The sequence below is a fragment of the Dermacentor albipictus genome, chromosome 4 (genome assembly GCF_038994185.2).
Source record: "Dermacentor albipictus isolate Rhodes 1998 colony chromosome 4, USDA_Dalb.pri_finalv2, whole genome shotgun sequence".
NCBI classification, from domain to species: domain Eukaryota; kingdom Metazoa; phylum Arthropoda; class Arachnida; order Ixodida; family Ixodidae; genus Dermacentor; species Dermacentor albipictus.
The window spans coordinates 48,394,381-48,466,469 of record NC_091824.1 but is presented as its reverse complement, the minus strand read 5'-3'; the positions used below and the strand labels follow the sequence as shown (position 1 = coordinate 48,466,469).

Below are 72,089 nucleotides of genomic sequence, written 5' to 3'. Positions count from 1 at the left end.
CGCTGCGAACCCGGTACTTCCCACTAACGAACGGCATGCGCATTATCAGCATGACATAGCATTACCGACAGGAAAGTAGCGGGCGCGGCCTTTTCAAGAAAGGAGACGCAAGCAAGGCAGATGACGATTATCGTTGTGTGGCAGATATACACCCCCAAAGGGTGGAAACTTCTTTTATAGTGCAGTATGCACATGCCGGCTCGTACCTCCTAGAACTGGCGAACACGCATCTATCGCTCCTTAAAAAAAAGGAAAAATTACCTCTACTGTGCCAGTAAATTACCCTTCCGCAATACTGAATACACCGCTCTTACCACGAGAAGACGCTTGGTAAGTCAGAAAAAGAAACTAAAAAACACGAAAGACGGGTGGCGCCGCCGCCTTGAAGTTCCCGCAAAGCCCGTCATAGATTTTGACAAGTTCCGCTAGAGCCTGGCTATTTGTTTGGCGGTAAAGATAGACTGCCTTGTGCACTAAAGGAGCCAAAGGTTGGATAAGGCCAACGCGGGACAAACATGGGAAGCTACTTTGAAACTACATTGACGTCAATTAAAATGTTATCGTGGAAATAACGACCATAGAGTTTTCATAGAGTATCTTGTCAGCCTAAATTGATTGATTGTTTCTTTTAGCGTCCTATCGAGCAAGCTCAAACTGATCGGCATCTCATCTCACTCTAGGACGCTCAGCACAGATTAGTGAAGAAATGGGAGCGAAAACAAGCTCGATAAACAACTTCGCCACTGTATTGATGAAATCACTACAGACGTCCGAGAACGTGCGGACAAGCTGGCCACAGAAAATTGTCTTCTCTGTGAGACTGCGGGCAATATTTAGGAACTAGTTTAAGAGCGCGGAAAAATTGCCGAGAGAACACACACACGCTCACACGCGCACCCACATGCGCACACGCACACACACGCGCACACGCACACGCACGCGCACACACGCACGCACACGCACACACACACACACACACGCACAGACACAGATAAATGGACGGACGGACGGACGGACGGACCGATGGACCGACCGACCGACGGACCGACCGACGGACCGACCGACCGACCGACCGACCGACCCGACCGACCAACCGACCGACCCGACCCGACTTGACTTGACTTGCTGACGCACAGACACACAGACAGAGAGACGCACGGACAGACGGACGGACGGAGGCGTAATTGCCAACGATTTGTTTTTGACCCCAAATCTACTATTTATACGTCACAGTAATCTGAGCAAATCAGTGCGCCTAACTCCAAGGCACCGCGTGTCAACAGTTCTACACGAGCGAGGATGGCGGATGGCGCAACCTGAAAATCGAATGCTTCGTTTGTCAGCGCATAGACGCCATGCTTACCCACAATTCACCCATCTCTTCTATAATACCTCTTGTAAGCTGATTCCTGTTTCGGCTAACAATTCACTTCTTAAAAAAGGGAACGCAACCGGAACTCTTACAATGCATCGCCAGAAAGTTATCGGCCACGTTTTTGACCTTGGAACTAGGCTCTCGCAGCGGCCAGTTTGCCCAGCATTGCTGCAACCACATGACAGCAGATTTTCAACACATGACAACACGGTTTCGAGCTGCTTTGTCAGTCTCCAAGTTTCTGCCCCATATGTTACCACTGGTAGAATACACTGATTTTACATCTTTATCTTTAGTGATAACAGTAAGCTTCCACTCAGGATCTCATGTCTGCCTAATGCGCTCCAACCCATTTTTATTCTTCTGTAAATTTCCTTCTCATGATCAGGGTCCCATGTGAGCAATTGACCTAGGTTTTTGTATTCCTTCGCCGAATCTAGAAGCTGATTGGCGATTTTGAACTCCTGTTCCATTACGCGGCTATTGATGATTATCGGTTGCAGGTTGCAGTGGTGGCGTAGAGGTAGAACACCCGCTTCCCGTGCAAGAGGTCCGTGGTTCGAATCCCGGTGCCGGCAATTTTCCACCAGATGAAAAAAAAATCCGCGTGTTGATAAAATTGCACAGACAGGCCTGGAGTGTGGCCAGAACCGGTAACGCCCTCCCTCACCAGAGCAGGATTGGCCACCCTGGTGCAGTACTTGGCCACAACCTCCTATATGAACACAACAATCAAACCCCGGCCCTCAGTCCCCAGCAGCTGCGAAGCAACTGACCATGGCGGCGGTCAGACCTGCGACGCAGCAGAGGGTGCTAAGAATCACTGGCTCCGGACCCTTGGAATATGAACCTGGCAACATTTAACGCTAGAACGCTATCTAGTGAGGCGAGTCTAGCAGTACTATTGGAGGAATTAGAGGGCAGTAACTGGGATATAATAGGGCTCAGTGAAGTTAGGAGGCCAAAAGAAGCATATACAGTGTTAAAAAGCGGGCGCGTCCTGTGCTACCGGGGCTTAGCGGAGAGAAGGGAACTAGGAGTCGGATTCCTGATTAATAAGAATGTAGCTGGTAACATACACGAATTCTGTAGCATTCACGAGAGGGTGGCAGGTCTTGTTGTGAAACTTAATAAGAGCTACAAAATGAAGATTGTACAGGTCTACGCCCCTACATCTAGTCATGATAACCAGGAAGTCGAAAGCTTAATATTTGTATGAAGACGTGGAATCGGCGATGGGTAGAGTGAAATCTAAATACACCATACTAATGGGCGACTTTAATGCCAAGGTAGGCAAGAAGCAGGCTGGAGACAAGGCAGTGGGGGAATATGGCATAGGCACTAGGAATAGCAGGGGAGAGTTATTAGTAGAGTTTGCGGAACAGAATAATATGAGGATAATGAATACCTTCTTCCACAAGCGGGATAGCCGAAAGTGGACGTGGAGGAGCCCGAATGGTGAGACTAGAAATGAAATAGACTTCATACTCTGCGCTAACCCTGGCATCATTCAAGATGTGGACGTGCTCGGCAAGGTGCGCTGCAGTGACCACAGGATGGTAAGAACTCGAATTAGCCTAGACCTGAGGAGGGAACGGAAGAAACTGGTACATAAGAAGCCGATTAATGAGTTAGAGGTAAGAGGGAAAAATAGAGGAATTCCAGATCAAGCTACAGAACAGGTATTCGGCTTTAACTCAGGAAGAGGACCTTAGTGTTGAAGCAATTAACGACAATCTTGTGGGTATCATTAAGGAGTGTGCAATGGAAGTCGGTGGTAACTCCGTTAGGCAGGATACCAGCAAACTATCGCAGGAGACGAAAGATCTGATCAAGAAGCGGCAATGTATGCAAGCTTCTAACCCTACAGCTAGAATAGAACTGGCAGAACTTTCGAAGTTAATCAACAAGCGTAAGACAGCTGACATAAGGAAATATAATATGGATAGAATTGAACATGCTCTCAGGAACGGAGGAAGCCTAAAAACAGTGAAGAAGAAACTAGGAATTGGCAAGAATCAGATGTATGCGTTAAGAGACAAAGCCGGCGATATCATTACTGATATGGATGAGATAGTTCAAGTGGCTGAGGAGTTCTATAGAAATTTATACAGTACCAGTGGCACCCATGACGATAATGGAAGAGAAAATAGTCTAGAGGAATTCGAAATCCCAAAGGTAATGCCGGAAGAAGTAAAGAAAGCCTTGGGAGATATGCAAAGGGGGAAAGCAGCTGGGGAGGATCAGGTAACAGCAGATTTGTTGAAGGATGGTGGACAGATTGTTCTAGAGAAACTGGCCACCCAGTATACGCAATGCCTCATGACCTCGAGCGTGCCGGAATCTTGGAAGAACGCTAACATAATCCTAATAAATAAGAAAGGGGACGCCAAAGACTTGAAAAATTATAGACCGATCAGCTTACTGTCTGTTGCCTACAAACTATTTACTAAGGTAATCGCAAATAGAATCAGGAACACCTTAGACTTCTGTCAAGCAAAGGACCAGGCAGGATTCCGTAAAAGCTACTCAACAATAGATCATATTCACACTATCAATCAGGTGATAGAGAAATGTGCGGAATATAACCAACCCTTATATATAGCTTTCATTGATTACGAGAAAGCGTTTGATTCTGTCGAAACCTCAGCAGTCATGGAGGCATTACGGAATCAGGGTGTAGACGAGCCGTATGTAAAAATACTGAAAGATATCTATAGTGGATCCACAGCCACCATAGTCCTTCATAAAGCAAGCAACAAAATTCCAATAAAGAAAGGCGTCAGGCAGGGAGATACGATCTCTCCAATGCTATTCACAGCGTGTTTACAGGAGGTATTCAGAGACCTGGATTGGGAAGAATTGGGGATAAAAGTTAATGGAGAATACCTTAGTAACTTGCGATTCGCTGATGATATTGCCTTGATTTGTAACTCAGGGGACCAATTGCAATGCATGCTCACTGACCTGGGGAGGCAAAGCAGAAGAGTGGGTCTAAAAATTAATCTGCAGAAAACTAAAGTAATGTTTAACAGTCTCGGAAGAGAACAGCAATTTACAATAGGCAGTGAGGCACTGGACGTCGTAAGGGAATACGTCTACTTAGGGCAGGTGGTGACGGCGGATCCGGATCATGAGACGGAAATATTCAGAAGAATAAGAATGGGCTGGGGTGCGTTTGGCAGGCTTTCTGAGATCATGAACAGCAGGTTGCCATTATCCCTCAAGAGAAAAGTATATAATAGCTGTGTCTTACCAGTACTCACCTACGGGGCAGAAACCTGGAGGCTTACGAAAAGGGTTCTACTCAAATTGAGGACGACGCAACGAGCTATGGAAAGAAGAATGATAGGTGTAACGTTAAGGGATAAGAAAAGAGCAGATTGGGTGAGGGAACAAACGCGAGTTAATGACATCTTAGTTGAAATCAAGAAAAAGAAATGGGCATGGGCAGGACATGTAATGAGGAAGGAAGATAACCGATGGTCATTAAGGGTTACGGACTGGATCCCAAGGGAAGGGAAGCGTAGCAGGGGGCGGCAGAAAGTTAGGTGGGCGGATGAGATTAAGAAGTTTGCAGGGACGACATGGCCACAATTAGTACATGACCGGGGTTGCTGGAGAAGTATGGGAGAGGCCTTTGCCCTGCAGTGGGCGTAACCAGGCTGATGATGATTATTATTATTATTATTATTATTATTATCTTTGTCTTCTGCGTATTAATCTTCAACCTCACTCTTACACTTTCTCTGTTAAGGTCCTCAATCATTTGTTGTAACTGCACCCCAGGGTTACTGAACAGGACAATGCCATCTGCAAACTGAAGGTTGCTGAGATATGCGGCGTTGATCCCTACTCCTAAGCCATCACAATTTAATGGCTTGAAGACTTCTTCCAAGCATGCAGTGAATAGCACTAGAGAGATTGTGTCTCCTTGTCTGACCGCTTCCTTTATAGGAAGCTTTCGACTTTTCTTGTGGAGAATTAAGGTAGCTGTGGAATCCTTGTAGATATTTTCCAAAATATTTACGTAAGCCTGCTATACTCCTTGATTACGTAATGCCTCTATGACTGCTGCTATCTCTACTAAATCAAATGCCTTTTCGTAATGTATGCCATATAAGGAGGCTGATTGTACTCTGCAGATTTCTCGATTACCTGATCGATTACATGGATGTGATCCATTGTAGAGTATCCCTTCCTGAAGCCAGACTGTTTCCTTGGTTGACTAAAGTCAAGTGTTTCTTTTATTCTATTAGAAATTATCTTGGTGAATATTTTATACAATAGTATAAGTAAGCGAATGGGCCCATAAATTTTCAATTATTTAATGTCTCCCTTTTTGTGGATTCGCATAATGTTGGCATTATTTCAGTTCTCTGGGACCCTTGAAGTCGTGAGACATTTCGCATAAAGGGACGCAAGCTTTTCAAGCATGATGTCTCCTCCATCTTTGATTGAATCGTCTGTTATTCAATCTTCTGCCGCTTTTCCTCGTTTCATGTCTTCTAACGCCCTTCTAACTTAATCGCAATTTATAGAAGGAGCCTCTTTAACTTGTGCATTACTACTTCCAATGGAACACTGTGGTATAAAGTTTGTAAACAGGGATAAGATGACTCAGAAAGGCTGGCATCTTATCCCTGTTTACGAACTTTATACCACAGTGTGCTATTCCATCTGTCAGCCCCTTTCTTGTTTTTGTACTTCCAATGGAAGTATCCTGGATGCTCTGGGTATTGTAAAGGTCAGTATAGAATTCTTCCGCTGCTTTTACTATATCTTCGAAATTGCTGATGATTGTAGCCCTTACCTTTCTAGTAATGTGTAAGTCCAGAGGAGAGCTAGATAGAAGGGCAGAATGCTGGGGGAGAGGAGGTACAGAATGAGTAAAACCGACTCAGTCGTGAAACGAGCAACTGCCTTGCCACTCTTCGTCTCAGCTACCATAGAAGGGGGGGGGGGGGATTGGGAGAAGATGACGTAAGAAGGCAAGGAAACGCTGCTACTATAGACACGACTGCTGTTGCGGGCAAACGGTATAAATTTAGGTTCAAGGTATGGCACAGTACGTTTCTGCTATTTATGAAAAGTGAACACCATGGAAGTTTGTCAAGCGGACCACTTACGCAGGGCGTGCAGAAGCAGAGCCACATTAAAGCGTACCGTAGGGTCTAGGCGACACTACGGAAGCGGTCACACGTACAATCAACACTTCTGTGCCCGCCGCGGTAGCTTTGCGGCCGTGGCATTGCTGGAGATCGCGGGTTTGATTCCGACCGCGGGAGCCGCATTTCGACGGGGGCGAAATAAAAAAAAAATGCTCGTACACTTGGATTTAGGGACACGTTAGGGAACACCACGGTGTCAAAATTTATCTGGAGTCCACCACTACGGCGTACCTCATAATTCGATTGTGCTTTTGGCATGCAAAGCCACACAATTCAATTAAAGTTTAACACTTGTGCCGCGATGCGATGTGCAATGTGAGACAATGACAACGCTCAACCCTCTGAGAGGTTACGAAGTATGGCAAAAAACAACGCCTTAAACAAGTACCTCTCCCTGTGCGTTGTGTACTACGCAGACAAACAGCAGTGGTGCACGCAAGGTAACGTTTAACACAACTTACCACTCTCGTGTTGGACTAAAAGTTGAAGAAATTAAGCATGCGCCGTCAACGTCACCGCTAATTATCGTCAATCAACGCGGACAGAACATAAAACTTCGCATTCATCGATTCCCACACTGCGTGATATCCACATATTTTTTTTTTAGATGCGTGAGCTTTGATGCGCTTACGCAACAAGAAAAAGCGCCCGTTCGACCGTCCTGTAAGACGATCGCTTTCAATGTAGGGCCTGCAGCAGCGAGTGAATGCACATTGATGCTGTTTCTCGTTTCATAGGTGTATATACCGGGTAGGGGGGGGGGGAGGGCAGGGGTGCACTTTCCGCCTTGTGAGAGATTCAGGAGCAAAGTAGGTCCTTTGTTCCCCCGCTTTCAAAAGCGAGCACTGTCGGGTGCAAACTGGACAACCGATTAAAGCACCACCTAAGACAAGTCGTCTATTAGAATAGCGCCCTCGTATGTATAACTACTACTTTTTTTTTACTACCGGTTTCCTTCTTAGGTAGCGAAAATTTTCTTTCGGGCCTCGCCGCGGCGCATTGCAAGCAGATAGCGATCGGCGGGTGAACTAAGCAAGCGTTGCGGTTCTTGGCAGTACGAACCACCTGCGGGACGCACCTTGCACGCCTGAATTGCATAGCAAGCTGTAGCCGGGACGTTAGAACCAAATTTCACCTTCCGCCGCTTGCATCATCACATATTTGTTGGGGCCATCGAACCTGATCATCTTTGAAAACAGAAAATCATGTTTGCTTTTCATAGTATAATGGTTTGTATAATCAGTGTTGCCACTTTAGCGATTTTGAGGCTTGATTTACGACTGCGTTTTCGGTTTTGCGACAAAGTTTTCTACTTAGCGATGGGATACTTTTTGGCGACATTTTAGCAACTTCGAAGTTATGAAAGTTATTTAGCCTTATAGAACGCAGTTCGTTATTCAAAATAAATTTCCATACTCACGGACAACTTTCTGTGGCAGTGAAGGGAAAGCTACGGAGGCAAAGCGCGCACAAGTGAGAGCGCTTCTGAAAAGAGTCCCGTGTTTTCACTCACGTTAGTTTAAGCTGGGGAAGAGAAAACATAAAAATCTAATTAACATCAGTTAAATAAGACAAAATACACCACTGAAAGTAAAAGTTCACTTATTTTGCGGCTTTTTCCCTTGTGCGACTGGGCAAACACGAAACCGTCGCACGTGAAGCTGCGTCGATTGAGCGTCTTTTCTGAGCAACCAAAGGCGCTGTCAAACGCTGCCGGACTACTTGGCGCCGTAACACACCTGCAGCAGTCACGCACCCGTAGCTTTTCCTTCATTACCGCAGAAAGTTGTCCGTAAGCACAAGCACACGAAACTCGATACATGGCACGTAGGCTTCATGACCATGATGAAGCGACGGTTGCATTCACAGTGGGAGCCTTTACGCTCTATTTGTGCTTCGCAGCACATTGGTCAATCCCAAATTTGTCACACTGTTCACAGAATTTGTCTTTCTTTATTTTTTACAAAACGGACTTGGATGTGTTCAACGACTCCGAATCCTGCGGCGTGACTAAATTTATGTTTGCTTAACGTTCGAAAGCGTACCCTTAAATTTATTCGAACCAATGGGAATAAAATTTATATGCAGATTTTTAACACAGCAGGTGAATGAGACCGACCGACGTTGTAGAAAGGCGTAGGTATGAGAGCTTGTTCACGGAAATCTGAAGAAATCGGATTGAAAATCGGCTTTCAGACCACTTAATACTTCACGGTGGTTTCCTGATAGGTCAAGAGCGGAATCTTGATATTTGACCTGAACATCCAAATTGCAAATATGCAAATTTAATTGTTTCGTGCAAATATTTGAATGCCTTTATGCATCGATATCTTTTTATCGATTGTATTTTGTGATAAACTATGCCATATGCCCCCTTCACCCTATGCCTCTTCGTATGCCTATCAGCTGTTTCTAAGTAAAATAAATAAAATAAAAATAAAGTTCAGGTCATTGTCATTGCCCTCCTAACAATATGCGGTGATGAATTTAGTTCTATCACAAACGTGGATAACACGAATATTGTGGGAATTTTCGCACTAGAAAAACATGGCTATTTTTCTTATTCTGATTCATGCTGTATTTGCAGTTTCACAATCTGAAAGTAAGCGCAGAATTTAGACTGTCATCATCCGTCATTTAACTATATTGCGAAGATATCAACAAGGGTTTAGAAAAGATTATTCTACATCTAATCAGCGAATTGAAACTGTTCACGTGGTCGCAGTAGATAATAAGGGTGCTAACCAAACTGAAGGAATTTTTACAGATTTCCGCAAAGCATTTCACAATGACTCTCAAAAAGAGTTACGTTATCAATAAAATGAAGTCCTCAAAAATATACAGTTGGCAGTGAAGTTGCAGCCTACGTAAGATACAGGCAGCAATATCTTGTTCACGAAAACCACTCTTCAGGAAGACTTTCAGTAAACTATGGTGTCTAACAGGGATCAGTTCTTAGGCCGTTATTATTTCTTATATTCATTAATGACATAGTTATACACATTTCAGTGAAAATTTACCTGTGCTCTGGTGATTGTGTTATTTACGCAGACATCAAGAATGCTCATCCCCAACACAAGCTGAATCAAGACTTCAAGGTTATTGAATGGTGTCAGTTATGGCAATTCTGCAGGGACAGGACAAACAGAGGCGAAGGTGCGGTATTATTCATCAAGAACAAATTGCAATATTTACCCTTCCCCCTTATCAGTGATTACGAAAGCGTATGGTGTAAAACAGTTATGACTGATATGACATTAGTAATTGGTGTCATTTATAGACCTCCAGCAAGCCCTGTCGAATAACTCAAAGAGATTGAAGGAAAAACTAGTAAAAAAAAACAGAAAGGACAAGAGGAGAGGTTCACACCCCAACGACTGGACTATCAACTGAGCTTTATTAGAATCGGTGTAGTCCAGCAAGGCCAAAGAGATTGATGAACAGTTAAGGGCTTTGACTAACAATAGAAACAAAATTGTATGTGTAGGAGACTTTATTTACCTGTTGTACATTGGGTTGCGCGAGTTCCCGGGCCTATGGACAGGTCTCACGCTGACTTGATGTTAGAGATTATGACGAAGTATGGTCTCATTCAGACAGCTAAGAAACCCACTAGAACTCAAGGGAATTGTAATTCGCTATTGTATTTAATATTTTTGTCTTGAGGAGCTCTTGATTATAGAATAGATATTCACGAGGGAATTTCGGACCATAATAGTGTACTTGCTATGGTAATGTTAATGTTAACGAGAAGTACGCCTCAACACAGGTGGTAAACACCTACTATTTCAACGCTGCTGATGACACTTCAGTTATTGACTACTTGGCATCTGCCTTTAATACAATGCCACAAAATGACAGCGTTGAGAACCCCTGGCACTATTTCGTCTCAATTGGGAGGCATTGTTTGAAGAAGTTTGTACAACTGAAAAGAAAGTGGTCTCGGAAGGAGAATCTGTGGATTACTCGAGATATCCATTTAAAACGACGTCTCCAACGTGCTTGAAAACAGAAACCCAAACCTGACAGCGTAGTTGCTACTCTCAGTGCACAAGTGCGAAAAAAAAATTGAAGGAGGCCAAAACGCATTTCCTTTCTACAGCACTGGCAGAGTATATGAGGAATGCTCACCAAAAGTTTTGGAGGTATCTCTCTGGCTCTAATCCAATAATAACCGGAGTACTAATGAACCTGTGTAACGAAGTCAATTGCTCAAACATTTAATTTCAAAGCAAGGTGAACCCTCAAGGAAAGCGTCACGCAGGCAGTAATGTGATGACCTTGTAATATCGCGAGGAGGTGTAATTTCATTACTTTTAAAGGTGGATCGTATGAAACAGCCTGCTCGTGATAAGTTGCCTAACGACTTTTTGAGACGTTACTGTGAATCGGTTTCGTATTTTTTTGAAAAGATATTCATAGTATCGTTACTTGACAGCACTGTGTCGAGTGACTGGCTGTTATCGAAAGTTGTGCCCGTTTTTAAATCTGCCGATAAATTGGACATTTCCAATTATCGTTCCATATCTATCACATGTTCTGCAGGTAAAGTATTAAGAGCATGTAATATCTAAATATGTTGTAGAATACATTGAAAGTAATCAACTGTTCTATGGCAAGCAGCATGGCTTCCGTAGCCGTCTCTCGACAACATAACTTTTTGAAATTACTCATGCTTTCATTTCAGCCATAAAATCGAGAGAACAAATTGATGTTATCATAGTAGATCTGTCCAAGGCATTCGACAGAGTATGTCATGTCAAACTTTTTCATAAACTGCATGAGTTTCGTATCGATAAACAAATTATCAATTCGATCCAGGCTTATTTAACAGAGAACCGTTCATAGTGCTCTTCGACTTCATCAGTATCATGCCGGGTTCTGCAAGGGTCCGTTCTGGTTCTATATTGTTTTTATTACATATCAATTATATCGCGAAGAACATACATCCTCTGGTCGAAGTGCTATTGTTTGCGGATGATATTGTGTTATTTTGTCGCATAAAAAGCCTGCAAGACCAGGTCCTATTAAATGACTATGAAAGTTGTATATGACTGGTGTGTGAAGTGGAACATACAAATCAATTATGAAACAAGAAGACGCCATTTGTGTTCCCGTACATAATTACCAACACAGAAATAAAACGTTCTAGTGAATTAAAATATTTGGATATTACGATTTCTGATGAGATGAACTGGAGTGATCATGTACAAAATGTATAGTAATAATAGTAATAATAATAGTAAGGCCAAGTCTGGAATACGGGAGTATAATTTGGGATCGAAATCAGAAATATCGCGTTGACAAACTTGAACGTGTTCAGAGATTGGCAGCGAGGTTTGTATTTTCCTGTTACCGAAAAACGAAGTCAGTAACAGAACTTCTTGCACATGCACAGCTGCCAACATTGGCTGGTCGCAGAAAAATTGCTAGGCTTAAGTATTCTTACCAGCTCTATCACAATAGATTCGATTTGGATTCCAGCTTGTACTTGAAGTCACCCAGTAGACGATCATCATGTACTAACCATCTCTTTCATTTATGTCCTAAGTGCCAAGAATTGACCTCTATTAATATTTTTTTCTGCCTAAAACAATTATAGATTGAATAACCTTGATAACGCTTGTTCACTGGAGACTTTTGAAAAAGGGTTGGAACTGTGCTGTATTGATTTAATGTACCCTTCCCACCCTGTAACATCCCGGAAAGGCTGACAGTATATGAAATAAATGAATGAATGAATGAATGAATGAATAAATAAATAAATAAATAAATAAATAAATAAATAAATAAATAAATAAATAAATAAATAAATAAATAAATAAATAAATAAAAGAAAATTGAGATCAATTTCGTATACACCGTTTATGTTACTATAACTCTGAAACGAAAGCCTGTAGAGTTAAGCTATTGTGCAAATAATCTGCTTCTTGCTGAAACAACTCATTTTAAATACTTTCGACACTGAGTCAAAACGTCCTTCATTGGTCGAAGCACATCGACCACATTATAGCTAACCCAAAACTCAAAACTGTTATTTCACCAAATAGCGTTAAAATGACCAACCTCTGCTGTTCGGTTGCTCACCTATGAAACTGTTATCTTACAACTAGTACAATATGCTTCTGTACTTTGTGACCCGTTTACCAAATCTGACATTGACAAAATAGAGAGAGTACAAAAATACGTACAACAACTTTGAACGCTCTTGAACAATAGCTTTTTCTGCCACGGCTAACTTACGTACCTTGTCCCAGATCAATTGCTGTTCCCGATTTAATTTTCTTTAACTAATGGGCACTACAGCACTGACACAACAAAAGTGTACAGTCTAACTGATGATGGCATTCTTCAACCAAGTGTTGACTTTTTGTTTCTAAGCTAGCATTGCGAATTGTGTTCTTTATTGCTTTTGTATGCTATCATTTGTGTATGCACCTCACACCTGCCAACTATTACAGTTCTATTGTAAGATGTCCGCGTTCGAGAGGTGGTTTACGATTATCGTATTGACGCCATTAATTTTCAGATTTTTTTTGCGTCTGATTTAGGGAACAACTTACCCCAACAGAATGGAACTATGTTGCCATCGAGCGAATTTTCACAGCTCTACGTTTTGAACCCACTCAGTTATTCTGACCTACCGGTAGCAGCACCACCACTAAAATGGCAGGCGAAATTTGGCCGCATTTTTATGGATATTTCACAAATAAACAACTTGAACATTTACATTTTCCTGTGATGTGAATATTTTTTTTTCATACGAATCCATAGACAAGAGTCCCAGCAGCACGAAGTCCGGTAATTTTTTTTTTGTGTTTGTATCTTGTCTAATAATACAACGTCTAGTATTTTTCACAAAATTTTAGTAGCTGTTGGTTTTGATGGTAGCATATTTACATTTTAATGTCGGGCGCTCTGGTATCTGTTACACAATTTCAAAATGTTTAATCAGTCTTGTTTTATAACTAACCTGCCCGAATACACAGTAGGGATTGGAGTATGTACGTGTAAAATAAATAAATAAATAAATAAATAAATAAATAAATAAATAAATAAATAAATAAATAAATAAATATAGAAACCCTCTGCACTCCACTGGTAAATTCATTGTTTAATGCACATCTTTACGGACATTAGGCAAACATGAAAAGTTTATGTAAATGCATGATTTACTTCGCGTTAGCTTCTATTGCAGAATATTAAGACGCCCACGTTACGTACAATTCGCTGGACAACTTTAGTGGGAATTACACCGACATTTCTTTTTGTCTCACTTAAGCGAAATGCTTCAAAGAATTCTAGCAACACTGGATTGTTATGGTTCAATATGTGTGATTGTTAACCAGCTCTGTCAGCGACAAAGATAGCTCTGCCTGTTCAGCCTCTTTTCATACAATAATAATCTGCAAATATCTCTTTGACACGCACACACACATACCGTATATATATATATATATATATATATATATATATATATATATATATATATATATATATATATATATATAAAGTGAGACGGAGGGAAATCCTGAAACGGCGAGTCCCACTGAGAAAATAGTTGGTGGCGCCACTGTCTTGTTTCCATGCCAACGAAGCGTCGAGAACAAAGCGCTCGTGAAGCTATCAGCAGTCGGCACTCTCTGTCTGCTTCGCAAATCACTTCCAATATACGGGCCGCGCGGCCATGCCATACGCAGCCGCTGCAGGAGTACATCTGGTCACGATTCATAATGGTTCGATGCTGAGCGAAAAGCCGCTAAACAGCGATAACGGTTTATAATGATGGAAACGTCAGCAGCGCCACTTGGCGCCGCCATCCTCAGTACTTTGTTTGCGTCATCAATGCACCTTGCGCCAGCGTCTGTTCCAGTTAGTGTCACCGCAGCGCTGTCATTTGTACTGGTCGGATCAAGTTTTATAACATTCATAATGACACCGAGCTGCACGGAGATGAGCAAGTGGTACAATGCTTGCGCATGCTTAGACAACTCTAAGAAGAGTATGTGCGTGAGTTTTTTCATCTACTTTCCTTTTCATTCATTTTGTAAAGGCGTTGATTAGTCACCGGCGTTTGGGACCGACAGTTGGATAGGGGCATATATTCTCAGCCCGAGCGGCGTCCCCCGAGAGCAGTGCTGGAGAGCCTGATCCACTAGAAAGCGCTGGAGAGGATGACCCGCTATAGTGTTCCTCTTCATCGCAACAATGACCCCCGGCAACCAAAAGGAGCCGTCCGGCGACCTAGTAGCTCCTCACTATGAGTGGATCACAGTACGGCTTGAGGCGCTCGACGTTGACAATGTTTCATCCACGACGGTGCATGTCCGAACACGGTTCAATGTGTTCAATCGTGTAGTTAACGGGGGATGCGCACTCGACGATAAGGTTTGGCCCTTTAAAGTTGGCCAGTAGTTTTGAAGAAAGCCCAAGTGCAGCGGAATGAACCAAAAGTCACACAAGCGCTCCAGGAGGAAGGTGGGTGCATAAGTGGTGTCACCCCGAGTCCTCCTCTGGCACTCTTGATTATTGGAGGTAAAGGCCCGTGCGAGGTCGCGGCACTTTTCAGCATGTCTTGCAGTGGAAGAAATTGGCACATATTCGGATGCTTCCGGCCGGTATGGTAGAATTGTGTCGATGGTGTATGACGGGTGCCTACCGTACAGTAAGAAAAAGGGTGAAAAGCCGGTGGCGCCCTGAGTAGCGGTGTTGTACGCAGAAGCTAGGAAGGGCAGAATGACGTCCCAATTTGTATGGTTGGAGGCGACGCACATTGCAAATATGTTGGCCAGCGCATGGTTGAAGCGTTCTTTAAGGCTATTGGTTTGAGTATGGTATGTCGTAGTTGTGCGATAAACAACGTGAAACTCTTTAAGAATGGCTTCAATTACTTCAGATAGGATAACACGTCCGTGATCAGCGAGCAGTTCCTCAGGTGGTCCATGACACACGATGCATCGATGATGCAGGAAGGAGGCAACATAGCGCGCTGTAGCTGCCGGGAGGGAGGCAGTTTCGGCGTATCGCGTGAGGTCGTCATCCGCCACAGTGGCCCCGCGGTTTCCAGCCGATGTCAGGGGAAGGGACCATACAGATCGATGCCGACGTGCTCAAACAGCCGGGTAGGGCAAGGTAAAGGTTGCACACTGGCCGGCGGCAGGAGGGGTGGAGAATTCCAGCGCTGAAAACCGGTGCAAGAGCAAACAAACTTCTGAATGTAGCTGTACATCCCCCGTCAGTAGTATTGTTGTCGAAGGCGCTTAAAAGTTTTGGAAACTCCTGAGTTTGCACACTACGAATCGGTTTGAAACGCTCTGAATATCTCGGAACGCAGACTGCGAGGTATTACTAACGACCACTGGCGGCCGTCGGGGTTATAATTGTGACGATGAAGCAGGTTGTCGCGAATGGCGAAATGGTGAGCTTGACGACGCTACGTGCGACTGGTTTGTTGTGCTGATGAACAAGAAAGCAAGTCTATAAGGGAGGTAACCCACTGGTCTTTGCGCTGCTCAGAAGCGATGGTGCTAAGGTCGAGCGAAGAAATAGTTAACTGCGATAGTGAGCAGCAGGCATTGTAGCAAGGTAAGGGAGAGCGCGAGATGACGTCGGCGTCAGAATGCTGGCGTCCGCTGCGGTACAAGATGCAGATATCGTATTCCTGCAGGCGAAGTGCTCATCGGGCAACACGGCCTGAGGGTTCTTTCAAGGACAACAGCCAACATAGTGCAAGGTTGTCCGTGACTACATGAAATGGACAGTCATACAAATAAGGCTGGAACTTAGTAAGAGCCCAAATGATGATCAAGCATCCTTTTTCCACCATGGTGTAATTGGTTGCAGCTTTCGTAAGCGTGCGAGTTGAATAAGCCGTGACATACTCAAGCAATCCTTGTTTGCGCTTAGCAAGCACAACACCGAGGACAACACCGCTGGCATCTGCGTGCACCTCGGTAGGGGCTGTAAGGTAGTAGTGGCGCAAACTTGGTGGATACGTTTGCAAACGACGGAGCTTTGCGAAGGCCTCGTCGTACTCGGACGACCGCAAAGTGAAGGGCCCGTTGCTTGTTACTAGCTTCGTCAGGGGCGATATGATGGCGGCGAAATTGCGAATGAAACGTCTGTAGTAGGAACTCAAACCGATGAAACTGCGCAATTCTTTGACGGACGTCGGCTTAGCGAATTCGGCGACGGCCCGAAGTTTGGCTGGATACCACGAAACCTAGAATTGTCAGCTGCCTAGCAGCAAATGGGCACTTCTTGAGGTTTAGTTGTAGCCCTGCGTTTGTTAAACACGGGAAAACAGACCGGAGCCGTTGAAGCTGTGTGGTGAAGCCAGCAGCAAAGACAACAATGTCGTCAAGATAGCACACGCACGTGTGCCACTTCAAGCCGCGCCGAACTGTGTCCACCATGTGCTCGAACGTTGCGGGAACATTACAAAGTCCAATAGGCATTACGCTAAATTCGTATAAACCGACGGGTTTGACAAAAGCTGTCTTTGGCCGATCGACGTCTGCCATGGGTACTTGCCGGTACCCTGAGCGCAAATCTAGAGATGAAAAGAATTCTACGCCTTGTAGAGTGTCAAACGTGTCGTGTATGCGCAGGAGAAGGTAGACGTCCTTGCGAGTGATGTTGTCCAGGCGGCAGTAGTTCACGCAAAACTGCACAGAACCATCTTTCTTCGCTAGTAGGACGACAGGAGATGCCCATGGACTGTTGTAAGGTCGTATCACCACGTGGCGAAGCATGTTGTCGACTTGTTCATTGATTACACAACGTTCTACAGGAACTACACGATATGGACGTTGTTGCAATAGTGGTTGCGGGCCAGTATTGATGCGATGTGTAACAGTTGGCGTGCAGCTAATGGAAGATTGTCCTATATCGAAAGAAGAACGAAATTATTCTAGAAGGCACAAAAGCTGAAACCGCTGGACCGGTGTAAGGGCATAGGTAATGGAAGAACCGAACACATCACTAAGTGATAGGTCACATGAAGAAACAGCACTGGGTGCGCTGGAACTAGCACAGTAATTGTCATTGGGCACGCCAGTGACTTGCACGTCTTCGATCGCTTCTACACCGGTAAGACATTCTCCCTGGAGCAGCAACACAGGGTATGGAAACGCGTTGCAAGCGAAAATGGTGCTGTAGTTCTGCGTGACGTACGCTGTTGCAAAAGGTAGCAGCAAACTTTTCCCAGTGAGAAAGTGGTCATATGGACACAGTTGTGCAATAACGTCTGAGATTCCGCTGCAGCACATGGGAAATACTGTTGAGGCGTTCGGAGGAATATGCGTGTCGGATTGGACAAATAGTTTCTTCGAAAGCGAAGAATTGTCGGTGAGCGGTAAATCTAACAACGGCGAGAGTTCTATTTCGGCCCGTGTGCAATGAGTAACGGCACTGTGGCGCGAGGGAAAATCCCAGCCGAGGATAATGTCATGAGAGCACGATGAACGGATGATGAATTCTGTGGCGTGCAGAACGTCGACAGCAGGAGCAGTGCAAGCTGTTAAGCGTGAACACGCTGAGCACTGGCTGTGTGGAGGAATAGTCCAGAAAGGAATGTCGTGACTTTGCGAAGTAGGCGGCAAAGCTTAGCGTTCATAACACAACGGTGGCTCCAGTGTCCACGAGTGCATATGCGCGAACACAGTCAACAAACACTTCGGTTACGTTCGAGGGAGTGCGATGAAGACTTTCACATTTCGGCGTTGTTGCAGCCCTTGCCTCATGGGCTGCAACGGTTAGTTTTCCTCGCCTTGAGTTACGGGACGAGGTCGCATCGACGACAGTGAACGACGACGGGGAGAAGGTGAAAGGCAGGTAGTTGTGATCGGGCGCATTGTTGGTGACATAGACGACGGGGGGCCATAATAGGGGTGGTTGGACTGGCTTGTCCCGGGTGGTGCGGTGCTAGGCGGCTGCATCGGTGTAGCCACACGCAAAGCATATTGGCCGGTTGTCTGCCGTACGCCACCGGCTCCCTGGGGCAGCTCGCACGCTTGTCACAAGACGCTTTGTATTGGACGGCTGCTCAGGCGGCAGGCGAATGTCGGGGTCTAGGCACCAAATCAGCCGAACGGAGTTGCATACTTGAAGGCTGGGTACTCGCGATGACTTCAGCGTCAATGAGATGATAGCGCATCTCCAAAACGCATCTAATTCTCGCGAATTCGCTATCGAGACACCATTACCTCGCACGAGCCCTCCTTTTTCCAAGTGAACGCACTCTATTTCTCAAAAATGTGCAGTACACTGGCATTGCCTCAACAAGTTTATCATTACGGTGGCGCACCCTTTACAGGAGTACATTGCAAAGTGGTTAATTTTGAACTTTGTCACTAATTGTGCCCATACCTTTAATTTTAGCTACTGTGTGCCTAATTGGGGAAACTTCGCTATCCATACACCATTGCCTCGTGCGAGCCTTCTTTATTGAAAGCCAATCTCTCTAATTCTAAAAAATGTTGCTGTACTTTGGCTTCGCCACAGTATGTTTATTATTACGGTGGTGCACCCTTTACAGGAGTACAAGCACTGTGGTTAATTTTGGACCATTTGTCACTAATTATGTCCATACCGTTAATTTCGGCTACTGTGCGCCTAACTATCATGATATTGCTATGAAGGCACAATAGCTTCACGCGAGCCCTCATTTTTCCAAGCGAACTCACTGTCTTATTAAAAAGAGTGCAGTACAGTGTCTTCGCCTCAACATGTTTATTACTACAATGGTGCATCCTTTACAGGAGTAGAGAGCGATGTGGTTAATTTAGGACTATTTGCCACTAATTTCCCATACCTTAATTTTAGCTACACTGTGCCTAATTATTAAAAATTCGGTCTCCAGGGACAATTTGTCACTATTTCTCACTAACTATGCCCATACTTTTATATTTAGCAACTGAACGCCTAATTCTCGGGAATTCGTTACCCAAGCACCATTGCCTTGCACAAGCCCTCCTCTTTCCTAGCGAATCTCTCTTTCTCAAAGTAGTACATTACAGCAGCTTCGTCTGAGTACGTTGATCTCTACGATGGTGCACCCGTTACAGGGGCGCAGTGCAGTGTTGTTAATTTGGGGTTTTTCGCAATTAAATATACCCGTACGGCTATTTCAGCTACAGTGCGCTCAATTTATGCGAATTCGGTATGAAGGCACCATTGCTTCGCACGAGCCCTCCTTTTTCCAAGCAAACAGACTCCATTCCTCAACAGAGTAGCGGCTTCGCCTCAACAGGTTTATCACTACGATGGTGCACTCTGTACACGAGTACATAGTGATGGGTTAATTTTGGACTGATTGTCAATAAATAAGCCCATACCGTTAATTTTAGCTAATACGTGCCCAATTTTCGCGAATAGGCTATCCAGGCATCATTTTTTTGTAGGAGCCCTTCTTTTTTACAAATTCACTCTATTTCTTAAAAGTATGCAGTACAGTGGCTTCGCCTCAGCATGTTTATGACTGCTGTGATGCATCCTTTACAGCAGTTCAGCGCAATGTGGGCAATTTTTTACAATTTGTCACTAATAGTGGCCATCCTCCTAAGTTCAGCTACTGAGCACCTAATTCTCGGGAATTCGTTATCCACGTACCATTTCCTTGCTGTCTTATCTATATCTGTCTGTTACCATATCTGTCTTCCTCACAAGAGTGCAGTACAGCGGCTTTTTCTTAGCATGATTACCACTACGGTGGTGCACCCTTTACAGGGGCACAGCGAAATTTGGTAAATTTCGGACTATTTGTCACCGATTTTTACTGAACCCTGAATTCAGCTAATGTTCACCTAATTCTAGAGAAGTCAATTTCCAGGCACCTATAACTCGCGCGAGCTCTCTTTTTTTGAAATTCAACTTAGCCTATTTCTGAAAGGAGTGCAGTACAGCAGCTTGACCTCACCATTTCCATCTCTACAATGGTGCACCGTTTACACGATTACAGAGCGATGCGGTTGATTTTGGACTATTTGTCATTAATTATGCCCACGCCATTATTTCGGCTATTGTGCGCGTAATTCTCACAAATTCTCAAGAGCCCTCTTTTTTTTCAAACTCTATTTCTCGAAAGAGTACAGTACAGCGGCTTCACATCGGCATGTTTACAACTGTGATGGTGCATCCTTGCATGAGTAGAGAGCGATGTGGTTGATTTTAGACTATTTGTGAATAATTATGCCTATACCGTTTGTTTTAGCTAATGTGGGTCTAATTATCACAAATATGCCAGCCAGGCACCATTGCTCTGCGCGTGCACTCCTCTTTCCAAGCAAACTCTATTTCTCAAAAGTGTGCTGTAAAGCGGCTTCACCTCAGCATCTTTATTGCTGCGGTGATGTACTCTTTAAAGGGGTACAGTGCAATGTGTTTAAGCTTGTCCTATTCGTCACAAATTATGCCCATACAGTTAATTTTAGCTACTGTGCGCCTTATTCTCGAGAATTCACTATCGAGGCATCATTGCCTCGCGCGAGCCCTTTCCCAAGTAAATCTCTCTATTTCTCGCAGACACCTCATAAATGGACGCTATTCTGCGATGCCAAATCAGCGCTACAGGTGCTAAAATGCTTGTTAAAGGAAGGACCATACTACCTTCTCGTGCTTGCAATCGCCGAACTTCATCACAGTGCCGAGTTAAGTGGCCACATGATCATTTTTCAATGGGTGCCTAGTCATTGTGATGTGATTGGCAATGAACTCGCTGACAGTGAGGCAAGATCGGCCTTCTCTTCCTCTCATTAGGTACGGATTGCCTACTCGCGACCTGACACCAACTCCATGATCAAGGTACTCATGCAGGACCCTACACAGGCATACAGAGCCCACGATGACATTGACAGACGCCCACATATGATCGACCCAGATGGTAAATTTTGTTTGTCCCCAAAGGTTAGGCGGAGCAAAACGTCATTGCTACACAGGATTCGGCTGGGCGTTGCTTTCACCCGTCGCTACGCGCACCTCATCGGCCAATCGAACAGTCCTGATTGCGAACACTGCCAGATGCCTGAAACACTGGAACACATACTGTGCGATTGCCCAGCATATATGCTGGAGCGAAGGACGTTAGAAAGTTTTCTAGCCAGCATTGGCAGGCAATCACTGCCGGAGGAAGCAATCCTCAGCCCATGGCCTGACACTGCAACTTCAATGCATGCAACTAAAGTGTTGTTGAAGTTCCTGCAGGACACCAAACTCGACGAGCGGCTCTAGCAAGACAACTGTCTCATACATAAGCACTCACCACTTCTCTTACCATCGTCATCCAGGCACTATTGCCTTGTGGGAGCGCTCCTTTCTCCAAGGGAATCTTTGTTCAAAAGAGTACAGTGCAGCGGCTTTGGCTCAGTTACCACTGCTCCAGGTGTACGTTTAGAGGAGACAGAACCATTTGTGTAAACGTGGATGCGTTCTTTGTGCTTGTTATGTAGGAATGAAAGCATGGTTTGTTTGAGGGCGAAAGATTCCAGCAGAACCTGTCACCATTAAATTCAAGACGTCTCACATTAAATCATCACGGCTGCTAAACTCGCAGCTATCCATGCTACTCTGGAGTTTATTTGTCCCAAATCATCACATTCATGGTCCATCTTTTGTGACTCGAAGACAACTCTCCAGTGTCTGCTGTTGCATTTGAACCACGTACTTAATGGGTAATTAGTCGCAGACATTCGACTACTCCATCACGCAATCGACAAGGGGCACAACATCATCTACCAGTGGATACCGGGTCACTGCAGAATTTCGGGAAATCACAGTGCGGAGGACGCTACCCGATCACCCCACGATAGTGCCCATATACCACTGTCAGGAACAGATGCAGCGACAAGTCTTCGCTCCCTCGCGTCCGAGTTTACGCGGAATCTGTGGAACACAAATGAATTCACGAACGCATGTCTACATAGATTGGATCCACGTCTGCAACTCCGTCTTCCACCACGGTTACCGTGAGGGGAAGCAACCCTTCTGCGCCGTCTGTGGCTCGGCGTGGCATTCACGAACTCCTATTCTTTCCGCAATGGAATGGCCGACAGCCCTACTTGACAGCTGCGGCTGCGAGGAGTCAATCCAGCACCTTTCTTGTGACTGTCCACGTTACAATGTGCCAAGAAAAGCGCTCGTGACCGCGGTCGAAAAACTGGACAATCGCCCCTTCACAGAAGAAAAAGTTCTAGGACACTGGTCGAGACGGGTTTCGGCCCTCAAGGGTTCAAGCGCTCTGCTGAAGTTTTTAAGGGCATGCGAATTATGCGACCGCCTTTGAATGTTGTAGCGCGTAGCATCGCGTTATTGTGTAAATTTTTCTGTTTTTTCTTCTACTTTCTCTTTTTATTCCCTTTACCGCTTTCCCCAGCACAGGGTAGCCAGCCGATATTTGCACTGGGTAACCTCCCTGTCTTTCCATCGCTTTTGTCCCTCTGTCTCTCTTCGCCTCAGCATGCCTGTCACAACGGTGGTGCACCCTTTACAGGGACACAGCTCAATTTTGGACTATCACCAATTTTGCACGTATATTTAACTTTAGCTATTGTGCACCTAATTCTCAAGCATTCGGTATCCAGGCACGATTGCCTCACACGAGCCCTCCTTTTTCCAAGCAAACTCGCTGTATTTCTCAATGGTATATTGTACGGTGGCTTCGCCTCAGCGTGTTTATTGCTACAATGGTGCACCATTTACAGGAGTAAAGATCGATGTGGTTAATTTTGGACTATTGGTCACTAACTATGCACATACAGCGCGCCTAATTTTCGGGAATTCGCTATCCAACTACTATTGCCTTGCGGGAGTGCTCCTTTTTCCATGCAAATCTCTCGTTTTGAAAAAAATGGCTGTGGCTTAGCTAAGGTTAAGCCCAGGATGCGAAGCATACTAGCCTTTATTTTAGTTGTTGAACCACTGTTTAGCCTGGTGAACTGCTGTTGCTTGGCTATATTTGGTTCGGCTAGACGAAGAAACAACTCATGCGTTACTCTGCTTCGCCTTCAAGAGTGGAACGCGAGAGCGTTCCCGTCGACCCGCCAAGGGGTGTAAGACAATGGGCTACCGCGCAGCGACTGCGCGCCCCGCATTGGACGCGGTGAGCGTCGAGCAACGCAGCGTTCGGCGCGGCAACGAAATGTGCGCCTGAGCAAGCAACGCACGCCTGAGCCTTAGAAACAGCTCGTTTCTAAGGTAACACCGCATTCACTAGAGGCGCTTTTGTACCGCTTTGAAGCATCGTACTCGTGGCTCAGTGGTAGCATCTCCGTCTCACACTCCGGAGACCCTGATTCGATTCCCACCCAGCCCATCTTGCAAGAGTTGAGCCAAAGCCACATAGAAAATCAGTCTCTGTAGCACGCCGCAACCTTCGCTTCTCATTCCAACGAGCAGCTCTGTCTCCAGGAGGCATCTCACCTCGTGAGTGTCTAGCAGAGGCAAGCGCAGCTGCTTATATACCGCCGCGACGGCGCGAGTTGGAGCCCCGTTTCTCCTCTGTCGTGACGTCATGGTGTCACGTGGTATTGAAGGCGACACCGCCGCGCCTGAGGAGCTGGGTTGAGCTCTAGTAATATGCTTCGCATAAAAGTACAGTACAGCGGCTTCGCCTCAGCATGCCTCTGACAACGGTGGTGCACCCTTTAAAGGGGCACAGCGCAAGGTGGTTAACTTTGGACTATTTGTCACTAATGTTGCCCGTAGTGTTAATTCAGCTACTGTGCGCCTTAGTGTAGCGAATTCGATATCCAGGCACCACTGCCTCGTACGAGCCCTTTTTTTCCAAGCGAACTCACTCCATTTGGAAAAATGTACTGTACAGCGGCTTCGCCTCAGCATGTTTATCACTAAGATGGTAGACCTTTTACAGGGGCACAGCGCAATGTCGTTTATTTTGGACTATTTGCCAATAGTATTGCGCGTACGATTAATTCAGCTATTTTGCGCCTACTTCTCGCCAATTCGCTGTCCAGGCAGCACTGCCTCACGCGAGTGCTCCTTTTTCCAAGAGAACTCGCTCTATTTTTCATATATCTGCAGTACAGTGGTTTGCCTCATCATGTTTTTACTACGGTGGTGCAACCTTTTCAGCGGTATAGGAAAATCTGGTTAAGTTTGGACTATTTGTGACTAATTACACCCACACCATTAAGTTTAGCTACACTGAGACGATAGCGCATCTTCTGTGTGGTAGATGCGTTTCAATGCACAAAGAACGTCCTCAGCACACGCTCGACAAGATTGGCAGCCGTCCCCTCACGGAACCCAGAACTCTTAGACCCGTGTTCAATCCAAAGTCGCCCCTGACTACTTTAAAAGTGCTAGTGTGCCTTTTAATAGAAACGGGACAGATCGATACACTGTGGTGCGCTAACTGATGCGTTCTCTTTTTATATTCTCTTGTTTTCTCATATTTTTTGCCCTTAACCCATCCCCCTGTGCAGAGTAGCCAACCGGACACCTAATCTGGTTAAGACCTCTGCTTTTCAGCTCATGTTTTCGCTCTCTCTGTCTTTCTTTCCATATAACAATTTTTTTGTCTGGCAGTATAACTGAAGTGTACTAGAACAAGATTGAGTGGAACGAGCCCCCGGCGCGGCACATGCTCTGCTCTGAGGCGTGCGACAACAATAAGTACTGTGGCGGTGCAGCGATCGAAGTTGATTGGGCTGCGGCGAGGTAGCGCGGCTGGAAATGGCCGGTGAGGCAGCTCGTATTTCTTCGCGTGCTGGTATTTGCGACCGGAACACTGAATGGTGTTCCTAATTACGTATGAAGTGTATTTATGTCTTAACAATGAATGATTTTTTGATATCGGGCGGTCGCTGCTCGTGCATTGCGGCCGCAGTGCCGGCTTTCGTTCAACTTTGTTGTTGTAGTTGCCTGAGAGAAAAAGATTTTGCTTGTTCTTCAAGGAGCATGTGTCTCTCATGTGTATATTTGCGGATATAGTTTCTATTAGTAGGCTTAGCGGAACACAGACAGAAAAATCTTGACTCGCCATCCCAGCTCTGTGAAAACGGATGTCAAGCGAAGCTGTTGAAGACCACCACTGCAACTGATGAGGAGGGTGTGCATTGTTTTATTGCACAATTCCTCCTCCAGCGCATTGTTCAGCCACAGGAGAAATTGGACCGTACGGACTTCCCCTGTGCTGAAATTCCACAGATATACGCCCAGCCGGAGCACGCCGCCGCTGGTCGTATTGCCCTTTCTTTTCCCTTCGCCACTCCTCGTATTCACCCTGCTACTTGGGAGCACTTAGTATGCGTTGCCTACCCACAGCGGTGCTGCAAGAAGGATGAAATCAGTTGCCAGGCCTGTTTTTTTATACAGGGTGATCATTTTTAAGTTTCATGGAACTTTAAAAATAGTCTGTTGCGTATAACCTAATTCTAGTCCTTGAGCTGGATTATCCATAGAGGCAGGCGTTACTTGCACGAGGAAACAAAACGCATATTCAACTAATTATAAAAAATTGACAAATTGTGTTTTGAATTAATTACTTTACGTCATATATTGAAATTTACGAATTGTAGCGGGGGAGTTAGCAAGGCAATGAATTTATAGAATGACCCCAGTTTGGAGACATGCGCCATCAAACTTGACCAAAAAATGTGCTGCTGTTCCACCAGCTTTTCTAACAAAACGCTATTTTATGCATTGAAGCACAAGAGTATCTGGTACGCTCATGTACTTCGTTCCACACTTTGGAAAATATTTCGAAACTGATGTTCATGTTTGCGTCTTACTTGCCCAACAGAATGTGGAGTAATTCTTACGGTGTCATTTTATTGCGGTCAGACATCTGGCTCTAAAAACAGTTCCATTTACCCTATATGCTAATCTTTGACCCATAAAAGCCATGTTCCGTTTCAATTTTTTAAATGTGAATAGCATTCTTTGCCTACTTCAGCTGTTTTGAGCCTACCTGCATGCCTTGCCTTGCCTTGCCTGCCTGCCTGCCTGCCTGCCTGCCTGCACTGGCCTGGCCTGCCCTGCCCTGCCTTGCGTGGCCTTGCCCTACCTTGCCTTGCCCTACCTTGCCTTGCCCTGCCTTGCCTTGCCTGCCTCGCCCTGTATTGCCCTGCCCTGCCTTGCCCTGCCCTGCCTGGCCTTGCCTTGCCCTACCTTGCCCTACCTTGCCTTGCCCTGCCTTGCCTTGCCTGTCTCGCCCTGTATTGCCCTGCCCTGCCTTGCCCTGCCCTGCCTCACCCTTCCTTGCCTTCCTTGCCTTCCTTGCCTTCAATCTAGAGTGCACAGGAATTGTAATGCACTCTAGCTCCAGCAGGTGGGGGGGGGGGGGGAGGGAGTGGTGTATTGCGTATTCCGCGGCAGCGCGTGCCATATCTTGAAAGTGATCTTCGTTGAGGGCAGAGTCTATGTGCTCTGACGGCTCATATCTTTGTGCGAGCTGCGTTCTCGCCGCGCTCAGTTTGCTTTGAAGCGATAGTCAGCACGAAGATTACCTTGCTGGCTGCTGCCGCCGCGCAACCTCCCACCAGCGCTTCGATAGCGTGTCCGCGCTCATCGAGTGTGAGGTATTCGTGTTTGCCTGTGCGCGCTGACACCATGCTTGTTAATTTAGTTAGTAAGCAAATGTCTGCAAGATTACACGGCCTATGCAACTTCAATTCTTCCTTTGCATAGCTGGCTAATACTTTGCTATCGCAAGCGAGGTTTCGCCTTTCGGGCGAAACTGCGACTTTTTCGAAATCCCGAAGGTTGGCGCACTCCTACTTTGTTACTCTCGTTACTAGACCTTGCCTGCTTTGAGACCTGCCTGTGTGGTATAGCTCATAGCAGCACTAGCAGTAAAATGTCTAAGACTGAATCCGTATACCGTGCTTCCGGTTAACAACTTCTTCCGAAATGGCCATCGATGCGCAGATAACAGCAAAGGCGCAGTAATCTCTACATTTCAGGTAGATGCTGCAGACTTGACGGCACCACTATGAAGAAAGGTATGGTGTTGTCGTGTTTATTAGCGCAAACATGCTTATTCCGGTCGATAGTTTTCACATTTTGATTACTACATCAAAAGCATATAATATTGACACGTGCACTTGTTTATCTTTTTTTGGGTGACCGCTTTCACCGTCTAAAAGATGTTATCGCTCAGCGCGGGACGCGACCGCATGTATCGGGAGGTTCTCGAATGTTGTCGATGGTTCTTTCTTCTGTCTGTTGTCACCAAAGTCCGTATAATCTGATTGCATTTGCGACGCGAATTATGTACAACTTTCTGGAAGACACGTGGGCACCAGCGAGAACTCTGGAACCTTCGATGGCTTATGTATAAAAGCCGATACGCTTGACCGGCAGATCAGATTTCGACCATCGCCGACCGTCTTCGCCGCCATAGCTGTGCTTTGAGTGTAACTTGCTTTTGCGGGCACAAGTTCACCTAATAAAAGTCAGTTTCGTCATTCACAGTATTGCTTTTGTGTTTTTACCATCACTGCTTTGTGACAATATTATTTCTTTTATATATACGTCATGAATATGTGTATGTACTCTTTGATTTACTGAGATGGTTAGTCATTCGCTGCTCCTCTTCGCATGACACGGTAAATAAACCTGTCTTATTTCACTGTAATATTGCTTTCTTCCAATTATTGACACTGCTCTTAAATATTCCACCAATAAGAAACTGGAGTAAAACAACACAGCACCAATGAAATGTGACGAAATTACGTGTTACATCTCGAAAACAGTAAAATCATGGTCCCGAGCGATAAAGATTCTTGGAAGAAGCAGAGATACAAAGGTACGTGAGGTTTTGGAAGCATTCCACATAAACAAGAGAGGAAAAAACTGTGTTAGTGATACTTCTGTGACCTTCTTTAGAAGCGAAATGTCATATCTTGAACGGAGTGGCAGATGGTGCATTGTGGTACTTTGCGCGCATGTTTGTGATTTTCCTAATATTTGCTGACTTTTCAGTCAAGAAAGAGAGATGGAGTTGGCGCTTGTCCTGCGCCGTTCTCCTGCTCGTGATTGTCTTAGCTGGCGCTGTTCTCTCCTAGTTCAAGTATGCACTATCTAGCCCAAATGAATGTAGTTCTGAATTATAATTTGTGCCTGCTATTTTACTGTAGCAATTAAAGCGAGATGTAGCAGGGTATTTTCGAGCATTCGCCTAAAGCAAAATCTGAAAGTGCTGTGAGGATGCGTGGAATAAATCAGTAGTGCAAGTCTGTTAAATGAGCCACCTTCTAGAAATACATTGGCGCAGAAGGCCCGAGAAAAGAAATGAGCAGCAGAAGCTTGATGTGGGCGAGTTGGTTATGCATACTTGATGAAAAGAGCGCTACGAAGACGCGGACGAAAGAACAACATGTACGACAGACAAGGCGCCTTGTCTGTCGTACATGTTGTTCTTTCGTCCGCGTCTTCGTAGCGCTCTTTTCATCAAGAAAAAAAGACATGTGGTTCGAGAGGCCTTAACCTCCACGAAAAATAATTATTTGGAAAATTGCAAAATGCATTACCAAGTTGAGCTGTCTCGGAAATAAGTGTGTATGCAGTGCGCTAAAGAAAGCGCAGTTTCGCCCAAAATGAGAGATGCGCTATTTGCCATAGCAAGGCATCGCGTTGCGCTCGGACTCTTCGGGAGTTGTTAGAACTACACGTGGGGGCGACGGGTTGGCGCCACGCAGCACATGCGACAACTCCTGCTGGATAGATGGAACAGCGCCCTGAAATCAGATACCAGGTGCTCACCACAACGCTGGTGAGACGAAGAGTGCCGCCAGTTGGCGCTGCAGGCGTCGTACCTCGATGGTGCACGAGATGAAACCGACGGAAAAGCGTCGGTGTAATGCTGGCGACCAGTGAAATATTACACGACGTTAGCTTGACGTTTGCTGACCCGCTCCGTTCTTCACACCAGTACAGCATATCGATTCTTTAACAGTACTGCGCGAGCAGGGATTGGCGGGCCGGTCAGCCCCTTCCATCCGCGCGAAGCGACGACATCAGCAAGCGTAGCGCATGCGCCCCGTGTTCATTGGAAGCCCTTATCTCCGATAAGCCGCAGAGATTTCAGCGAGTTAATCGTGCCAGGGGCCGTGTCGTCATCTCTATGGTGTCGTGCTGGTGGAGAGAGCCTAGCAGACGAAACTTTCGCTTCCAGTGAACTTGGTGCGCATGCGCCATACTCCTGCTCATATCGTCGCTTCGCACTGTTAGAAGGCGCTGACCGGCCGGCCAGTGGACGCTCGCGTGGTATTGTTAAATATTCGGTAGACTGTACATACACACAGCAGCTCAGTAGGAACTCTAGTGCGCTTGCGTGCGCACAATGCCCGAGCCAGCAGCGGAGTGCACTAACGTCGTCCTTGCCCCGTGGCGATTGAACGGGTCTGGCGTGGGACGCACGCACTTCATCGCGTCATTTGCGCAGCCGAAACGCACTCTTACGTCTCCTGAGAAATTCTAAACCACTTCGTGCGAGCGGCGCATGCGTCATCGATAGCGGGACAGCACGACAGCGCCAACACGAACGGCGACGGCGCAAACAAGCCTCGAGCGTCCGTATAATTGCTGTCGCTAATTAAACTCCTCTATTACACCGCTCGCCGAAAGTGACGCATGAGTCAGATCGCATGGGCGTGACCTCCGCGTCTGCCGGCAGCACGCTGAAAAGATGCCGGAGGTGAGGCACTCAGATGAACGCCACGTTCGCTAATGACCAGCTGCGAACGCCGTCTGCTTATGTGCCGTTTAAAAGCTGGTAATAAGTAAATCAGAATATTACCAGTCTTGTAGCTTTGCCAAGATTGCTTCAGTGGTATACCGGGTGTTTTTTTCTTTTAGTTCATACAGAACTAAACAAAAATGGCCTATGGCAGATAGTATAATTTTAATGATTCAGCTGCATTACTCAATGTGACAGACGTTACTTGCACGTGAAAGTGAACTGTATAATAGGCTAAGTAAGTAAATTGACTAATGAACCATGAAAAGAAATAATTACTTAACGGCACACATTGCAATTTACAAATTGTAGCCGGTGAGTTCGCGAGGCATACCCACTTGGAATGAATTGCCAGAATGACAGCAGAGTTGGAAATATGCGCCGTCAAACTCACCGCAAAAATGCACTGTTCAACTTACTTCTTAACCAAAACGCTCCTTTATGCTTTGAATAAGAAATGTAGCTGGAACGCCCATGTATTTGGTTGCACACTTTGGGAAATAATATCTCGGAACTGGTGTCATCCTGGACACATTTGTTTCAAATGGATACGTCTTGCAAATTCACTGGCTGCAATTCGTAAATTTCAATATGTGCAGCGAGAAAATAATGAACTTAGCTAGTGACGTTTTGTTAATTAGTTGAATATGTATTTTGATTTCTCGTGTTAGTAATGATAGCTTCTTCGAATAATTCACCTTAAGGGCAAAAATTATGGTATCTGCCACAGGTGATTTTAACAAAAATTGCGGTAAAGTTAAAAATAATCACCCCATGTGAGCAAACTAGGCGGCGCGAAATTTCGTCGCGGTCGGCCTTTAACGAATGTGTATAATTACTACGAGAAGCAGTCTACAAAGTACATAAATACGAGTTCAGTCTGACGTGAATCCGGATGTGGTTAGTTTCCAAGTCTCATTAAGTGAATTCTAGCGCGTCAACATAACTTGAACAAAAAAAAGGCAACAAATTAAATCATTCAACAGTAGGCACACCAAGCAACCATAGAGTAATAAATTCAACAACAGCGGACACTCGGCAAGAACTCGCAACAAGAAACACGTCATGCCTTTAGTTCACATCAGCCGTTAGCGGACGCAAGCGTCGAAAAAAAGTGAATGTGAAATGAAGCTAACGGACAATGTTTTTTTTTCTTTTCTTTTCCGCTAAAACTAGAACGTTTTGCGTATAAAAGAAGATATATGTTTGCGACTAATTTTTTTGCGCAAGCTAGCGACCAGCCAATGACACGCCAGACGCGCCCTGTCCATGCGTCATGCACGAGAAAGGTCACCGAAGATAGCGAGGCCGGCTACGCATGTGAGCGTTCGGCTATTCGGTATCCCGTTGGTCTTTCTTTTTCTTCTTAATGTAGCTCTGATCTCGTGAGCTCTCGCCGTGTTTTCGCGTTTCTGCCACACTTCGACTCGGAACTTCTGCGGTATTTGACCATGTCAAGGTGAGAAATTTTGTTTGATAGCCTGCCTTGCATTTAAAGCAATTTAGGCTTAAGGCACGATGGCGGCGCAGGTCGACATGACGCAGCTAGCGATAGAGTTCAAGTATAGGCTCTCTAAAGGGAACACTCTAGTTAGCTAAAAAGAGCTTAGTCGCTCTGGAGTACTTTGACGTATGGTCAATCTTACTGGGACGTACTTGTGACGCTTTCTATGCCACCAGAGATTACTGTAATTTATTTCGACACTTTTTGGTGCGCTTTTTTTTTTGGCATGCTGCAGCCTCATCAGCCGCTGTGACACTGTTAGCGAAAGCCAGGTCGGTCGCGGTGGCGCAGTTAGTTTCGTGTTAACTAAATCTTACGGGGCCGAGCTAATGACGCATTTTATGCCCGCTTCCCCAACAACATTCAACTTCTTTCGGTACTCATGCTTATCGAAAACGCGACGCGTAATTCCCAGGAATGATAACACGGGAGTGTTATGCCCTCGCGCGATTGAATTATTAGAAACTACGCTTCGAACCCACGCGTTTGTCTTGCGTGCGCGTAGAAGGAATTCTGCGAACGCCTGGCTCTGTGCGGCCGCCTCTGTATAAGCCACGGGCTGAATCGCCCGTGTACTTCCGCTTTTAAGTATCCGAAAATAATGCCCGGGGATGGCGGGATGCTTGGAAATCAGATGTCGTCATATCCTGTGTATGGTATGGTTAGGGATGCGTCAGGTGTTTTCTACGCCATGTTTGTAAATGCGAATTTTCTTTGTCCGCATAATGTCGCCCATTCACTACTTTTGCATGTTTCGCCTCTACATGCATTTTTCCCATAAAGTCTAAATACCGAAATGAGGCACACTTGTAATGTGCTTCTTTTCAGCTGATTCTGTCCGGTGGGGCTTTTTACGGGTACCACTACTTACCTTGTGCTATAACAATAGAAGAACGCGCAATAAGCCCATAACGAGCATTCTTATAGAGCAAAATAAACATTTCCCCATTTCACAAGGCGTCTTGCATCTACTTTAGGAAATTGCATGTTGCACAGAGGACAGCTTGTAAAGATTATCCGCAATTGCATCGGTTTATTTACTAAAAAAAAAGTCGCAGTTTCGGCCGTGCTGCTCAGCTCAGAACTCCAAGACCAACTTTGGGCCGTCCAGCGAGCCAAGGAAGCCGCACGGGAGCAGCAGCTCCCAGTGGCCATCTAGGCGGCCCCAGGCCCGGGCCTCTCAATCGCCGGGCTTTCACTCGCACATGCAGCGCGCAGCGATGGTGTTGTGACCCTTGGTCTTTGTCCGTAACGTCACGTCGACGCGAAAGATGGGCCTGGAGTGCCACATAATTGCTATCGCTATTAATAAAATGTTCTTCAGAGACGATTCAAAGCCAGTAATAGCTTAATGCCCCCTATACTGTGTACATATAGCTTGGAGACCTGCCGCGATAGTTCAGCGGCTTTTACCACCGAGCGCAATTTACAGGGGCGTTGCAAACGCCGCTCGTGTGACGTCAGGGTGAGGACTCGCGCCTGTCGTCTGCTCTTACAATTCGTTCGCTCTCGTCACAGGCGGAAAGTTTTCATTTCCCAACCAGCTTTGCGAACCCCCCCCCCATATATATATATATATATATATATATATATATATATATATATATATATATATATATATATATATATATATATATATATGTGTGTGTGTGTGTGTGTGTGTGCGCGCGCGCGCGCGTGTGTGCGCATATGTGTGTCATCAGCCTGGTTACGCCCACTGCAGGGTACAAAGGTCTCTCCCATACTTCGCCAACTACCCCGGTCATGTACTAATTGTGGCCATGTTGTCCCTGCAAACTTCTTAATCTCATCCGCCCACCTAACAGCTTAATGATTTCAATTTGAACTTGTATTCAATTGACGCATTTCGCGAACAGAACTTGCCTCAGCAAACGGCAGTCGGTTGTTTTTGTTGCGAGAAGTGTGTGCAATTTTGTCGAGTGAAGGCTGCCACAAGTCATTATAAACATTAATTTGCTTTTAACAGCTACCTTAAATTAACCCCGCATTCCCCATAACTCCCATACCCAATAACGTGATGTGACATATGGTAAAAACGGGTTCTTATATAGGATGCTACAGTTTTTATTATTGTATATGGGAGTTAAGAGGCACATGTCTCTTTTTCGATAGGAAATTGGCTTTCGACAATTACCACGAAACGTTTCTTTTAGGCAATTGCTGCTCAAGTATTCCTGAAGTACACGTCAGATGTGACGGGCAGCCATTTAATGCTCATGCACAATGTTTTTCTCGGGTGCCTGTTCCGAAGACTGGTGAAAATGGTAGCCATTCGTACACACCAAATGCGCGGTGATCGCTTCATTTTACGCATTATTATAATGCCTACATTTCACTAGAACAACTCACGAGCGCAGTAAGAAAGTTGGTGAAAGCTCCGGGGGCAGTATCCGCCTCCATGCAGCTTTGTAATGTTGGCATCAAATACCAAGACTGCTCTTTTCTATAAAATTGCAGTGTTCTTCACAACAAAGTAACAAAGGAATATTTGTTTCGTTAAGCATGATACGAAATCTTGCGCGCTCTACACCATGTGTTATTTTTTACACAATACTTATGGACAGACACAGCGCTTCTCCGTATTGCGAGATCGGTAGGACCCTTCCACTGAACCTAGCTCTCAATATCCAAACTGCATACTTTCAAAAGTCACGCGGCTTCTAAAACCAACCTGCAGTTTGGGTATGATAGCAGCAAGCAGCCAAAGCAGTCTTTACAAAGTCCGGTTGGCACGCTCAGCGGCTCAGCATCCTGAAGTTTGCACAAAGCGAACGACAGCGGCACGCATGTGCCCTGCAGCAGTTTAGCGGCGATGGCATCCGGATAGCAACCTCAAGCGTCCGTATATTTGAATAAAATTTATCGCAGTTTGGCACGGAAGGTTAACCAACGTTTAAATATTGCGGCAAAAACCAACGAAGTGATCGTCAATGTCGCCGATAGCTTTTTTGTGTGTGCGATAAGCACATCCGCATGCCATCCTTGAATCACGAAACCTTATGGGCTGTTGGGCCCTGGTGGTCTCTCGGGACAAAGGATGCTCCAACGGCAGACGTGCAGCTGTGGAGTGCTGTGCACGCTTCGTCGTTTTTTCGAGGCCAGGGAGCTGGCGACGAAATCAGTGTCCCCTGAGACTAATGGACAAGCAATTATGTTTTCTATCTTCGGCTGTTCGACCTTCTAGAGCTGACGGGCGAGAGGAGTTCTGGGACCCCCGATGGAAGTGGCTGATCGGCCTCGTGCGTCGTTAAACGGCAACTTCACTCTTTGTGCGTTTCTCCTGCAGCACCAGCGCGCGCCTGGACTACGACGGGGTCCGGCGCCGAACGTGGCGCGCGAACAAAGGAGCTCACTGCGAGACGACAGTAGCCACCACCCTTCGTGGAAGCGGTAGCTACTGTGAAGACCAGTCTCCTGACTCAGTCAAGCTGACTGCCACGGACATCTCAATAATTGATGCAATGGGGCCAATGTCGAAGACATCCGTGGGAACTGTGTCAACTTGAGGTTCCCAAGTTGCCACGTGGTTACCTCGTATGCGAGGGCGACCGCGAAAACATTGGAGACGGAGTCCGGCAGAACTGTGCGACGTCATGGGCTGGATCTTGCGAACGGTTCGAGGATTGTGATTGGCCGAGAAGAAGGACGCTGAATTCCCTCGATGAGCGAAATGGCGTAATGAAGTGCTTAAAAACAAGGAACGGAAGTGTTGTGAAGGATGCTCGGACATGGAAAGACTTTGACATGTAGTAGGACCTCAGAGCCGTTCTTGTCATTCAGCCAAGTTTGTATAAAAACGCCTTTCTTTCTTCTCATCTCTTGGACGTCGCTCGTCACCTTTCTTTCTTACGGCACCTGTCATGGCCCCATCCATGGAAAAGGACGCTGAATTCCCTCGGTGAGCGAAATGGCGAAATGAAGTGCGTAAAAACAAGGAACGGGAGTGTTGTGAAGGATGCTCGGACATAGAAAGACTTTGACATGTAGTAGAACCTCAGAGCCGTTCTTGTCATTCAGTCAAGTTTATATAAAAACGCCTTTCTTTTTTCTCATCTCTTGGACGTCGCTCGTCACCTTTCTTTCTTACGGCACCTGTCACGGCACCATCCATGGAACCTACTTGGCCGCTCGGACACCCTGACTTCAACACAGGGCTAACCTTCAGACACAAGAAGTGGCAATCTCGCTGCCTACCACAAGGTCAAATGATACCAGAACACAGTACATCTTGTAAACACAACACCCCCAGTTGAAACTCCATAGCGACCTCCACTATCGCTAGTCTCCTGGCTGCAACTTCATTGGAATGGATGCCTACGAAATGGCCATGCTCGACGCGGAGGGTCTGCCGCGGTTGGGGTGCTTACACTAGCAAGGCTGGCCGGAACGTTTTACAGAAAAGAAGAACGTGTTTGCATGTACACCGTGTTCACACTCTTGTGCTATATATATATATATATATATATATATATATATATATATATATATATAGTGGGGTGTCGTAGTGCAAATGCATTTCTCTCGTATTTACCGCTAGTTCGCAGGTATATTATTTTTCTTGACAAAAAAATAAGATATCCAGGAAGTAGCAACAATTATTTATTTCCAGAAGAGGAACGCTTCATAGAAGCTTCCGCTGTGCGTCTCGTGAAGTTGCACTCTCGAAGAAGAATGAGAAGAAGAGAAGAAGAACGTGCCGAAGACCGCGCGCATCGCTGCATGTTCGACGTGGACGACTGCGTCTCCAGCCTTCAAAGCGATGACCAATTGCGACCGACAGCCAGGTGCTGTGGTGGGCGTCAGCAACATCTTTGGCAAGGAGTTCTTGGGGGAGAGCGTGTTGGACTACCTGGGCATCGAGGAGCTCTACGCGTGGGCCGAGGTGAACCTGCTGTGGCGGTCGGTCGCCTTGGCTTTGCCGAGGAAGAAACTGATCTCCGTCTCCATCTGCTGTTCACCGGTGAGTTAGTTCTCTTGAACTTGGGACAAATAACTCATTATTCAGAGTTGGAACCATGGCCAGGCTGCTTCATATAAGTTACTGCGAAAAAGGTTCACTCGATAATCGTGGCGCCGCACAGATGAGATGGCGCTTCAGTGACGCGTACAGTCTTTATCAAATGCTTCGAGGCTGTAGTAGTTATCGAAACAGGGTTTATGCGGTGTCGTGCTGCGGGGTTCCTGAAGAACGTGCGATGATCAAAAGCTCGCGTGAATGAGAAAGTTGCCGGTCCCTCTCAGTCACTGAGCCTTTGAAGCGGCGAACGTTATTCAGGGACCGATAACAAGGGCGGTCAAGAAGCGCAGTGACTTCGAAGGATGGGGCAGGTTTTAAGAGACCTGAACAGACGTGCATACCAAAATTTCCGTTCTGTCTAAGCAGTTAGAACAAGATCGCTGAGAAACGTTAGTTTGTAAGGACATGTGTAAAAGGTGCATTGGCAGCAGAATTGCACAGCGTACGCGCACGCTCACCAGAAGGGTCAGTGCGCGCACGCTCACGCATGCGCACAATGTTCCTTCTCCCACGTGCTCTGCACCACCAATGCGCATCTTGACCTGTCGCCTCCGATGGAGAATAAACCCTTTGTCGGAGTTTGGCATCCCAGTGGCGTTCCTGAAGAGAAACTTGGGCGAGTTGGTGGTGATTCACGTTTCGGAAATTAACAGCGCAAGACAGACAAGGACGAAAGAATGCGACACTGGCGCTGACTCGAAACTGAAGATTTATTTGGAGAAAAATCGCATTGACTTTATATTATTTTGCAGTTTGTACTACGTTTACTTTGTATAATTTTCTGCTTAGCGACTACTGTATTGCTGTTTTACGCTGTGTATTTGCACTAATGTATATATTTTCTAACAGGAGGTCCCCTTTCAGCCACATGCTCTGGGACTTCCTTCTGTATACTTGTGTAGCGTGTATTGAAGAGATAAACTGAAACTGATATACACCGGCCAACACAGGCCGACATGTCAACAACTAAACGACTGTGCATGCGCATTAGGAGCCATCCTGGTGACTTGTCTTCGGAAATTAACAGCGCAATACAGGCAAGGACGAAAGAAAAGAACACGATACTGGCGCTGACTCACAAATGAAGATTTATTTTCAGGAAAAGCACATTTATATACACCGGCCAACACATGCCAACATGTGAACAACTAAGCGAATCTGCATGCGCATTAGGAGCCCTCCTAAAAGAGCCATCCTGGTGACAAGTGACCAGGATGGCTCCTAAGGCGTATGCACAGTCGCTTAGTTGTTGACATGTTGGCTTGTGTGGGCCGGTGTATATAAATGTGCTTTTCCTCAAAATAAATCTTGAGTTGTGAATCAGCGGTAGTGTCGTGTTCTTTTTTTTCGTCCTTGCCCGTTTGCAATGTGCTCACGCACACTCCTTTCCGAATGCGCGTTGGCACATTCCGAAATTGACTATTTCATGCTAATTTCACTTCTTTAGTGAAGCCTATATAACGTACCTGCACGTATGTCAAGTGTCCTTCTTTGTATGTTCAACAGATTTTTGAAAATATCGCATGTTGCATATGCAGAGCTATTTGGCATTTCCAGGCGGATTACCCGACAAGACAGGCATTACCTGCACAAAACATCCTGAAAAGACGGGCATTCCATCTGGTACCAATCAGAATGTTCACATACAATTTCTCTGTAATTGTTCACTTTAGCGCACGTGTTGAGATCGCGAAATTGAAGCCTTCGTCAGTCAGTGCCCTTCAATGCCTGATTAAAGGTGTAACAGCGTGACTTCTTGCAATCAGAACAAAACAAAAAGCAGAGACAAGGGCTGCTGTCTGAATCGCCCACGCGCTCTCTGCGCAGGTGTTTCTGTTTTCCTTTCACCCAACCACAGCTACGCGATCAGTCACCTGCAAACAAAGACTTCCTCATCCATATATGTCGTTTCGAAAGGTTGCGGAAAACAGTTGCCTTTAAGACTGTGGCCTTTACCACTTTGCACCGACTCTCAGGAGTCATTTGTTTCTTCAGGGCCTGCCATTTCTACGAGTGAGCATTCGTGCACGCAGGAATCGGAGCAGCCGAGCCCTCAACCCGTGCCGGACAGGCCTCACGCATGCGCGGAGGTGCTGCTCTCGAAGTTCGCTCGCTACTGCAACATCGCGTGCCTGGCCGGCATGCGTCCATCACTTGTGTTCCTGTCCTATCACGCCGACCTGAAAGAGGACAGGAGGGGTAAGCGCGCGCTGTGCACAGGCCAACAGGTCTTCACGAAAAGCCGCAAGAAAGTAACGCAGCATCTCGTTCGTGGCTTAATGAAGGGACATTAAAAAGCAGAATTAAATTATTTTACAAACTCACAAAAATTATTTATCAATCTCGTTTGGCTAAAAAGGAGTGGAAGCTAAACACGCCTTTCTTGAATTACGCGCTCAAACCTCAGCGCCGCTAGGTCAGCGTTACAAATTTCGTTATATCGTCTCATGTTTAGACCGTTTTATGGCACAATAAATGTTATGTGAGCGTCCTACGCTAACAGGCGTGTTCTCAAACGATCCTCGACTGGACGCTCTTTCATTCCACAGAGAGTTTAGCACAATCCCACGCCTCGAATAAAGAAGATCGTGCGCTTTTTAAGAAGTGCTATGGACTGTGACCGAAGAGCAATGACAACTTGTGTCAAGTGATGGCGCGCTGCCCGGCCCCATCTTTAGCAGAGGCGGAGCCGGACAGTCGAGAAACGTTCTAGTATATTGGGGCAGGGCTTTGGGGCGTCTTTACAATATACTGGAATACACTGTATTTATACTTTACACTGTACTGATACTTTACACTGTACTGTATACTTGACACAGTACTGATCCTCCTCATCCGATAAACCATAATTAATCCGAGCGCAGAAGCTCTTAAAATCCGAGTCACTGTGGGCTGATGCGAGAATTCTAAGGCCGGCGTTCTTACCATGCACCATCTTGGGGAAAGAGTGGTAGCATAGATGTCGCAGAAACCTAATGTACTAATACAGCTTAACTAAATATATCTATTAGGTGATCGTTGAAAGCGATGCCGAAAGTGAGTGGCCACCATCAAGCCCCACTAAGATAACGCCCTCAATAGCAATTTGTTCTTTATCTCCAAGGTCGCGCTTAAAGAGCCACTGGCAGCAAAAAAAAGTACAAATAAAAATAAAATAAAATAAAAGAATTTGCTTTACTTTTATGCTTTCATGATTTGATCTGCGCCTGTCATTTACGGAATGAAAGACAGTAAATGTAAGTATGTGACGAATATTGGATAACAACATTATCATTTGCCATGCTACTTCAACACGCACGCCAAGAACTGTAGCTAGCCTAGCGGCGGCCCCATCACTGCAGTCCGGAAACTAGCCGAAAACGCAATCACGTGCTCTCACAAACCAGTGACGTTGAGGAGGAAGCTTGTTGAAGTCCCAGTAACAGCATTCGTCTGCTATTCGCAAACGTGTTACAATACGTAGTTGCCATCAGAATAGCGGTTATTTGCCGTCATCCCTAAGTGAATTCGACGGATGTGCAAGTAGCAGTAGCTGCCATATAGAAATAGCGAAGCGTTTTCAGTTTATTGCCTGCAGAGAAGCTGGTCGGAAATTGACAGCGGTGCAAGCAGCCATGAAAGTGAATATGAACAGGTGGTTGTATGAATATGAAAACGTGCGCATTGGTGTCCATGAGCGGCGGTAGACGCGAGAGCTTCGGCTGTGGCCATGGCAACGGCCACGAAAGAATACTCCCGCTGCCTTCACCCGCTCTGACACAATGTGCGCGAGCTGGTTCTTCGTATTGCGCCCCATCCAAGGCTGCACCCTGTCTGAACTTCTTGGAAATCAGTGTGGTGCGGCATTTGGTGCAAGTAGGGAGCTAGGTGGTGCCGTTTTTCTGTTGAGACACATGCAGAATGCCACTACGACATGGAACAGAGAAAGCAGCCCTTCGTGCTTCGTGCTGGGATCGCCGGTACCCCAGTATCCAGATGTATGACGTCAACAATACTCGCGGAGCCGGCAAAACTTTGCAGAGGCCTCGAGGAGCCACTAAACACGTCCCATTGATGACGATGTCTCGAAGTGCTGCAGTTTTATATAAGCCACCCACGCTGACAGTAAAACAGCATTGAAATATGTTCACGGCAACGTTGTCCCTTAATATTAGAGGTACCTACGTATGCAGGGAAATCGAACAGGATCATCTCGAGTTTGAAAACTTGTGCAATGAGTATTTTAAGACAAAATAAAAGATAACAATGACGGCACGTATTGTTGACTGCTCGTGCGCAGTAAGAGTTGATGGTGCTTTAGCTCTCTTATGGGCCTCCTGCTGCACAATGAACTATGTGCTGTAGGCAATACTGAAGTTTCTCAGACTATGATAGTGTTCACGTGTACGCCTTCTGCGAGCACACATGGGAACATTGTTGCATGCGGACCTTGTTTCCCACCTGGTACGGGTGGTGCATCAGCATACCACTTGTACTTTGACGCTGTAAGTTACGAAGCAACGCGTGCCATCACACTATGCGTGCATGTGTTGCTCGCCCAGTGGTGGACTGGGTGCGCAAGCTGCTGCCTCCGAACTCTGTCATCGGGGATGTCAATCTGAAGCCCGTCCGACTGGCCGACGACTCCGATGACAGCATGCACGAAGGCATCTTCGGCGAGTTTCTATTCCACGCCGAAGCAGCCGTGCGACCTGCGCCAACCACCGACGGCCTGCGGCAACCAACGCCACTGGACAGCTCTGTCTTCGGGTGAGCATCCGACCAGTTTGGCAGCTGTAAAGAGGGCGATACCAGCAAGTGAATGTGGATGACGCGCTACCCCAACAAAGCTTCATCGTGCTCTCTGGGTCACACTGTCTCACACTACCGCACAGCACGTTTCCATCGCTAGAGCGGTGCCACGAATGCCACGAAGTTTAGTCCGTGATCATGGTTCGAACTTTAAAAGCTATTCGTAGTCGTCTCAACTGGGGACAAAGGCAAGCCCGGTTGTCGAAAGTTGGTGCCGGGCTGACGCTTACCCGGTGCTCTGACACTGCAGGTCACATCAAGTATCCATATTTCAGTGACTGCTTTGTCTTTAAGGACTGATATCTCTAAACAAGTACTATAGTCTGTAGATAGGAGGGGATGACATTGCAGACCGCGTGGCAGACCACGTGCAAGATTAAAGGATAGTGGGGTGGTCACTCAGGAGAGAGAGGGAGAGGAGACTTCAATAAGAAAGGTGGGTATAGATGCCAGGGCGCACAATGCTTCGCTCGCAGGACCGAGAGGAGGAGGTTGGAGTAGAGAAGAGGCGTGTAGTGAAGGTGTCGGTTCGCAAATGCCGACTGGCACTGTCACTGCTTCTCGGCGGGAAGCAGATGAGTGAGGACCGGGACAGCGATGTGGTGCAAGTCACCGGCTGTCGCCTGTAAAATAGTTTTGTGAGCTTCCGTGCGTGCCTTGTACATTTATCCTTAATTACACGCGACACAGCTCATCGTCGTCCTCTCGGTCGAGCCGGGCGCAGACGCGTCGTTCCGAAGGCGAGCTGCCAGCCGTTCCGGTTGCTGCGGCTGCTACGCCAGCCGTTGGATCGCTGCCGTCGCTGTCTGCCGTCCAGCGACGTCACCGCATTCCATCGACGGTCCGAGGCAGCGGCGCCGCTTCCCACAACATGCTGCCCGGCGCGCTCGTGTTCCTGGCACTGCACGTGACCGAAGGCAGCCCGGACGAGGACGTCATCAACTCCCGCATCACGGAGGAGGCGACCGGCAGGATCATACAGGTGTTAAACTTGTGCCACGTGCATAGGAAACAGCCTTCCATTGCTGAGGAACAGCACCCTTAGACCACTTTGCGTCTTTTTATTCTGCGAGCTGGTTAGTTGCCGTCACTTTTGTGTCCCATGTTTTCTATCTTAACTCGCATTGCCGCCTTATTTTCAAAGATAGCAATTATGGGCTCACTTCTATACTCATTTCTACAGAGTTTCTAGATTGCCTTGCGAGATGTTTAAAAGTAAATAAAGAAAGAAATAGAGGACAAAATGCGCAGTGTTCCGCGTTGTTCGAGACACCGGTATACAGAGTAGCAGTCATAGATGTCAACTTAGAGTCACTTTTTTTTTTAACCTATGTGAGCAGTACGAGCTTCGCAAAATGCGCTTCCAGAGTCACCAGTCTGTCTGAACGTTATCCTTAAGCCCATTATAATATTAGCATATGCTTCATTAGGCTTCAAGTATAGGGCGCAGTTCGCGCTTTGGGTTTCGCAACTGGTACATGCTCCGTACAGGGAAAGCAAGCTGACTCTGCTCTTGCAGGACTCTCTGGGTGGCCGCACAAAGACTTCCATCATTGCGACCATCTCGCCTCACATGACCAATCTGGAGGAGACACTGAGCACCTTGGACTATACTCATCGTGCCAAGAACATCACCAACTGTCCAGAGGTCAATCAAAAGATGACAAAGTGGGTACTGATCAAGGCAAGACTGAATTATTTTCTTCCTCTATAATTTTTGTTTCCCATTTCTGTCGACGTGGCCGTAGCAAGCGAGCCTCTCTGCTTGCCCTTATGTGGCATTTACCTGTTTATTCAGCTTCTAGATATCCCTCACTACTGTCGCATAATATCCTCTTCGCCTAAAATGCTTGTTGCCTTCTTGCTCAATTAGTGCTTATATATTTTTATTACATGGGAAACTGCCTGTCTTTATATACACTTTTGCTGCTTTGTGACCTTGACAATTCGTTTGCTGCAGTTGTTTCGAACTATTTCCTCCGCCTGGTTTTAGAGTGATGGCTGTGGTATGCTGTTCCTGATTTGGTGCATGTTATGCTATGCCTATTCAGGGCTGCATAGTGACACACATGGAAAGCATTGACAAATGACAACTGGTGTACTTGAAACATCGTGGCTCATTGGAAGTACCTCAAACCCGCAAAATTCAGTCTTTGGCGCTTTGGAATTCCATGTAGTCTGCATTTAGCGATAAAAATAAACTTTACCGGGCCCGAGCAGACTCGAAATTCATGCCATGTTGAAATGGTGCGGGAAGCTCAGGGCAGTGCCACTGCTTTTTTTTTTCGTTTTTGTCACTTTTCATGCTAAGAGTGGCTTTCTTTTAGCATTGTAGGAGGGTAATGTAATAATACACCTTAAACTGGATTCCTCTTTAGTGTTTCGCTGAGGCTTCAAACGACTTCACTGTAGTAGTGATCGACTAGTACAGTCAAACCCGGTTATATCAAACTCGCAAAAAGAGCCTATCGGTTTGATATAGGGCATAATACGATCTAAGCTTGCTAAACGATTGGACGTCATAAAAGCACATGCCATTTATAAAAGCACTTTATTTATGAAACTAGCTTAGTTTCACATGGAATAATCCTGTATTTTATTCTGCTTGGGCACTTCAACTCTGCTTATGCTTTCATTCTGCTTATGCACTTTCACCACATGCGATGCACGCAGTTATTCACATTGTCGAAAGAGTCGGAGCAGCTGAGGCTGCAACCTTCCACATTCGTGCAGAAGCGCCGGACTAGTGTGAGTGCACCAGTCACCTCTGAGGATGTGAGCAAAGGTTATCATTGCTTTCCCCATTGTGCCCACTTTCACATCTGCTCGGTACGATGTTGGCATTGCAGTTTTCATTTTCGGGGTCTCCCGTGGTCGCGACACCATCATCCGCACTCACAAACTCGTCGACCGTTCATCCCGCCATCGGCTTCCAGAAATTCTGACAGCTCGCTCCAAACTTCGGCAATACTAACAACGGTTTTGCCGCACTCGTCAGAGTTTTCAGTCATCACCGGGCACGCGGAAGCCGAAATGTCTGAAGCAATTTTGGATGCACCATATGTATACGGCCGCCTCGATGTGTTGTACGTGGCCGTGCGTACGCGTTGGGCGTTACGGGCACCGGGTCATGAGTTTGTCAGCTTTAGCCCTAATCTCCCCCAAATCTTTAGCCCTAAACTCCCCCCCAAGATCGTGCTGAGCGCCCCTCGAAACTTGTACGCTGCGACGACGTCGAACTTCTCCCTGCATTCGTCTTGATTTATGATTTCGAGCTTCACGGCGACAGGCAAATTCTGCGGCTTCATCGAGGCAACACTGCAGAGAAGGCCCACAAGGCGCAAAAACCGTGAATCAGTAAAGCAGTGAGGCAACTCAAACTTACGCCATCTTCCACAATGAGGGCACGGGAACCTCCGATTGGCTTCTTGAGCAAGAGCTGCAAGGGGGCCAGGGTAATTTTTTTTGCAGGGAGGTGTCGAAGGCTCGCCCAACGCGGTGCGGTCTCGGTAATGGCCCAACCACTGCATGATTCGGCATGCTTCGGCACGCGCCTGCAAGCGAACGCCGATGGAGGCGAAATGCGAAAACACCCGTGTACTTAGATTTAGGTGCACGTTAAAGAACCCCAGGTGGTCTAAATTTCCGGAGCCCTCCACTACGGCGTGCCTCATAATCAGAAGGTGGTTTTCGCACGTAAAACCCCATAATTTTAATTTTTACAAGCGAACGCATCGCTTCGCATCGGTTGGAGGAAACGGGCCCTCAACCAACGGACAGAAGCTCTGGTGCGCGCGGATGCTCGCTCCTCGGCCCCGTCCGAACGGCACTCCGGTGTCGGCACCATTGACATCCCGGAGGTGCACCTGACGGCGGCCTCTGGCACAACCAAAGTTAGTGGGAGTGGCGACACACCACTCCAACTTCAGGCCATTGCTCAGGCAGGGCCATCCACAACTCTGACAGGTGCAGCCAAGGCTGCCATACTAGCACACAAGAAAGGCTCGCTGGCCCCTGAGCCGGTAGGCCGCAGGGCTTCCCCCCATCGGGAGAAGCCACAAATCCGTACCCCCGCGGGTTCCCCGCGGAAACCCATCACCTCGCTGGAGGCGATGGATATAAGCAGTAGCCCGCCTCTGCAGCAGCGGCGGCGCAACTCCCTTGATTACAAAAAGGGAGGAAAAATTCCAATAACGGGTCCCACAAAACCGGGAGCATAGGTCTTGAAATACATCCGTCCGAAATACATCCGAAGTTATTAGATATGGCGTTCCTCATTCACTGGAACTGTCGAGGCATATTAAGAAACTACGGTGACATAAAAGATATTCTTGCAGTATATTCCCCGGTTGTTTTGTGTCTCCAGGAGACAAACTTGGGATCAAAACATAAAAATATTTTAAGTAAATATAAAGTCTTTCGTCACGACCGAGAGCAAGCGAATAGGCTCTCTGGAGGTACTGCCATAGTTGTTCAAAGTAGTGTGCCTACTCGTGAAGTGCAGCTTCAGACTACATTTGAAGCTGTTGCAGTATCTGTAGTACACTTTAAAACAATTACAGTATGCTCCGTATATATCCCACCACACCTGACAGTAACGCTCCATGATTTAGAAGACCTTTTAAAACAATTACAAGAGCCATATCTGTTAGTCGGCGACTTTAATGCTCATTCCAATTTGTGGGGAAGCGAACAAACGGACACTAGAGGCCGTATTTTAGAAGATTTTATTCTCTGCAATAATATATGCCTGCTAAACAGGGGCAAACACACATATTGCTCTCCAAGCTCCGGAAAATGGAGCTCCATAGATTTGTCTCTTACATCACCTTCTGTTTTTAATGCTTTTAAATGGGATGTCTTGGACAACCCGTATGGTAGCGATCATTTACCTGTTCTTATCAACCTAACATCATCTCCGCAAATCATTCCTACAAAACCACGACGTTGGAGGCTCCATTTGGCCGACTGGGTGCTCTTTCAAGAAAATGCCAGCTTAGAAAAAATAGATCCACATAATTTAGATATAGATGAACTTAATGAAATTGTCACAAACTACATTATCTCTGCAGCGCTCCTTGCCATACCTCGATCTTCTGGAGTGGTGAAACAAAACCACAAAACCTGGTATACAAAAGAATGTAGAATAGCAAAAAAGAAACAAAACAAAGCATGGGGAAACTTTCGAAGGTACCCCACGCAGAAAAATCTCATAGACTTTAAAAAGGCAAGAGCACAAGCCCGATATATCCGCCGTAGAACCGAAAAGACCTCGTGGCAAAATTACGTGACTTCCATAAATAGCTCAACCACATCAAAAGAAATGTGGGAGAAGGTACGAAAGCTAGATGGTAAATACTCCCCTTTCACACTTCCCCTTCTAACAGCCCCTGGTATACAGACAAACATCGAAGAACAGGCAGACATTTTAGGTGAATTTTTTTCGGCAGTTACCAGCTCATCAAACTACACAGAATCATTCCTTACGTACAAAAACACAGCCGAGAAACGAAGTCTCCCTACAAGTGGACATACAAATGAACCGTATAATAAATTATTCACAGTTCAAGAAATAAACACAGTCTTGTCCGCTGGTAAACAGACTGCACCCGGCCCTGACGGAATACACTATCAAATGCTGTCCCACCTCTCTGAACCTGCCGTAGAGGCACTGTTAAGTTTCTTTAATAAGGTGTGGGTATCGGGTAAACTATCCGAAGCCTGGAAGCAGGCCATCATCGTTCCATTTTTAAAGCCCGAAAAACCACCAACCTCTCCGAGTAGTTACAGGCCCATAGCGCTCACCAGCTGCCTCGCAAAATCCTTTGAAAGTATCGTGAATATGAGATTAATTTTCGTGCTAGAAGCCCGTGAGCTTCTCGATGCCCATCAGTGCGGTTTCAAAAAGGCATGCTCCACAGCAGACCACCTAGTTCGTCTTGAAAATACTGTCCGTGAAGCCTTTGTACACAAACAACAATGTCTCGCTGTTTTCTTCGATTTAGAGAAAGCTTATGACACAACCTGGAGGTACGGAATTCTTCACGATTTGGCTGAACTTGGCATTCGTGGCAGGATGCTGAACTGCCTAAAAGACTTCCTGTCAAACCGTTCATTCCATGTACGCCTCGGTTCAACCCTGTCGAGAACTTTCATTCAAGAAAATGGAGTGCCCCAAGGGAGTGTTTTAAGCACGACCCTCTTTGTTGTTAAAATGAATTCAGTCAGCAAAATAATTCCAAGGTCAATTATGTATTCAATCTATGTCGACGATCTTCAGATAGCTTGCACATCCTCAAACATAGCAACATGCGAAAGACAAGTGCAGTTAACAATAAATAAACTTTCAACGTGGGCTGACCGAAATGGTTTCCGGTTCTCCCCACAGAAAAGAGTGGCCATCCTTTTTTCACTCAAACGTGGCCTACAGACAGATCCTAGACTATACCTGAACGAAGCGGAATTGCCCGTAAAAAGTGAACACAAATTTCTGGGCATAACTTTTGACAGAAAACTGACCTTCTTGCCACACATAAAGAACCTGAAGAAGAAAACTTCCCAATCATTAAACATATTAAAGGTGCTTTCACATAAACGCTGGGGGGCTGATAGGACCTGCCTTTTACACATCTACCGCAGTATAGTTCGCTCATGCCTCGATTACGGGTGCATAGTATACAACTCAGCTCGACCGTCCTACCTGAAGCAACTAGATCCAGTTCATAACTCAGGTCTGCGCCTTGCAAGTGGGGCATATAGGACATCACCCATAAACAGCCTATATGTCGAATGTAACGAACCAGCCCTCGCAGATAGAAGAGCCATGCTCACATGTACATATGTCCTAAAAACACGCTCACTACCAAAACATCTCTGCTACTCCATAGTTACGAAGTGCCCGTCTAAGCAGCTTTTCAACAACAAACCAAATGCGACGAGACCCCTTATTCTGAGATTTGAAGAAATTTGCCAGGAATTAGGTATTCTAGACGCACTCCCTGATATTGCCCAGAGACCCGAACCACTGCCACCTTGGCACACCTTTCCCAGTGTAGGTGACTACACACTGACACAATTTCGTAAAAAGCAAACTCCACGTGAACATATAATACAAGAATTTTTGGCGCTAGACAAAAAGTACAAAGAACACACAGCATTTTATACTGACGGTTCTAAAACATCACTTTACGTCGGAAGTGCTGTAGTGCCAGATAAATGGGAAAAGGTAGTCAGGTTGCCTCAGTGCGCGTCAATTTTCTCAGCCGAATGTCATGCCATTTCGGTGGCTGTATCAAAAATAGTCGAGATGAACATTCAAAACAGCATTATCTACACGGACTCGCTAAGTGCAATCACAGCACTGAAAGCCAGGAACGTAAGGGAACCTTTAATAGGAAATATAATCCATAACATAATAACTGCTCAAACGCGAGGACACGAAATTAAGCTGTGTTGGGTACCAAGCCATCAAGGAATTAGAGGCAACGAGAGAGCTGACGCGTGCGCCGCTCAAGCCTGCCATAAGGATATCAGTACTGTAAATATACCCTATGCAGATTGCATGAAGTTAGTAAAAAACAAGCTTAAAGAAAAATGGCAGCGTACGTGGAATATGGAAGAAAATAACAAACTACATTTAGTAAAACCTATTCTAGGAGAATGGAGATCATGCAGGCATCAGGAACGTTTTATTGAAGTAATCTTATGCCGCCTGCGCATCGGACACACCCACTTAACACACAACTTTCTACTGAAAAAACAAGACAAACCCTTATGTGAGAAATGTGGCACTGAACTCACTGTAAATCACATTTTATTCTCGTGCACACAACTCGAACGGCTAAGGAAAAAACATTTTACTGTATTTTACAATGAACACATTCCCTTCCATCCCAGTTTGCTTTTAGGAGATAACCCACTAGTAGAAACTTCATCTGTTTTTAGTTTTTTGAAAGACGCAGCGATCCTAAACGCAATATAATATATCACAGAACTACTAATTCTAAAATTTATTACCCGTTCTTTACACGCATCTTATGATGCACCTCACCCATTTTCTCAGTCCTGAGAGGAAGGCTGAGGTCTTCAATTGGTTTGTTGGGCTCCTCAGAGTCCTTGTCTGGACAAGGACCTCGATAAGGATACCCAATTTTTGAAATAAGTTATACCATGTGTTTGGCGCATGATAGCCTAAGTTGCTTATGCGCCATAAAACCCAATACAATACAATACAATACAATGCTCCTCGGCTGCGGCACACTGTTGCTAGACGATTTTGTCTTTACGTCTAAGGCCGACCTAAAACAGCCTGCTGTAAACTAAGCTGGAAACAATAAGTTGGTGACCTGTATGCTGTTTTAGATATGAAAAACACGTTTGATTAACGAAGGTATGCCAGCCGCAAGTTTCTCTTTACGTTTGAAGTAACCATAGAGCACAAAATACTGACATCAGAGCTCGCGCGTCGTCTGTCTACGAAATAGCTTTGCACACAGGTTCACGACCATGCCACGTTGTATCAAAAGCTGTTGTACAATTTAATTTTTGGTAAAAATTAAATTATGGGGCTTTACGTGCCAGAACCACTTTCTGACTATGAGGCGCGGCGTAGTGGAGGACTCCGGAAATTTCTACCACCTGGGCTTCTTTAACGTGCGCCTAAATCTAAGCACACGGGTGTTTTCGCCCCCATCGAAATGCGGCCGCCGTGGCTGGGATTTGATCCCGCGACCTCGTGCTCAGCAGCCCAACACCATAGCCACTGAGCAACCACGGCGAGTTTTCATTTTTGGTAGCTCATGGCGTAGCGAACTATGTAAAATTTAGGCGTGCAAAGTATCACTGAATAATTTGTGTTGCAAATATTGTCACGTATTAGTGATGGTGAAAAATAATGTAGAGTCAAAACTGGGAGTTAAAAATTTAACCCTTTATTATGCGAACTTGTGCCAAGCAAGAGCAATACTCATTCGCAGAGATAGAGGTCGAAAATCTAAACTGTGGGTCAAGTGCGTCGGCTTTCATTCATCAGTCGTTGAAAGTTCCAGCGTATTCGCTGGTGCCCGCCCACCTTCCAGAAACCACTACAGAATTCATGTCGTGTATGCAATCAGATTGTACAAGGTTTGTCTACAACAGGGAGCCGACAGAATCATTGATAACATTCGCGAAACTTCTGATCCATGCAGGCGCGCCCTGTGCCAAGCGATAACGCTTAACATTTGATAGCCGGTGAGATACAATCACCGGATACAGATAAAAAAGTATCGCGTCAGTATAATCATGCTTGTTGATACATGAAAGAAACATGAAAAAGTGGTTCTCAGAAAATCGACGAAAAGAATTTAAACACCTGTGGTACTCGCAAAAGAACAACTAGAATAGCTAAAATTTACGCAATTCGTAGCTTGTCGCCCCTCGATTCTTGACTCTGCCAAATCTTGCCCATGGAGTTTCTCATTTATTATTCTAGGTTGTTTTGGAGTATCGATACCGCATCGGGAGGCCTTCACATTGGTTGTATAGCTAGAAACATTTTCTCGGTGTAAAGACCTTCTTCCATATTGTAACAGGTTTCAACATGTCAAGTCTGTCTTTGCCAACATGAATGAGAAGAGATACCGTCAGGTGATAGAAGCTTGGGAATATGAGGGTTTTAATAGTTGTCTTTCGTTGCCCTCTGCCAAGTCTTACTATTGAAGCACTTATTCGAATGTATGGGCAGCTCATTTGCATACCACAATATATATAAGCAGGGAGATTTCCAACCATCGAGCGCGTGATGCCGTCGGAAGCGCAGCGCACGCTGTTAATAGTCGATAATTGAAACGCGACGCGTTCCTTGATTCAGATTTGGATCGTATACAGTTCCCGGTAGCTAGATCTCATCAAGAAAAAGGCGTAAGGCGTGCGCGATCGAGAACTGTATACAACTGGCCGTCTCACGTGAAAACGACGGCGCGCACATTTTCTTATTCCGGTACCAGGAAATTTCCGCCCGAGTCCTCGCGCGCCACATTAACAGCTATCACCGCCAATCCTATTGCGATAAGCATCTTTGAATATCTGCTCCAGAGTGCGTGGTGCCGTCGGAAGCCTAGCGCACGCTTTTAATAGGCGATAACTGAAAAGCTGCAGCGGTGGCGTAGAGGTACAGTATCCGCCTCGCGTGCATGAGGACTGTAGTTCGAATCCCGCTGCCGCGCGATTTTGCACGGGATTAAAGAAAATCCGCGTGTTGATAAAATTGCATAGACAGACATGGAGTGCGGCTTAATCCCGGTGACCAGAACCGGTAACACACTCCCTCCCCAGAGCAGTATTGGCCACCCTGGTGCACTACTTGGCCACAACCTCCCACATGAATACTACAATCAAACCCCGGCCCTCAGTCCCCAGAAGCTGCGAAGCAACTGACCGTGGCCGTGGTCAGACCTGTGACGCAGCAGAGGGTGCTAAGAATCTCTAGGTCCGGATAAGCCCCCATTGAAATTTGAACTTGCAACGTTCAACACTAGAACGTTATCTAGTGAGGCGAGTATAGAAGTGCTAGCGGAGGAATTAGCGGGCAGTAAATGTGATATAATAGGGCCCAGTGAGGTTTGGAGGACAAAAGAAGCATATATACAGTGCTGAAAAGCGGGCACGTCCTGCGCTACCGAGGCTTAGCGGACAGCCGAGAACTAGAGTCTGATTCCTGATTAATAAGGATATAGCTGGTAACATACAGGGATTCAATAGCATGAACGAGAGGGTGCTTGGTCTTGTTGTGAAACCTAATAAGAGGTACAAATTGAATGCCGTACAGGTCTCCGCCCCTACATCCAGACATGATGATCAGGAAGTCAAAAGCTTCTATGAAGGCGTGGAATCGGCGATGAGCAAAGTCAAAACAAAATATACTGATGGGCGACCTTCATGCCAGGGTAGGGAAAAAGCAGGCTGGAGATACGTCAGTGGGGGAATATGGCATAGGTTCTAGGAATAGCAGTTGTTAGTAGAGTTTGGAGAACGGAATAATTTGCGGATAATGAGTATCTTCTACAGCAAGCGGTATAACCGAAAGTGGACGTGGAGGAGCCCGAATGGCGAGACTAGAAATGAAATAGACATCATACTCTGCGCTAACCCTGGCACCATACAAGATGTGGGCGGGCTGGGCAAGGTGCGCTGCAGTGACCACAGGATGGTAAGAACTCGAATTAGCCTAGACCTGAGGAGGGAACGGAAGAAACTGGTACATAAGAAGCCGATCAATGAGTTAGCGGTAAGAGGGAAAATAGGGGAATTCCGGATCAAGCTACAGAACAGGTATGCCGCTTTAACTCACGAAAAGTACCTTAGTGTTGAAGCAATGAACGACAATCTTATGGGCATTATTAAGGAGTGTGCAATAGAAGTCGGTGGTAACTTAGTTTCAGGATACCTGCAAGCTATCGCAGGAGACTAAAGATTTGATTAAGGAGTGCCAATGTATGGAAGCCTGTAAGCCTAAAGCTAGAATAGAACTGGCAGAACTTTCCAAGTTAATCAACAAGATTTAGATAGCTGACATAAGGAATTATAATATGGATAGAAATGAGCATGTTCTCAGGAACGGAGGAAGCCTAAAAGCAGTGAAGAAGAAACTAGGAATAGGTAATAATGAGATGTACGCGTTAAGAGACAAAGCCGGCGCTGTTATTACTAATATGGATAAAATAGTTCGAGTGGCTGAGGAGTTCTATAGAGATGTATACAGTACCAGTGGCACCCACGAAGATAATGGAAGAGGGAATAGTCTAGAGGAATTTGACATCCCTAAAAAAACGCCGGAAGAAGTGAAGAAAGCCTTGGGAGCCATGCAGAGGGGGAAGGCAGCTGAAGAGGATTAAGTAACAGCAAATTTATTGAAGAGTGGTGGGCAGATTGCTCTAGAAAAGCTGGCCACCCTGTATACGCCATGCCTAATGACCTCGAGCGTACCGGAATCTTCGAAGAACGCGAACATAATGGTAATCCATAACAAAGGGGACTCCAAAGACTTGAAAAATTATAGACAGATCAGCTTACTGTCCGTTACTTAGAAAGTATTTACTAAGGTAAGCGTAAATAGAATCAGGAACACCTTAGACTTTTTCAACCAAAAGAGCAGCTAGTGTATGGTAAAGGCTACACAACAATAGACAATATTCACACTATCAATCAGGTGATAGAAAAATGTGCCCATACTACCAACTCTTATGTATAGCTTTCATTGATTACGAGAAAGCGTTTGATTAAGTCGCAACCTCAGCAGTAATGCAAGCATTACGGACTCAGGGTGTAGACGAGCCGTATGTAAAAATACTGAAAGATATCAGTAATGGCTCCACAGCCACCGTAGGCCTCCATAAAGAAAGCAACAAAATCCCAATAAAGAAGGACATCAGACAGAGAGATAGGATCTCTCCAATGCTATTCACAGCGTGTTTACAGGAGGTATTCAGAGAGCTGGATTTGGAAGAAGTGGGGATAAGAGTTAATGGAGAATACCTTAGTACCTTGCGATTCGCTGATGATATTGCCGTGCTTAGTAACTCATGGGACCAATTGCATGGTATGCTCACTATCCTGGAGAAGCAAAGCAGAAGGCTGGGCCGAAAAATTAATCTGCAGAGAACTAAAGCAATGTTTAACAGTCTCGGAAGGGAACAACAGTTTACGGTAGTTAGCGAGGCACTGGAAGTGGTTACGGAATATATCTACTTAGGGCAGGTAGTGAACGCGGATCCGGATCATGAGAATGAAATAATCAGAAGAATAGGAATGAGCTGAGGTGCGTTTGACAGGTATTCTCAGATCATGAACAGAAGGTTACCACTATCTTTTAAAAGAAAAGTGTATGACAGCTGCGTTTTACCAGTACTCACCTACGGTACAGAAACCTGGAGGCTTACGCAAAGGGTTCTACTTAAATTGAGGACGACCCAATGAGCTATGGAAAGAACAATGATGGGTGTAACGTTAAGGGTTAAGAAAAGAGCTCACTGGGTGAGGGAACAACCGCGATTTAATGACATCTTAGTTGAAATCAAGGAAAAGAAACGGGCGTGGGCAAGACGTGTAATGAGGAGGGAAGATAACGGATGGTCATTAAGGGTTACGGAGTGGATTCCAAGAGAATGGAAGCGAGGTAGGGGGCGGCAGAAGGTTAGGTGGGCGGATGAGATTAAGAAGTTTGCAGGGACAACAGGGCCACAATTAGCACATGACCGGGGTTGTTGGAGAAGTATGGGAAATGCCTTTGCCCTGCAGTAGGCGTAGCCATGCTGCTGCTGCTGATGATGATGATGGTGATGATGACACTGCCACATACCTAGTTTTGCTTGGCATAAAAAATACTTCCATATCGGCTTCAAGTTTGTATCAACCTTTCGAACTGCCATCTTAGATCATCAGACACTGTGCAGGCCTAGTTGCTCAATTAGTTGAAATAAAGTACGGTATTCATATTCAACTGGCCAAAATATTATAACATTACCTTGCAACCACTCTGCCAGAGCAGACGTGCCGCTAGCTGCTCTGATTGCCTGGTGCCATGTTCTGCAGCTTATCCCTGGACCAGCACCAAGTGAAAGAATTTAAATAAAGCAGGAATAAAAGCTGAAACATTGTACAGGAAACATGCGAAGAAGTACTCCCCGGCCTATTCACCACTAGGGAGCGCTGCCTCCACAACGAACAGCCGACTGTTCAGGCGTATATGCGAACATTATCTGATACTGCTGAAAACAGTACAATTCTTTCTGCGCCTAATAGTGCGGCCAGTGCCCATGATTTAGCAGAAAAGGATATGCACCTGGAGAACTATGAGTGGTTGACGCCACTCTCTGCAGCTAATCTACAAACCAGCACCGAAAGAACGAAGCCAGTGGTAAGAATTGAAAGGCAGGATGGAAAAAAATCACGAATAACGAGCCGCACCCGTCATGTCACTTTTTCATCGCCGTGGAACGCCACCTCCACAAACGATGACGACTTGGAGCAGAGTCGACGGTGAAGGAAGTTTTGTTCTTACGAAGGCAGATTGCTTGGTGGCAGCTGCGAGTCTTTACCATTCGTTGGTGCGAATGATAGACACTGATATTACATGGAACGGAAGTGGGCAAGGCTTGCTGTGAATCATACTGCGCCAACTATCCCGTCAATACTTCGCATTATGTGTCTGAAACTGCTACATGCTTGTCCTTCCCATGCGTATAATTAACTGCAGAGTGCCATTTTGCCTTCTTTGTCAACTTTGGCTCTTTGACTTCTCGAGCTGGAATTCGGGCTTAGAAACGCTAGAGTACAAATTCTCAAGTGCGACGACAAGCAATTTTTTCAGACTATAATGTTGAAAACCAATAATCATTTTCTCTCAGCCTAGCGTAAAGTGGTTGGAACGTCGACTAGTGGGGAGAAAGCTAGCAGCTGTGACGGAAAACAACCGCCGACACCTTCGCGGGATGCGCAACAAAGAGTCTGTTCTTGGACCATTGCTTTTCTTACTGTATATTAGCGATATTTCAGATAACATAAATTGCGATATAAAACTATTCGAGGACGACTGCGTCATATACTGATAAATTAATAATTACAATGATCATATTTACTTAAATGATTCTCTAGGTGACATAGCTGATTGGTGCTACAAATGGCAGACGCAACTAAACTTACAAAAGTCTACGATGATGAATGTAACCAGGAACACGGTATCATCAATCTTTATATGAGCAAATAACGGCACTCCACTTAACAGAGTTGAAGAACACAAATATCTATTCGTAACGTTAGCCTCGGAGCTCAAATGGGACAAACATACGTGTAATATAGTCTGAAAGACGCTGCGCAAATTCTTTTTCCTAAAAAGAAGCCTGGCACTCACAAGCAAGTCAACGAAGCTGATAGCCTACACATAATTTGTAAGGCCTGTTTTCGGATACGCTAACACAGTCTGGTTTTCGCATACACTGGCTAACGTAAGGAAACTAGAGTCAATACAAAGGAAAGCGGTGAGGTTCATCCATGACAAATATAAACGTACAAACTCGCCGACAAGACTTTTAACCCAGTCTGACTTGCGAACGTTATCCACAAGAGGGAAAGACGCTCGCTTAAAATTCTTGTTCCAGACACTAAAAGATAACTGTAGGATAGACACCGACGAATACATTTCATTTTCCCAGGCTCGACCTACACGTAATAAGCATGCGCACACATTGACAGCAAACGTATGTAAAAATAACACATATAAGTATTCTAACTTCCCGCTCGCAAGGAGAATGGAACCAACTTGGTGCCACTATGAACAACACTGAATCATTATCTAAATGAATCTCCCAACTAGAAAAAGAACTGTGTCTCTATAAGAGTACCTATGCATGCAGGGACACCGGCAGAGAATGTTTTATTCGTTAGGAAATTCTCATTCTCATTTACGACAGCTTTTTAGTTTGCCATAATGATTCTCAAACGCTCCAAGTTTAATTTTAGTTACTTCTGTATTATTACTAGCCACTAATGATACCTGTGCTAATATTATTCTCCTTGGCCATTTCTTCGCAAAGCCTCTTGCCCCGTTTTTCCCCTTTCTTTCTTTTCCTTTTTTTACTATTCCCTTTGATTTTACCATTGTATTACTTATATAGTATGTACAATTTGCACTGCTTATGTAGTTTTTTTGCATAACCTATACTTTGTTTTCCTTGCATTGTACAGATGAATTATTGTACTGCCCAACTGCCACGCTCTCGAAGGAGAGCAGCAGTATTGAAAAATAAATAAATAAATAAATAAATAAATAAATAAATAAATAAATAAATAAATAAATAAATAAATAAATAAATAAATAAATAAATAAATAAATAAACCGCGCAAGCTTGCCGCGGTATGCGCAGCAATTAGACCGTTTACGCTAGTTTTAATCCCTGCAAGTCTTTCGACATACAATCTGACACTTGCAAGCTTTGGCAGACGCACAAATGCCAGGGCGGTAAGTTAAAACTGTTTGTACAGCACCCAACATACAATTTGGAGCTGTCCGAACGGAAGGGCAGTTCGAAGACGCTGCCGAATGCGCCATTCTTTCCTCAGCTAACAACTCTGCCAGAACCGACACTCTACACATTCATGCTCTCTCTAAGCGACAATGGCCAAGAATCGCTTTTAACAATTGAAGAGCTCACCCTTGCACCAGAGGGGGTCAACACGCGGAGCGCTCTGGTATGAATTGGTGAGTGAGTCACGACCTCCACGAGTCGGAGAACCTGGCACTACTTCAAACTCATTCACGTGTATAGCGCATGGGCGAACTTTCGCAGGAACGGAAAGATGCTGTGGTCCACTCGATTACCAAACCTTCGAAGATGCCGAACGCAATCAAGGACCTTCGGTGCATTTCTCTGACGTCGAGCTTGTGCAAGATCCACCAGCAGCGAAAGCAGAAATATTATATCGAGGCCGCCCAGACTGGTTTCCGACCGGGCAGGTTGCACAATTCACACTATACCGTATCTTACTGTATCTATGCCCAGCGACAGAAAGAAAAAGACAAAAGGAGGCGCGAACGATCTGGGAATGATTGTCTGTAGCGAGGCGATAGCATACAGAAGTACACGTTTCGAGATCTCCATAGGTACCGCGAGACGCTCTCGTTTGTTTGCTCTGTATCGCGAAATTTTGCCGTCTGCAGCGAATATGCTATGCGAGTGGTTATATTGTTTTGATTCGGCGGTTTTGTGCAGTGTATACGGAAATCCTGTGGCTTTTCCGAGTAATCTTGCCAAACATCGCTGCGTATATTGGCCTTGCATAGTCTGCGGAAATTGATACACGCTGTAGCTTCTCCGGAACGCGAATGCTCTATAAGAAACCTGGGTGGCTTGCGCCATCAAGGGACATGGTCCTTAGAAGTGGCGCATTTGTGTTCAGCAATGAATCGATATTTGAGATATGCATAGAAAACCACGGCAACACGAAAAGGCTGCACCACGAGGGCTGTGACACGTGCACAGCGCTAGTCCTGCCCTTCTCGTGTAGCTGTCGTTTTGTGCGAAGATTTAAAGTACGAATCTCTTCCAACTATTGCTTCACTTTCTGCCCTTAGGGAAGCAGCCACGAAAGTGCCACGGGCGCCAAGTACTGCTTGCGCTATTGCAACGTATCGTACAAATATTCAGTGCTTTACTTGCTTGATCGCGAAAGATAATCCTCCCGACGGTGCTCGATAGCTCTTTGCCGGTAGCATTTTTTTGGCCACATGAACACAGAAATGTTACTCCTTTGGTTGTGTCAGGCCATCATATCAGCCCATTTACTCGATGGGGATGAAACAGCGCCAAAGATGGGGTAGGGCCATAAGGTGAGACAACAGGCAGACTGTCGTCTCTCCTACCGTCCCGTTTTTCGCGCTGTTTGATCTTCTTGCACATGACGAATCAGCCCAGTTCAGCGCACTTCCACCCGTTTACTTGCGCATGCTCTTTAATATCTGCATAACCCTGCAACCTAAGCATCTAGCTCCTTCCTAATTAACCCATGGCTGGAACCTGATTAGTCGGAAAATATTGTGACGGCATGCAATAGCGTAAATATCTTTTTGAACTCTTTGGTCAGGGCTATTCAGTGCAAAGTTCTTTAATCGTCAGAGTGAGTGTATTATTAATTTCTTGTAGATGAATAATCTACAACAATAGAAACTGCGCGTGGCTGTTTTTGAGCACTGAGTGACATAGAGGACGAGGCTCAATGTAGTTTTCAGCTTCTATTACACCGAACATCAAGAATGGAAGTAAAATATCGCAGAACTGCTATGGACACGAAGCGGTCATATATTCACTTAATTTCGTAGAAACGGGCTAATCTTATACAGCGTTGGTGCCATACCATCGTAAGCATCTGTTAGGTTAGTCAATAATAAAAATAAAATATAGACGTTCTTGCAGGTTGTTAATCATTCCAAGCGGTAAACACCATCAAGGACATCGCACCCCACACGCTTCTTGTGAACGCGCACCTTTTACAGAAAGTTAACGCACGACTGCGCGAATACGCCCTCCCCTGGGTGTGCAGTTATATATAACATAGCGAATTCAGAAGGGCAAATACGGAAATTACGCCACTTATCGTTAACGCAACGTCGTGTATTTTTAAAACAAGTAGACAAGCACCGGCGAAAATAAGCGTGCATCTCTGGATCGAATGCGCATTCCAGAAGTTCCTGAATGAGTCCCTCAGTATTATAAAGTGTAGCGTTCTTACGATTCCAAAGCGAAATCTTCGCTGCTAAAGATAGTATCAGTAATGGTCGACCACGAAGGACAAAGTTCCTTTACAAAAATACAAAAGCACGCCTGCTAAACCGCGTGAAAAGCGCGGCTGACTGCAATCTGTGGAACCGTTACTCAGATGAAGCAGCGTCACGTGATCCAACTTTCGGCCCAAGAACGACAGCAGCGCCAGCGCTTACAGTGGTGACGTTTACGCTCCTTACGACGCGCGAGCGTCACGACCTTGACCAAGGTCAATTCGCACGGTCGCGAAGGCGAGGCGACCGTGCGTTGAGCCAAGCCAAGCCGTTGAGCGGTGGCATCAATTACGGTCTTGCGATAGAAGCGCGACTACATCTCGCGGGGCAAAACACTGGTAGATAAAAAGTTATTCGTTCCGATATGTCACCATTGAAAATATTTGAAAAAGTGCAGACAATCTCATTAGAACAACAATATGTGAAGTAACAGGCCGTTTTCTTCCATCCACGAATAATTGAGTACCAAACTGTGCAAGCTTTCTGAAGTTTGCTCGTGGGTATGCCGACAGAGCAGGTATGCCGACATTGTATTTGCGTATTTAGCATAGTAATGTCGTCAAAAGGCTCACATGTGTAGCCATAAGATGTAATGCCAACATATATCGTATTAACGTTATAAGATTGCATCAATAACATTATTTTTACCTGCCTTTTCCCTAAACATTGTTTTAGTTATGTCTTCAGCACTAGAAAAAAGCTACAGGTAGCACGCGTGCTGTGTTAATGAAGAGTAAAGTGTGGTTTTGCGGAATTACCTTGATGTAATGTTGGTTTTACCTGAACACCGGTATAACAGATGTGATTTGGCATGAAGGACAACTGCATATGGTACTTAGTTCAAAATCTGGGTGAACCAATTGCTATAAATTCATGCAAAATTCTCAAGGCTCTCCAGTGTAATATGGGCCTATATGAAGGCCTATATGAATATGGGCCTATATGAATATGAAGCCTATAAATAGAAATTGGTGTATGTAAATTGCATTATGACGCCATGCTGTGGCGAATGTTCTCACTTACGCTTCATTTTGTGCTGTTGTGTGCTTTGCATATGCGATTTCATGTGAGCTGGCGTAGTGAGCGACTTCGCGTGACCAGCCTAGAATGGCGAGCGTTGATTTTTTTTTCACCGGAAAGTTGGCTCCGCGAAATGTAGATGGCACTGCCGTGCCTCCACAAGCCTTCTCGAAAGCATCTCGAGAGCACAGGCAGACAAAGAAGGCGCAGTTGCAGGAGGCGCAGGCGCAGGATGAAGTAACCAGTAAACGGGAAATATACCGGGAGAAAAACTCTATGGTTCAAATACTGGTGCAAGCAAAATTAAAAGGTGAAAGTGAACGTTGGTTGTCAGAACTACGTGAGAAAAAGAAGGTCGCGCCTGGAATATTTTGGAACCACATAAAACTATTAGGCAGGAAGTCAACAACAATACAACAACATATCCCAGACGAAGATGAAAACAGACTGAAAGGAGAAGCGGCACTAAATTACATCCGAAAAATAGCAGCCGAATCTTTCCAAGCCAATGACGAGGTTGTATTTGAAGAAAAAAAAGAGCATGAAAGAGACGAGTGGAAAAGAAGCTGGTGATGACAAATTTCAACTGGAAGAAAGCGGAAGAGAAAATTCCTAAGCGCACATCCACTGGGCTAGACGAGGTTCCCATTAGGGTGATTAATTAACCAGGACCAAAAAGTAAGGAAGCTCTGGTGAAAGCAGTGGAAAAAACTCTAAAAGATAGACGAATACCAGAGAGTTGGCGACAAAGTAGAATGAATTTAATTTCTGAAGGTAAAGGGGAGAAAGATAGAATTCACTCGTATAGACCGTTGACCGGTAATATACAGGGTAGCAATGGAGACAACGAAATTAAAGCTTCAAGCATGGGCAGAGAATAATGAAATTTTGGGAGAACTTCAGAATTGCTTCAGAATAGGTAGGCGTTTAGATGATAACTTATTTGTTATGACTCATTGTAGTGAAATATCAAAAGTAGAAAGAAGACCGTTATATGTGGCCTTTTTAGACATTATAGGAGCCTATGACAACGTAGACCGCAACATTTTGTGGGATATTCTGGAAGGGGAAGGCTTAGATGATGATTGTATACAGCTTTTGAGATAGATTTAGCTAGAAGATACCGTTTGCGTTGAATGGGAAGGGATGAGGAGCAAGGAGAAAGGAGAAAGCAAGAGAATGAGGCAGGGGTGCCCTTTATCCCCGCTGCTGTTTATGATATACGTGGTGCGGATGGAGTGGGCGCTAGAAGGAAGTAATATCGGCTTTAATCTCTCATACAAACACCCGGGTACAGAAAGAGAGCAGCAGCTCCCAGGTTTTATTTTATGCGGACGACATTGTGTTGTTAGCTAACAAAGTGATTTTCAACGTCTGGCTAATATCTGTGGGCAGGAAGGCAACAATTTAGGTTTGAAATTTAGTGTAGAAAATCACGTGTTATGGTATTCAATGACAACAGTGAACAGACAATGGAGATACAGAGCCAGGAAATACCTCGGGTAAAGAATATAAATACCTAGGTATTGGCCTCGAGCTCCACCACTGGAAAAGCTGGCGCCACCGTCGGCGTGACGTGCTAGGAGGGATCACGTGGACATAGCGGCCGCGTCGGCTGCTTCGGGCGCGCGGAAGCGAGCTGAAAACGAGTTTAAATTCCCTTGTACGCTGCGGTCCTCATTTAGTGGCGAAATTTTCCCGCTTCGAGTGTCTCCCTTACAACGCTTGAAAGCACTACAATAGGTAGTGGCTGCCTTTGAAGGCGCGCAACATGGTAGGCTACCGCTCGGTGCTTCAGGGCCGGACGCACATAACGGAGGCCGGTGTCAGCCTTATTCACACGTAGCCGCAGGACAAGAAAATGCGTGAAGCTTGGCTCGCGAAACGTAAAACCGGAAAACAGTCATCGGCTACAACTCGGGTATGCAGCAAGCACAGACGCGAGGAAGATTTCTGCTACGGCGCCCGGTCTGCGATGTTATGAAAACGCGCACTGAGACGCTCGCCCGCGTCCGCTGCCCGACTAATGTCATGACGGTTTGGTCTATGAACTTGTCGATGCTGTAGATACTGGCAAGTTCAGTGGAGTGGAAAGGCAGCGGTAAGAAGCACATTTAAAAAAAGCATGGCATATCGTCATGTTTGTATTATGAATTAATGCACTGGATTACAAAAAAAGGAGCAGCGGGAAATTGCACGCTGAGGACACCGATAAACATACAGTGCGGCGCAACTCGAGAAATAGTACTGAAAGGTCAAAGAATTTAGAAAAAAGGAAAGATTGAATCGTCGCGACGGTACATCACAGGCGTCGAAGTCTCTACAATGAAATTATTTTTGAACAGCTCTGATAGCGTCCACGCAACAATGGTTGCTTGTATATTGTCAAATGCTCATATTCTGCGACCTAAAGCTCATGGCACGGTGCGAAAACGCGCGCGCGGAGAAAGCGAAACAGTGCGCGGACAAGCATGCAGACGCGTAGTCGGTCGCTGCGAATCTGCGCGATCGCTGCATTGAGTCTTCGTTCTATTACGCTCCATTTAGTTATACATACGCTATAAGAACATATTTCACATAGTTTGCTCTCAGCGTTTATCTACCTTTCACGCAAGAAGCCGGTTCGGGAGACTCCATGGCTGCGACCGCGCGCAGTGGCGTTCTATGTACTACGTATTCGGTAAAGAGGTAGCGTCTGTAAACGATTGTGTGCTTTCAGTTTGCCCAAGATTATTATTTAGACAGTAAGAAACTTCTCTTGTTTCGAAAGTACTTACAGAAATGTCCGGGAGAGCTCGTGCGTGGTGTTTTCAGTGAGCGCTGACAGCAAAACCTATGAGGAGCGCGCCACGTGATCCCTCATACTACGCCAGCGAGGCGCTTCCGATAGATGGCGACTCCGTAACTCCTCGCCGCCAATATGGATAAACGAAGGCAATAGATATATGGAAACACAGGAAAAACAATAACAGTGAAGGGGAAGAGAAATGCAGCCATGATGAAGCGCAGAGAGCTATGGGGATACAATAGGTACGAGGTCCCCCGAGGTAAGTGGAAAGGTGTAATGGTTCCAGGACTTACTTTTCGAAATGCCGTTGTTTGCTTTAAATCAGGGGTACAATCAGGTCTCAATGGGAACCAAAGGTCAGTGGGTCGCCTCGCATTGGGCGCTCACTGGAAGACTATAAATGAAGCTGTGCAGGGTGATATGGGCTGGACTAGTTTTGAAGCGAGGGAAGCTCGCAGTGAAATGGAGTATGAAGAAAAGCTGAGGAATATGGAAGAAAGTAAATGGGCTTGGAGAGTGTTCAGGTATCTGCACAGGAAACACATTGATTCACAGTGGGGGAAAACAACTAGGAAGCTTACCAGCAAGTATGCGGCCTGTAGGGTGGGCAACAATAATGAATGAATAGAATTTATTGATAGGAAAGACAGAGAGGTCGACCTGAGCTAGTGCGCTCTAGTCTGCTACTCTGCACTGGGGAAGAGGGAAGGGGAGTGAAAGTATTGGGATGGATGATGATGATAAGGTGCGCAACAAAGCAACAAATAAGGTCAAGCGGAAAGTCAGAGAGGCTAAAATAATCTCATGGCCGGCGGCAATGGAAAAGAAACCTGCCATGAGTAACTACTTAAGAGGAAAAAACGAAATCAGGAAAGAAATAATTTATGATAACTCAAAGGGAAGCTCATTACTTTTCGAAGCGAGATCGGGATGCCTTAGAACACGCATCTATAAAGCGAGATATAAGAAGGAAGCAGAAGCATGAGCTTGCTGCGGTAAAGCTAGGGAAACTATGGAGCATGTTTTATTAGAATGTGAAGACGTCTACCCAGCGGTCAATTTAGGCACCACTGGCCTCCTTGAAGCCCTTGGGTTCAGCGGGAGCAGTGGAAAAATAAACGAAAAGTAATGAGCTTCCCTTTGAGTTATCATAAATTATTTCTTTCCTGATTTTGTTTTTTCCTCTTAAGTAGTTACTCATGGCAGGTTTCTTTTCCATTGCCGCCACCCATGAGATTATTTCAGCCTCTCTGACTTTCCGCTTGACCTTCTTTGTTGCTGTGTAGCCCACCCTACAGGCCGCATACTTGCTGGTAAGCTTCCTAGTTGTTTTCCTCCACTGTGAATCAATGTTTTTCCTGCGCAGATACCTGAACATTCTCCCAGCCCATTTACTTTCTTCCATATTCCTCAGCCGTTCTTCCTTGCCTTAGAATGCGTGACTTCAGCCCTTCCAGCAGCAAGTCTTGACACGTCAAGACTTGCGTCTTCTCCTACGTCATTCACCCGCCGTGGTTGCTTAGTGGCTATGGTCTTGGGCTGCTAAGCACGAGGTCGCGGGATCAAATCCCGGCCATGGCAGCCACATTTAGATGGGGGCGAAATGCGAGAACACCCGTGTACTTAGATTGATGTGCACGTTAAAGAACACCAGCTGGTCCAAATTTCCGGAGTCCTCCGCTACCGCGTGCCTCATAATCAGGAAGTGGTTTTGGCACGCAAAACACAATTTTTTCCCACGTCTTTCGTACTCGGTCTCCTCTCAGCTAGAAACCGAGGACAGACAGGTCCTGCGTGCGAAGTTGGTGGAAAAGTAGGCAAAGCTATCAAAACTCAAACTGAAAGGAGGATGCTTTATGAGCGGCATGCTGAAGAGCCCCGGCGGGTTCTCGCGCTGCAGGTTATGGGGGTGGCCATCTTCAGCGCCATGCAGAGCAGCCCGCTGGATTCGTGTATGCGCAGCCTGGGCGAGAATTTCGACCCCAGGACCGACACCATCGCGGTGGCATTCCCGCGCAACTGGGACGAAGCCCGACTCGAGCTCGAGGCCTTCGAGCGCAACTTTCCGAGAGTGCTGGCCCTGGCCAATCAAGCCCCGGAATTCAACGTGGACGATCAGTTAGCGCCCATCGGGCGCTTGAAGCTCATACTGCTGCTTATCAAGCTGCTCGACTGAAGAGGTATGCGTAGGTCATCATCACATTTTTCTCCTTAGAGCAAGTGTTTCTCAAACGGAAAGTGGGGCTTGGAAGCTGTAGTGCGGGGCTGAGGAGTCCGTGTCGCGATACCAGATTCGACAAGTCACCAACGTCCGATTTCTGGGCGTTACCTTAGACCACAGGCTACTCTGGCGCCGCGGTGTTGACCACGTTGTGGCGTCATCGTCACCCAGGCTACATGTGCTCAAGCGAGTCGCTGGCATATGCTGGGGCAACCACCCGATGTCGATGCTACGACTACATACAGCGTTGGTTACCAGTCGAGTCCTGTATCAGCTACCTCTGATGTCACCCTCAGACAGCCAATACGAGCGCTTAGAAGCCATCCACAGAAAAGGTATCCGACTTTGCCTTGGAGTCCCTCAGCCAGCGTCAAACAAGAAAGTGCTCTACGAAGCTGAGTCACGCCCTCTACGACTTCAGGCTTCCGAGGCTCTCATGATCCAGCTACTACGACTGAGTGAGTCTACGCCCGGTAGAGCTCTCTTACGACGTATAGGTAACAGGCCGCGCTCACATTTTTATGCAGCATTGAACACGCTTCGTGTATTAGGATTGCGCTGCTCGAGACCGAGGGAAATGATAGAACCACCCTGGACATTCGAGGACATCATATGCAACTTAAGTGTACCACGATTGCAATCAAAGAGCTGCATTCCATCTGCAGAAGCCAAGTCATTAGTCCTGGAACACCTGAACACGACTCACCCGAATCACCTACAAGTATACACATATGGCTCTGTCAAGGCAGATGAAGACCGCTGTGCAGCTGCATACTACATTCCCTCTCTAAGATATACGTGGTTTGAGCGTCTGGACTGTATAGCCTCGTCGACAGTTGTGGAAGGCGTAGCGATAGCTTCTGCTCTGCGCAAATTAAAGACTTTGCCTCCGCAGAATGTGGTTGTCCTTACGGACTCAAAGGCCGCATTACAACAAGTATACCGTGGTTTGCCATCCCTCAAGTTCCCACGCAAATCCCTAGCCATCGTGAAAGAACTCAACAACAAAGGCTTCACAGTAAAGTTTCAGTGGATTCCCTCCCACATTGGTATCTCAGGAAACGAACAAGCTGATGCGCTTGCATACGCAGCGCTCTATCATCCTCCCAAAATCAAGGCTCCAAAGAGTAACCAAGTGCAAAAATCTGAAATTCGAAATCACTTCGCGTCGCTTTGGGTTCCACCGCATATGCCCTGCGTAACCAAGAGATTGCACCGAGAGGAAGCCTCACTTCTATATCGTATAAGGACAGGATCTGCTAACACACCGGCCTGGTTATTTAAAACGGGGCGAATAAATTCTCCGAACTGTATGGCATGCAACGAGACAGGAGACATTGAGCACTTTTTGTGGTCCTGCCAGCAATTCCAAGATGAAAGAGACACTCTCCTGAAGAATTTGCAAAACAAGGACCTTCCGCATGCGCGCCTGCAACACCTTATATTTCCCGAGGGATCAGTGATGGCCCGCAAAGAAACTTCACGTCTCCTGATCGAATTCTTAAGAGACACTAGGTTGATGGACATATGGTGAAACCCATCAGCGGTATTGTGCGAGACGCTCGGGCGGAGCAATTGCCGGCCTTGTTCGCCAGGCTAAACCCGCCTGTTGCTACAATCCACCACCACCACCACCACCACCACCACCACCACCACCACCACCACCACCGTGTCGCGATGAGAATGGGGAGCTGGTCCACCGCCAAGACGTAGCGCTCTGAATGCAAGTGCGAACATTCGATGCTGAGAGTTGTAAGGGGTGGTCTGTTTCAAGTTTTACGTATTTCACGCCTCTTGAAGATAACAACACAATTTTAGTCTTCGAGGTAGATCAGTCATGGAGGTGCACATTATACATGCACAAGAAATCGAAACACGTATCAATTAGGAAAAAGCTATAAATTCTTCGTTATAACTTCATATGACACATTACTGTCTACGTGTTGTATCCGGTATGTTCGCAAGACGTATCTAATTGGAATGAAGTTTCATAATGACACCAGTTCGAAAATATGCACAATGAAACTCGACGTAAATATTTCACTGTTTTTGCACGCACCTTTTTAACCAAATGCTCTTTTATGCTCTGCAGCGCAAGAGTAACTGGAACACGCACATATTTCGTCCCACTATCATGTCTTGAAACTGTAAATGTATTAGCTTAATTAGTGAATTTTCCTTAATTGGTTGGACATGTGTTTCAATTTCTCGTGCTAATAATGTCCGTCTCTTCGAATAATGCAGCTCATCGACAAGAGTTACGGTAGCTCTGCCACAGGCGATTTAAAAAAATTGAGCGAGATCTCAAAAATGAATCACACGGTATGCATAGAGTGGCGGTTGCCAACAATCGAGCTGCAGTATACAAGTCTCATTAGGACATAATGGGCCCGAAGTTAGATTTCAGATGTGCAAACTGCATTCTCGTTTCGACAAACTGTGCTCTTGCAAAGCGGCAACAAGGAAGAGTCAACTAGGAACAATCTCTAGTGCAGACATGCTTTAGCTTTAATAGCTTGTAATTGATGTAGCGAATTCGATGAGGTCTTGTGTTCTCGTGGTTGGCCTGTGACAGGCAAAAGCTGTAAAAAACGGAAAGGCGATTCGCTGCCCGGTATGTTATATATAGTTAAATTTTAAGCTGCTCAAAATAAAGAAAAATTTCTTATGGGAGATTGGACAATTCTAACTCCTTGAGACGACCATTATTTCTATGCGAACTCAAAATGCTTAATATAATAAATAAATATAGTATTGGACGTTTTAATTAATTACTTCATGGCCCATATACCAATCTATGTATTGTAGCCAGTGAGCTTGTAAGGCATAGCCACTTGAAACGTGTTCGGAGGATGGCACCGGTTTTGAGATATGCGCTGTCAATGTTGCATTAAAAATTCATTGTTGTGGCACTTGCTGTTTAAAGAAAGCACTGTTTTATGCACTGAAGCACAAAAGTAACGGGAATGCCAATATATTTCGTCAGGCAAGTTGAAAATTATCTTGAAACTGGCACCGTCCAAAGAATTCGTTCCAAGTGAGCATGCCTTGCGAACATACAAGCTACAGATCCTACGTCGAAACAAGTTCCGAAGTAACGTTATTAGTGCAATTACACCCGTTGTTAAATGAAGCGCTTTTATCTTTCCTGGATGAAATGGCCCCCTCATGGAGTAATTGCGCTCAAGCGTTAAAATTGTGCTATCTACCACAAGTAATTTTCAAATATTTAGTGCAGCTAAAAAAAAAGAAAATAACAATAAACACACCCGGCATAGCGCAGTTGCATGGTTGGATAATTTGAGAAGCACCACCGTAAAACACGCTTTCGCGAAGCCACTGAGAAAAAGCCAAGGAAAAAAAAAACAGTTTTTTCCCTCTCCATCTTCTTTAACTATACCTAATAAAACACGTTAAACGAGCTTTGGTTTTGATTCTTATAGTTTAGTGTAATGAAGCTGGGCATAACCTTCCTTTTACATAAATATTTCCGCTAGAAACACATTGGCCTTCTGGGGAATAGCTGAATAACCTGGGCCAAGTTTAATCGACCGCTCCTTTCAGCGGCGAGCTCCAGGAAGGAAAAGAAAGCCGCAACTAGACTAACCTCCGAGCCACATATTTTGTAGCATTGGTTGCACCAGTGAGGAAAAAAAAAGCAATACTGTTCAGTTAAGGACACCAAACAAGGAATGGATACAAAATCATACGGGGAAAACAATGTACTATATATGTGTGCATCGTGTTTTTTCCCATCTCAATTTCATTTCACTTCATTCTGGGGTTTTACGTGCCGAAAACACGATCTGATTATGAGGCACGCCATAGTGGGGGTCTCCGGAGTTAGAGGCAAGGAAAGATTCGCTATAAAGGAGGCGTCCTTTGTTTTAACTGCAATAGACTGGTCGAGATGGTTAATCTTCGTGGTAAAAGCCGCGCAAGAGGAACACCAACACAAGGGAGAGAAATACACACACAGACGCTGAACTAATCTGTTTACGTGTTTTGTCGGTTTGTCGTCTTGTTTATTGAACTTTTTCTGTACGTTGCTTGTATAACTACTATTAATAGTGAACTTTCCCCTTCGAACACTGCTAGAAAGCGCATACTTTCCTGTCTACTTGCTGTCAGATTCTCTTTATTATTTTGTTAAGGTGAGGATTAGCATACTGTGAATTATCATACAGGGCGAAACTGGGAAACGATTGGTTGAACAGCGCTCATTTGCGTTCAGTGTTTCCTTGTAAAATTCAAAGAAACATAGGGTTTCTACCGATTTTACCCCCTTCCTTCCGACAAAATAAAAGAAGCTAGAGTATGCAAAAGCAATACCTCGCATGGGGAATAAAAAGAGAACAGACAAAGATTTTCGAGAAAATATTCAACATTGAAAGCCGATAAAACTGCAGTTTACGATAGTTTTGCATTAAAGCATTATAAGCCTCAAAGCTCAAAACTCGGGCACAGTTGTGCTTGGTCTGAATGAAAATGTACAGTCACGACCAGAGTATGGAGACCACAGGTGCTACGAAACATTTCTTTTTCTTCGCAGCCTTGGCATGCAGGTTGAAATCAAGTTGTACAGCTTACGTGAGCCTGTTTGGTCCATGCAATCTGTTGTGAATATTGCACTCGCACAGACGTAATTTGAATTTTGCACTAAGCGGATGGTGTGGTCTCCAGAAACTTTTTTCGACTTTATAGCACAGTGTTACTGTGTAGTCCCAAAACATAATAATATATGCACCAATGTTATACGCTTCTGGGAAGTGAACTTTTTTTCGTACATATTCAGCATTGACGAATGTCTTTGTTGTAACCGTTGTTTGCCTCTATTTATACGTGGATAGGTGTTCGTCACGCTTCACCACACTTTGTTAAACCTAATCTTCTTATTCCTGTACCTCGGTCAGATTACCTATCGTGTAACTTATCTTTTTTAAGTTTATGTGTTGATATTCAGGATCGCACGAGCTATGGACGTTAGTAATTTCACTTTTATTAGAGAATTCAAAACTTAGCGGTTCGAAGAATGCATTAAATATAACTTGATAAATTTCTTGTGCACGAGATGAATTCGTCCAGGACACGACGGCCCACGACGCCGTTGTTCTCATTACTAGTGGTTTAAGTGCGAAAAAATAGCACGATAATACAAACTTCATTTTCTTTGAAAGTTTACGATGTTCGCATTTTTGTCTTTTCTCCTTTCCCCAAGGTTCGATCACGGAAATGAGCGTGGCGGCGAAGCACACCGTCAGACGGCGGCCGCATCATGAATATACGTTTATGTCGAGAAACAAGGAAAAATGAAAAACGCGATCAAGAAGTCTGTGATCTATCATCTGGATATCGTACTTTAATGTTGTGCAATTACTCTTTCTTTAATGTTATAGCTACTCCATAACCTCGCCGCACAAATACACGATTACAACACAGCACGTATGCGGCGCGTGGGAAGAATTCAGCGCTATACACGTATGGATCATACCGAGACGCGAAGAGAACGGCTGAGCACTTCTATTTGCCTAAACACAGAGATGAATGTATGAAACGTTCTGCCAGGCAAATCATGTTTCTTTAAACATGATTTGCGTAATCTTCTGCGATTCATTGCCTTGGCGATGCGGCATCCTTGATTCTCGTGTCATGTCGCATTACTCGAATGATATCTTGCAGTTAATTTTTCGTTGTTCACAGCGCAACCATTGAGACGAAATCAGCATCAACTTTCTTAGGAAGCTGAACGCAAGTATGGAATAAATCACTTTCACAGAGTTCCACTAGCATTCACTGTCTTCTTTGTCTTTCTACGAGCGGCACCGTGCTCGATAATTTTATTAGTAATCCAATGATTACTGCAATATATCGGCATTGCGCGTCTGTACGCGTATTACGAGAAAGCTATTGGGCCACAATTCTTTGTACAAACGATTGTACGACTATTGTCGGGGTCTGGATATAATATTGCCGAAGGCGACAGGCCTCGCACCACAAGAATAGTTCGCGGAGAACACAAGCTTCGCGGAGTGCCGACTGTAGTAATTCATAGCAGATCGCAGGATCCTTATGATTCGAGGTATTTCGAATTGTGTGAGTAATTTATTTCTTATGCTGATGATACAGCAATGTTTATCACTGCTACGTCAGAAACTGAACTACAGCTTCAGGGGAAC

At 45.6% G+C, this 72,089-nt stretch overlaps 1 protein-coding gene across 1 annotated transcript; it reads left to right on the top strand.

Moving 5' to 3' along the window:
- Window positions 1-31,547: 31,547 nt before the first annotated feature.
- On the top strand, window positions 31,548-71,689 carry LOC135915401 (uncharacterized). Its single transcript, XM_065448450.2, has 8 exons — window positions 31,548-31,703; window positions 36,379-36,729; window positions 38,820-38,985; window positions 41,328-41,535; window positions 42,268-42,559; window positions 43,097-43,261; window positions 65,593-65,872; window positions 71,132-71,689. The coding sequence occupies exons 2-7, from the start codon at window positions 36,529-36,531 to the stop codon at window positions 65,866-65,868; spliced, it is 1,308 nt and encodes a 435-aa protein (XP_065304522.2). The 5' UTR covers window positions 31,548-31,703; window positions 36,379-36,528; the 3' UTR covers window positions 65,869-65,872; window positions 71,132-71,689.
- Window positions 71,690-72,089: the final 400 nt, after the last annotated feature.

Coding starts and splice junctions, on each gene's coding strand:
- LOC135915401 (XM_065448450.2), top strand. CDS start 36,529: ATGACCAATTGCGACCGACAGCCAGGTGCTGTGGTGGGCGTCAGCAAC. Junction 36,730..38,819: donor TCTCCATCTGCTGTTCACCG/GTGAGTTAGTTC, acceptor TCGTGCACGCAG/GAATCGGAGCAGCCGAGCCC. Junction 41,536..42,267: donor CTGGACAGCTCTGTCTTCGG/GTGAGCATCCGA, acceptor CACGCGACACAG/CTCATCGTCGTCCTCTCGGT.